At 41.9% G+C, this 72,089-nt stretch overlaps 1 protein-coding gene across 1 annotated transcript; it reads right to left on the bottom strand.

Annotated features, from left to right (window-relative positions):
• Positions 1–29,262: 29,262 nt before the first annotated feature.
• MALL (mal, T cell differentiation protein like) lies at positions 29,263–70,186 on the bottom strand. Its single transcript, XM_077486092.1, has 4 exons — positions 70,008–70,186; positions 39,043–39,213; positions 34,467–34,631; positions 29,263–31,330 (listed from the first exon to the last, which is right to left on the bottom strand). The coding sequence occupies exons 1-4, from the start codon at positions 70,113–70,115 to the stop codon at positions 31,268–31,270; spliced, it is 507 nt and encodes a 168-aa protein (XP_077342218.1). The 5' UTR covers positions 70,116–70,186; the 3' UTR covers positions 29,263–31,267.
• Positions 70,187–72,089: the final 1,903 nt, after the last annotated feature.

Below are 72,089 nucleotides of genomic sequence, written 5' to 3'. Positions count from 1 at the left end.
CCACTGTTGGTGACTGTCAGAATATCTGATTGGATGTAGCTGCGGTTTGGCCACAAATTTTCTATCTGGTTTCTTTACTTTTCAATCAAAAGATGTTGGGTGGGAAGGTGCTGACAGGGACACCCACAGAACAAATTTTGTCCTATTCATCAAGAACCAGCCAAAGTTCACAGAGAGTAGCCTTTCGCAACCTTTTCAACAACGAGAAACCCTTAGAAAAAAATTCTATCTCAGGGAACCCCTGCTAAAAATGACTATATCTACAAACCATCATACACTAGTGTGATGGTTAGTGGGAAGAATGCTCCTTACACTTGTAGTCATTGGGAAGACCCTTCCCCTTACAAGTAGCTAAAAGGATCAATGGTGTCAGTGGGAGAGGCAGAAATTGCTCACTGGCAGAAATTGCTCACTGTTCAAGGAACCCCTAGCAACCTCTGGAGGAAGCCCAGGGTTCAATGGAACCCTGGTTGAGAAACCCATGGCATATTGTATGGCCAGGTTAAGAGAGGCTGTATCTTACTTTGAAGAGATCTTCCCTTGCTTCTTGTTGGTCTAGAAAAAAATCTCCAAAGGGACACAGATAGCAAAAATATATTTCAGAGTGTTTTTAACCATTCTCCCCAGAAATTAAAGGATCACTAGAGGCAAAAAAAAAATAACAAACATGTTATACTTACCTCCACTGTGCAGCTCGTTTTGCACAGAGTGGCCCTGAACCTGCTCTTCTGGGGTCCCTCAGCGGCTGTCTCGGCTCCCTCCCGCAAGGACTCTACAACTTTATGCGAGCTCCCTCTCATAGTGTGGAATGCTTGCGGGCCTGCTCCCGTAATGCAGCTAGCAGCTGTAGCTGCTCACTGTATCACTCAGCCCTGCCCCCCTGCGCCCCGTCATTGGATGTGATTGACAGCAGCGCGAGCGAATGGCTGCTCTGCTTTCAATTCATCCACTCTAGCCAATCAACGGCCAGGGTGAGCGGCGAAGAGGATGTCGGGGGCGAGCACAGGACTTTCGAGGGGTCGGGTAAGTAAAACGGGGGGGGGCTGGGGGCGCCGGAATTGTCAGATGTTTTTTCACCTTAATGCATAGAATGCATTAAGGTGAAAAAACGTTTACCTTTACAATCCATTTAATAAAAGTATTGTCTTTAGATATACTTTAAAGCTGAACTTCAGATATGATCTTAATTGCATACTTATGTTGGTCAAGCTTGGCACAATGTAAGTATGGATATCTCATATCTAAATGACCGCAGTGAAAGCTGACAGTCACTGTAGTAGTCGGCGCTACTACAGTGGTCACCTTGATCTTCCAGGTCCTGTGCTGAGAAGCTGCCCTACTGCACACTGACCACTCACTCTGCAAAGCCGCCATTCATAGAATGCTTTTTTTTTTTCAAAGAATACAAGCATTCTCTATTGCTAAGTTCAGATCATTGCATGTCAGGAATGCATGCAAAATCACATGCTTTCCACGCAGAAAAATGCACTGCCGTTTAGGAGATGCACGGTGGTGCCATTAGTGTGCCACACTAAATCACATGCAGATGCCTGGGAGCGCCATTAAAAAAAACAGGGACTTCTTTTCCGTACTATGAACTACACATGGGAACTCGAAAATACAAAAAAAGCGAAAATGTGCAGAAATGCACGCGCGTTTGGTCATCCCTGTGGGCGTGAACCAAGCGTAATTGGCCAAGGTGGAGAAAATGGATAGTGATGAAGTCTCCATCTCATCCAATCAGAAAACAAACACCCTGTATTTATCGACAGGCGTGCCCAGCAGGTAAGTACTAAAGGATGTAACTGGGTTGTCCCTTAACTAATTAAAAGAAAACCTGAACCTGTTCTGTACTGTACTGGTTGCTATAATATTATGCGTATTGAAAGCATGCTATGTTCCTTTCACTGGGTGTGTGAAATATACAGCACGTCAAACCGATTCCCTGACAACAACAGCAGAAGGGAGTGAACGCTCTCAGTATATCAGATAAGCAGCCTCACCCACCATTTAAGGAACAATACAAAAATCTGAAGTACATTTGAGGCAAGCCTTCAGCCTATGGATTTGGATATTTACTTATTTTATAATAAACTAATACATTAGTTTGTAAGCATTATTTTGATAGTTTTGTATTTGCGTTAGTGATTTCATGACATATTTACACAGATCAGTAGTTATCAGTGCCGCCAGCTTGGCGACAGCGTCCTTTGGCACACAGCTCTGAGGATTTGGCATGGCTGCTCCCAGCAAAAGGATGAAGTGTTTATACAGAACAAGAACCTAGCTTAGTGATGGACCAGCACTTCCCCCTGAATGATGTAAAAATGGATTTTGACAAAATGGTAATTAATTATTTTTAATTACTCTGATTCTCTTTGTCAGTGCCAGGCACTGCGATAGTATGAACCAGCAGCTTTGTTTTTAAACAAACCTAATGTGACCACTGTATAGCTGTCACATTGTCAGGTACTATGCTGACTTGACACAATTTCTGTGTAATCTTGAGGTCTATGGACCTCAAGTCGCATTAAAGTCGGACCAAAGTAGTGCAGGGACTACTTTGAAGTCGCTACGACTTGAAGTCGCACAAATATGAACGGTACTCATTGGAGATCACGGGGTATGACTTTTTCATGAGACTTTGCAGTCCCAAGTCGCAGGATAAGTCACACAAGTGTGAAACGGGCCTAATGCCACGTACACACGATCGGAATTCCGGCCATAAAAAGACCGATGAGAGCTTTTCATCGGAAAATGCGACCGTGTGTATGCTCCATCGTAATTTAGCTGTCCGAATTTCCGCCAGCCAAAAATTGATAGCATGTTCTCAATTTTCCCGACGGAAAAACTTTCTATTGGTAATTCTGATCGTGTGTATGCAATTCTGACACGCCAAAAATCACGCATGCTCAGATTCAACTACAAGACAGAAGCTATTGGCTACTGGCTATTGAACTTCCTTTTTCTAGTCACGTCATACGTGTTGTACGTCACCGCATTATAAACAATCGGAATTTGATGTGACCGTGTGTAGGCAAGACAGATTGAGCCGAATTCCATCGGAATTCCGTCAGGAAAACCATCAGAGCTTTTTCCGACGAGAATTCCGATCGTGTGTACCCCGAATTTGACTGTACATATCATCACAACTACTTTGTGCATCTAGGTGGATTATACCTTGTTTTTTTCAGGACTAATTGGGCTTGATTTTTTATTTTTTTTGTTATTATCAAAGGAAAGCTGGCCCAAACTAGTAAAAAAAAAACAGTGTTTTAAATGTAGCTGTATGTTTCCTGTTAGTACCAAAACCTACCACCAAAGAACAACCCACAATAAATTCTCCTGCTCTATTGTAGGGATACCACATAACTGACACTGAAGTTAAGTTAAAAAAAAATTCTGCCCAAAATATACTGACCCTGACCCTTGACCCTTACTTGACTCAAACACTAACCCTGGCACTGACCTAGATCAAACCTTGACCTTCTTTATTTTTTATTAGGCCCCTTTCACACTGGGACACTTTGCAGGCACTACAGCGCTAAAAATAGCACCTGCAAAGTGCCCTGAAACAGCTCTTGCAGGGTATTAAAAAAAACTCCTGCAAGCAGCATCTTTGGAGCGGTGAATGAACGCTAAAGGAGCGGTGTATACAGTGCTTCTAAACCGCTCCTGCCCATTGAAATCAATGGGGCAGCGCAGCTACCGCAGCTAGAGCGCTGGCAAAGCACTGCTGCAGAGGTGCTTTGCAGGCAGTTTTAACCCTTATTTCTAGTGGGGGTTAAAACCGCCCCGCTAGTGGCCAAATAGCGGCGGTAAAGTGACGCTAAAAATAGTGCCATTTTACCACCAATGCCGCTCCCGCCCCAGTGTGAAAGGGGCCTTAATTTTTTTTATATATGTGTACTTTCTTTTTTCTTTCTGCAAGGAAAGAGAAAGATATTGTATCTTTCCTCTCCATTCACAGAGAGAGAAATACACAGAGGCTACCACAGCGATCAGGTGACCCAGAATCAGGAGATCCGGGTCCTGATAGTTAGAACAGGGGCCTGGGAGTTTTGGTGAGACCTCTGTCTCTGTACTGGGAACATGCTGTGCAGCACGCTCCCAGCACAAAGGGAGATACCCATGTATGTGGCCCCACGGAAAAAAGCTCAGTGCAGCGGGGCCGTATATATGTATTACGTATGCGGGAAGGGGTTAATCTTGTGTTCACACTGCTGCAATCCGATTATGATCCAATTTTCAGTACAATTATTCAGTGTAATTTGGATGCAACTTGGTTTGCATACTCTATGGAGCTAAAATCGAGCTAGATTCGCACCAAAGTAATACAGGAAATCTTCCCAAAATCGCTCCATGCTGAGTTTCATCGATGCAGAAGGGCACCATTGAAAACAATGTGAATTCTATTGTGACGCATTTTGTATGACTCAAGTCATGTGATATAATTTTAATTGGAAGACTTTGTTGATCATATCTTGGGATGTTCAAATTATATAAATGTATTTTTTTTGATTTTTTTTCTTGCTATTTATTCCCAATGAAAAAAAAAAAAAAACAAGAAACGGAACTCATACAGTATCTCACAAAAGTGAGTACACCCCTCACATTTTTGTAAATATTTTATTATATCTTATCATGTGACAACACTGAAGAAATTAAACTTTGCTACAACGCAAAGTAGTGAGTGTACAGCTTGTATAACAGTGTAAATTTGCTGTTACCTCAAAATAACTCAACACACAGCCATTATCTAAACTGCTGGCAACAAAAGTGAGTGCATCCCTAAGTGAAAATGTCCAACTTGGGCCCAAAGTGTCAATATTTTGTGGGGCCACCATTATTTTCCAGCACTGCCTTAACCCTCTTGGGCATGGCGTTCACCAGAGCTTCACAGGTTTCCACTGGAGTCCTCTTCCACTCCTCCATGACGACATCACTGAGCTGGTGGATGTTAGAGACCTTGCACTCTTCCACCTTCCGTTTAAGGATTCCCCACAGATGCTCAATAGGGTTTAGGTCTGGAGACATGCTTGGACAGTACATCACCTTTACCCTCAGCATCTTAACAAGGCAATGGTCATCTTGGAGGTATGTTTGGGGTCGTAGGAATACTACCCTGCGGCCCAGTCTCTGTAAGGAGGTGATCATGCTCTGCTTCAGTATGTCCCTCAATGAACTGTAGCTCCCCAGTGCCGGCAGCACACATGCAGCCCCAGACCATGACACTCCCACCACCATGCTTGACTATAGGCAAGACACACTTGTCTTTGTACTCCTCACCTGGTTGCCGCCACACATGCTTGACACCATCTGAATCATATAAGTTTATCTTGGTCTCATCAGACCACAGAACATGGTTCCAGTAGTCCATATCCTTAGTCTGTCTTCAGCAAACAGTTTGTGTTCTTTCTTGTGCATCATCTTTAGAAGAGGCTTCCTTCTAGGATGAATGCCATGCAGACAAATTTGATACAGTTTGCGGCGTATGGTCTGAGCACTGACAGGCTCCACCCCTTCAACCTCTGCAGCAATGCTGGCAGCACTCATATGTCTACTATTTCCCAAAGACAACCTCTGGATATTATCTGAGCACGTACACTCAACTTCTTTGGTGGACCATGGTGAGGTTTGTTCTGGGTGGAACCTGCTCTGTTAAATAGCTGTATGGTCTTAGCCACCATGCTGCAGCTCAGCTTCAGGATCTTGGCAATCATTTTATAGCCTAGACCATCTTTATGTAGAGCAGCTGTCAGGGAAGTGCTCAGAGCGGACATGGTACTGGGCATTCTGGGGTGCGCCGGTGTGCCCCAGTGGCTGTTGGCGCCCGTGGGCGCGCTTGTGCGCGCTAGTGTGCGGGTGCGCATGTGCTCGGTGCTGTCCAATCTGCAGCTCCCTGTGTCCTAGTACTTGTTACCTCGCTTGAAGCACCTGATCCCTGACTACCCGGCTTGACCTTTGGATTATCCCGTCTTCTGCCTGCCTTCGATCCCAGCTTGTCTTTGACTTTGAACCTGCCTGCTCCTCTGTACCGTGCTGCCCGCCTGTTGCCAACCCTGCCTGTGACCCGGACTTTGAACTTACCTGACCCCTTGTACTGCACTGCCTGTCTGTAGCCGACTGTGCCTGTGACTGGACTTGCCTATTCAGCTCCTGCTCTGCATCCGCTGCCAGAGTCCAGCTACCTGGAGATCACCAACCCATCTGCATCAAGACCTTTGGGCCTCTACTCCTGCAGTAACCCACCAGGCTCTTATACCACTCTGCGCTCCCATGCCTCCTGTCCATACTACCAGGGGCCGCAAACTAGACACGTAAGGGAGGCCTGCCCCTGCTATCTCGGGCTCATAAGTCAGGTACGCTAAGGCTGACAGCAGCAATTTGTGTTTTTTTGGATCCTCAGAGAGTTCTTTGCCATGAGGTGCCATATTGAACTTCCAGGGACCAGTATGAGAGAGTGAGAGCGATAACACCACATTTAACACACCTGCTCCCCATTCACATTTGAGACCTTGTAACACTAACAAGTCACATGACACTAGGGAGGGAAAATGGCTAATTGGGCCCACTTTGGGGTGTACTCACTTTTGTTGCCAGCGGTTTAGACATTAATGGCTGTGTGTTGAGTTATTTTGAGGGGACAGCAAATTTACACTACTATACAAGCTGTACACTCACTACTTGACATTGTAGTAAAGTGGCATTCCTGCAGTGTTGTCACATGAAAAGATATAATAAAATATTTACAAAGATGTGAGGGGTGTACTCCCTTTTCTGAGATACTGTATGTACACAAACTTTCTACCAAAATAAAACCTTATCTATACAAAACCTAAAATGTATAATGCACAGAACCAAAGCATCGCTGAAATGAAAATGAACGACCTAGGGCTTGAGGGGATTTAGGGAGAACTTTTTTTCAATAGTTGTTGTTTGGGGTGTACTTATTAAACATTAACTAGGATAAACAGTGAATGTGTAAATTGAATCTTAGGTGAAATGGGATGAAATGTGGTCAACAGGTATGAGAATACTGGGTGAAAATATTAATAAAGATACCCCTTAATATAAATACACAACTAATCACTAATACACACACCTGTCCCTTTACCATAAAACTTCCAGGTTTACAGCTTAAATTTGGTAAATATTTTTTTTTTATTTAAAGTGTTTGTAACCCTAAAAAAAAAAAAAAAAAAAAAAAAAGAAGTGATCTCATGATGACTTATAGAAGATTAATCAGAACAGTGCTTATGCTGTGTAACTTGCCCTTCTCTAAGCTGTAAAAAAAACAGGTGGATCCTGCCAGTTCCTGTGTCCCCCTCCATGATAATCATGGCTGCTGAGCCCTGACTGTCATGATCAGTTTGCATGCCTCCATCATCCGCAGCTGTCCTCTGTCTCCCTCATCCCTCCCTCTCTGCCTGTCAGCTCCATGTCCTGCCACTATCAGTAGTTAAAAAAAGTCTAATAATTGTCCCTGGCAGTCCCTCTCTTTTATCCAGGAATAATGAACTGTATAAGTGTTTTTCTATAAACGAAGCCTCTAAATACCTTTTATGCAGCCTGTGAGGGCTGGCTTAGCCCTTCCTCCTCTGGGCTGGCTGCTAAGCTGTAGGCTAATTGTCATCTCTCTTCTCTTTCCCCATTTACCAGTTGTTCCCGATGATGCTCGTCTGACCTGCCTATTTAAAGCCTTCCAGCTCACCCTTTCCTTTGCCTTCACGTTGGTCACATCACAAGGAACCATCTCCTGCTGTTTGTTTCAAGACGGGCTTGCTGACATCCCTCCTGGCTTCTTATTCTGCTTGCAGTTGCTCTCCTTGGATCCCTGATTTCTGGACTGGCTGTTTACCCGAACTGGTTTATGAACTTTGGATTGGCTGACTACCCAATCTGGCTACTGGACTCTGGCTATGCTTGACTACGTTTTTTTCTATTTACCTTTTTATTTTTATTAATAAACAAGTGTGATTTGATTGTACTTCTGTCTCAGTCTGTTTCATGATTTCTGACACAGCCACATCCAGGCCAATCACATGACTCCCAGAAGTTCTGCTACTCCGATTCAGGGCTGCAGTGGGGGGCAGCCACATGACCTCCCTCACTGATGTCAGAGGGAGATCTCGGCCCCTCCGGCTGTAGCCCTGGATCGGAGTAGCAGAGCGGCCGGGAGTCCTGTGACCGGCCTGAATGTGGCTGCAAAAAAGGTATTTATACTCCTGATGATGCGCGTGTATGCAAAATAGCTGTAGAGGTTTATTACTGTTCAACGCATGAGGTCCTAACCGCCACTCTAGTTCATGTAACTGCAAGCTTGCTATTTCACCCATGATGTTTTGCATTCGAGGTCCTGCTGCCATTATCCCTGGCTGGATTGGTGTTTTGTTTTGTTTTTTTAAGTGCTATAGGCACAATTGTTTTATATGTTTGTTTTTATGCTAGTTCACCAATAAATACTGCACCATGAGATTTTTTCTTCTATGTCAATGGTGACTTATTACTAGGGATGGGATATGCTGAGCTGTTTTTACCATGAAAAATAAAACTTCTCGGTCATGATCCATGCACTTGGATACATTCTGAAGAGGGTTCTGTGATTTGGATAGAGGGGATAAATGCAAGCTAATGATGACTACATACCTCTGATGACCTGGATCTTATCATGTGCAATTTTTTTCTGTTCTATTCATTAGGCAGCAACTGTATCTGGTGAGTGCGTTTTTCCGACAATGGTGGAGGTCGCACTGGGTGATTGAAGCACTAGATCCTCCTTCATAAGAACTATTCTATGTTTCTGTTCTATGTTTGTTTCTTTTGAATAGCTTAAATGTTGGACTCACTATCATAAAACTTCAGGTGTTTTGTGTTTATTGATATTGTGCTAAGCGCTGCAATTTTCTTGGTAATATTTAGAGGCTTAGTTTATATAAAAAATCACTTATACAGTGCATTATCCCTGGATAAAACAGAGGGGCTGCCAGTAAAAAGGGTTTGAATGGTAACAACCATGTTACAGTAATTAGCACAGGGGACTGTGCTTACAATGAATTAGAAGTGTCCCTTGTGCTGGCAGCTGCTCTGTTCATTCATCTGCCCCCCAATACCCCTGATCTTCCATTGCTACAGGGGTTAATACAAACCACTGGATTTGTCAAAAGTGGCAACTATGCTCACCCTTCTTGCCCCGTGCTCCTTTCATAAAAATTGTACTATGCAAAGAAAAGTGCTCTATGAATGGAGGAGGCAGACTGCGCTGCCTCTGGCAGTTATATGGACAATTGATTAATTGTGGTTATTCACCTTGTGGCCATTGTTCTTATTACATGTAATTTCCTTTATTTTTTTTATGCTCTCCTGTATTCTTTCTACAAGGCTCACATTGAGGTTGAGGAAAGCTAATATTCATTCTGACCCCCCTAAGCACTTCAGTATCACTTCTAATGCATTGTCTGCTTGCTTCAACCTTCTGCATGCGTGGATGCCAAGTGTAGCAAGTGTCTCATTTCTCCCACCACCCCGCCAAGCTGGCCACCACAATGTACACAGGCTTTCCAGCCTAAAAAAGGGAGGAAGCTGCCTGTCAGTGTCTGCATGGGTTTTATCATCCCCTTCTTTCTCTCTGTCTCACTGACTGAATCTAATGTAATATGAGCTGACTCACATAGAGCTGCTGTTCACTTTACAGCCTCCCCTGTGTCATTATTAGCAGGAGAAAAAAAGACAATTAAAGGAGCAGTTACAGGAGCCAATGAGAGGAACTTTACTGAACTTTACTAACCTGCAGGAAGAAGCTCCAAATGCCTCTGGAATATGAAGTCTCAGCACAGAATGGTCTTACTGACTTTTACAGAGGCAGGACTGCAAATCCCAGCATTCTCTTTGGGAAGGAAATTTTTAATTCCTGAAGAGGTAGTGAGTCACCATGAGGCATTGAAAGAGACCAGACCTAAAGGGGAGTTGCTGTCTCTCAGATAATCTTCCTGCGTGATTCAGGCCTCCACTGCCAGTCGGGACATCCAGCCTGAGAGAGGAGGATTCCAGGTGCATATCAAGGCACACCTGCACCGATGGTGAAGTGTTCCAGTGTGAGATGACTAGTCGGGTCACCAGGAAAGCCTGCTGTTCCAGGATGCTCATTTGGGCCTTGACCACAGGATTTGGTGAGAGGGCATTTTGCCCATCTGCAGGGAACAGAGACACTGCACCATAGAAGGTGTATGAACACTGTATACAGACATTATTGTTGGTAGTCATCTTGCTGACACTTGTAGTGCCATAGGGATAAGGCTAGGCATGTCGGAGACACTGTATACAGACATCATTGTCCTCCCGCCTTGCTGAGGAAGATCCTGCCTGTTTAACTTGATAAGCTGAGCCAGTTGTGGTGTTTGGGTCTGCTATCCAGGAGTGAACTAACGAAAGTGGCTAGGTGAAGACACAAAGTTTTAACTTTTCTTCAAAATGACTGAAGCTACTAGTGCCATACAGACTTGCACACACATATTCAGGGCTCTGTATATGCATTGGGTGTGTGGGACAATTTATCTAGGAAGTTAAGCCATTGCATGTTAACTTGAATAAAGTGTTTAAAGTTGGGCCTTTGGTGTCAGGGGACAGAAGAGAGAGGCCTGACACAAAGAGAGTCATTCCTCTGATCTCCTCCTGCCTGGACTCATAGAGCAAACCTGAGTAGAGGTATTCAATCTGATCTAAAGTGTCATATTGTACTTTATTTGCCATTTAAGCATGCCTCTGCTCTTCTCAGTTATTGCTCTCTAGTTGAATACCTGAATATATACTGTTACTGTCTGTTATTCTTCCACAGAAATATTGCAGTAAGAACAATTTCTGTGTTTTATCATAACGTGTGGATATAAACAAAAGAACATCCAACCATACCACTTGGGGTTGCCAACATCCCTTATATAGTCAATTCAAAAAGGAGATACCCCCCAAGAAGCTGCGACTTTAATAGCAACAGAGTACAAAAATTACAAAAAAAACAATATATTTTATTGAACAAATTTACATATATACAAATATAGAAGTATCAAACCAGATAAAAATTGGATGAAAATTGAAGATGGGTTCCCATAGAGTTCAGACAGCCCGACATGTTTCAGGACACAAACGTCCCTTCGTCAGGGGAAATAGTCAGAAAGGGATCACACTGTATAAAAATCAAATACATAAAAAAGTAACAATAACTATCTCAAAAGGGTGCTTGTATTCTAGGACATACATAATGAAAATTACATAGGGACGTACCATCAAAGGTAATCATGTGGTAGCGCTTCTGAACTGAGGGCATATATGACACTGCAGACATACTCCAAAGATGTCACAAGGACAAAGAAGTACTGAATGGGCCACCAATCATTCACACAAGTTCTGCATAGATGTAGCGAAGAGTGGCACACAAATGAGTGTAAACATCTGCTTTTATAAGAAAAAAGCTCCAAATTATACGATCTAACAAAAAGAAAAAGAAAAAAAGAATAATATATAAGGTATTTATCAAGCTAAAATAAACCAAGTCCAGGGAGAATCCCTTGTATGGACGTGGGTAGTTAAGAACCTAAATTGCATCAAACACATCATACCTTAATATAATCCACAGTAAGCCGCAAGGAGCCGCAATGTTCAAGGGTATGGAGTCAAATAGAAATAAATCTTTAAATAAATAGAACATAGGATAAAACTCCCTTGCGGATCCTATAGCGTCATAGGCATGCACCTGTCAACATAAACAGTGACCGTTGCTATTTGACTCCATACCCTTGAACATTGTGGTTCCTTGGCCATATACTTACTGTGGATTATATTATGGTATGATGTGTTTGATGCAGTTTAGGTTCTTAACTACTCACGTCCATACAAGGGATTCTCCCTGGACTTGGTTTAGTTTAGCTTGATAAATATCTTATATATTATTATTTTATTCTTTTTTCTTTTTCTTTTTGTTAGATTATATAATTTGTAGATTTTTTCTTATAAAAGCAGGTGTTTACATTCATTTGTGTGCCACTCTTCGCTACCTCTATGTGGGACTTGTGTGAATGATTGGTGGTCCACTCTGTACTTCTTTGTCCTTGTGACATCTTTGGTGTATGTCTGCAGTGTCATATATGCCCTCAGTTCAGCAGCACTACCACATGATGACCTTTGATGGTATGTCCCTATTTAATTTTCATGATGTATGTCCTAGAATACAAGCACCCTTTTGAGAAAGTTATTGTTACTTATTTATGTATTTGATATTTTTACAGTGTGATCCCTTCCTGACTATTGCCCCTGACAAAGGGACGTTTGTGTCCTGAAACGCGTTGGGCTGTCTGGACTCTATGGGAACTCATCTTCAAGTTTCATCCAATTTTTATCTGGTTTGATAATTCTATATTTGTATATATGCACATTTGTTCAATAAAATATATTGTATTTTTTGTAATTGTTGTACACTGTTGCTATTAAAGTCCCAGCTTCTTGGGGGGTATCCCCTTTTTGAAATATCATAACGTGTGTGCTTCTCATTGGTCATTGCACTTACACTATTGAAAGGTGTGCCAGAGGGAGCTGAGGCTGTTATTAGGGTTGAGAGGCAAAGTAAAGCACTGAACAAACAAAAAAAGCTCCATCAGGGGGTATCATTACACGTAGGTGCTTGTCCGGGATCTTCCACCATCTTGCAATCATCTCCACAAGACAGCACCCCTACCAGTGCCAAGATGGACCCTGCTGCTGCAACACAGTGGTGTTGTGAAGAAGGCGCTGACCCGGAGTCAAGCATAATGATTGAACTCCCAGGGGAGGTCTGAACTGAAGAACAGATCAGCCAAGAGGTGAAGACATTGATTCCAGACCAGAAGACATAGTTTATTGATGTCAGACCAGACCAAGAGACCTCTCACACCTATGCACTACTAGAGTGGAAGCCAGGGATCCCTGACTGTTTCCAAGGAACCAGTGTGCAGTTGGCTGACAAGACTGAGTCTCGTCTAATGCAGCTAAGCACATCAGACATGTCTCCAGTAAGTTCTAGCAAAGCTTAGGCCATGAAGGAAGAAGTCCCATCCATGACACCCTTTGGCCATGATTTGGCCGAAGTTCTTGACTGCTATGGAAGATTTTGTGTCAAAGTGCCAGAGGAATATTCCACCATGCTCTGGAAGTGGGTACCAGAAACTGGCTTTTTCAGCAGACTTAGCTTACTGATTTGAGCATTCTCTCCAACGCCAAGGATGTTGCATTAGATCATATTAAAGAAGGGGATGCTACCTTCTGCCGTAGATCAAGCTAGAATGCATCAGATCCTGAAAGGTGCTTCATGCTCTGATCCAGTTTGGATTAGACTGCAGACTTCAGTGAGTGCCATGTTCATGAAATATCCTGAGCTCATTAAATTAGTGAGAGAGGAGGAAGCTATGCTGGAGAATAAAGCAAAGAACCAGGGGTCGGAATCTGCTGTTGGAGTCAGAGAAGCGAGCACGTGATTCAGGCCTCCACCGCCAGTCTGGACTTCCAGCCAGAGAGAGGGGGACTGCAGGTGTATATCCAAGAAACAGGGGGGGGGGGCTCTCTAAGCGTAGTATTAAAACAGTATAATTTATTGCACAAGATTAAAAACACTTACAAGATATAACTGGGAGTCATGCTCATCATAAGTATGTAGTCCTGGCAGTTCTACTGCTTCCCACAGGCTCCTCGCATGATACGGGTAGGTGGGAAAGATTCTGATGTGATGTTGTACTGGTACAGCTATTCAGCACAACATCACACTAGAACCTTTCCCTGCTACCCGGATCATGCGAGGAGCCTGTAGGACGCAGTAGAACTGCCAGGACTACATACATATGATGAGCATGACTCACACTTATATCTTGTAAGTGTTTTTAATTTTATCCATTATGTGTAGGGATGAGCCGAACACCCCCCTGTTCGGTTCGCACCAGAACCTGCGAACAGACCTAAACTTCGTGTGAACTTTAGAACCCTATTAAAGTCTATGGGACTCGAACGTTCACAATCTAAAGTGCTCATTTTAATTGAATTTAGGGGAATCTAAAGTGCTCATTTTAATTGAATTTAGGGGAACCCCCACGCTTTTTTTTTTTTATCAATGAATGAATGAATTGTCGGCTAATACAGAGAATACTCATTGAATGTTCTCTGTATTACGGGGAGCCGACAATTTAGCCGCAAGTGATTTTAAAAGACTTTTTTTCCTGCACAAATGACACTTTGTGCAGGGACAGTTCTAAGCAGCAGAAACATGCGCCCCTTCACAGGCATACTATAGATACCCCCCAGCTACGAAATTTAAAGGAATATTACACTTTTATTGTTTCACTTTAATCATTATTAAAATCACTGCTCCTGAAAAAACTGCCGTTTTTAAAACTTTTTTTTGCATTGATCCATGTCCCCTGGGGCAGGACCCGGGTCCCCAAACATTTTTTAGGACAGTAACCTGCATATTACCCTTTAAAATGAGCACTTTAGATTTCTCCCATAAAATCTAAGGCTGGTTTTACACGGACTGTCCAATCGGGTCCGCCTGTCAGTTTTTCAGGCAGACCTGATCAGACCATCCATTGCTCTCTATGGAGAGATTTCAGCAGACATGTGTTCGCTGACACCCGCCAGCATCTGGCCCGATCAGATGGATCAGAATGGATGACAGTCAAATGGAAATGAATGGGGATGCTTTTCCATCTGACAGCCCCATAAAGAACAGCAGGGCTGTGTCCACATCCGTGACATGGACCTATCATCCGTGAGCTCAGCGGGGAGATCCCCTCCTGAGCAGGAGGATGCAGACTACGGAGAACGCCCGTGTGAAACCAGCCTAATGTGTTTTAGCTATGCTCTTTGTGTTGGATGCTGATGTCATCTCCACTAACAGAGGTTTTGGCCTGATACTCCAGGTCTAGCAAGGCATGAGTTTGTTTAATAACCGCTCACAAAAATGACAGGTAGTTGATTCATTTAGCTGTATAAAGGCTTATGGCAACAAGCTTTTGTTTGCTTCAAACAGGTTTTGAATTCCCAAATCTATGCTGTCTCTGTTGTCTCTTATGGCAACAATCTTGTAGCAGTCACTAATGGTAAAGGTATTCAACTATCTGCAACACAGAACAGCGCTCTTTACCCCACTGACTTAATGTGGGTCTTCACTGTACAAGCTCCCAGTCTCTCTCACTAGCTACTGGATCCCCTGAGCTCTTTCACTGTAGCACCCAGTAACTTCCTCAAGCATCACCCCCACTTCACTGCTGGGTCCCTGGCTTGGCACTCACAGATACTCTTTAAACTTCACCCCTGCTGACATGTTACGTCCCTGGCTGGGCACTCCACAAGCATCACATTTGCTGTCCTGCTGGGTCCCTGACTTGGCACTTGCTGAAGTTTTCCCACTTCTTCACCATCCCCGGCTGGCGAGAAGTCTGTTCTGGTACTGTCCTCAGCTTACAGTGCTCTTCGGTAGCAAGGTGGATGGGCCCTTAGTGGCGACAGCTTCCCCTCTACCTCTGACCACAACTGGTTCCCTGGCCGGGGGAACCGTTACTTCTGGTTTGACTACAAGCCCGCAGTCCCAACTCTACATCTTGTTGGTTTGATATCCTTACATGCATATGCACTGGCACTTGGATCTGAGTGCGGCTTAATGTAAGTGCATTTCTTCACTTTTTTGTAATAAATATTTAAACAGAGAGCATTAGATCGTTTTTTCTCTGTTTTTTTTATGCAGTGGGTTATTAATCATCATTGGAAGTGGATCCAAGGACGGTACTCAGAGTGGGTGTTTATTACTTGGTGATCTGCTTACTGCTGTCTGACCTGTTTCAGGTCAGGTATATGAGGTGAGAGGCCATTTTTATTTATGGTGGAGGGATTATCATCGCTGGATTTTCCGCTTGATTTTTCACCTCACCTTTTAGGATTTATGCTGTCTCTTAATGCACATAATGGGACATTCTTTTATATTTTATATTTAAACCTCGCTATATATTTAATATGGATGTTTTATGAATTGCACTGCATTATTGTATTTTATTATAACAATGGAAACATCTCCCACTGGATGCAGACTCTTCTATAACAAATTTAGCCTGTAACTGAGCCACAATTTAGAGGATAGGAAACGGTGAGAACTAGGCAATATTTTTACCAACACATACCACTAACATAATGCCCATCCTCATCTATATACACCAGCAATTTAATCTTATGAAACAATCTGCATAATACAGAGTACACTGGTTTTACAGGTCAGAGTTGGGAGATATCAAAAGAGGTTCCTGTTTAGTATCTACACCTAATATGGAAAGAAGCCAGATCTTGATATACAGTAAACAGCAAACAAGCCAACCAGTTGTCAGATTTCTGGCTCCTAATAGATACTTATTGTGGTAATGTGGCCAGGACTGCATAGCAGGATTTAACAAAATATCTGTGTAATATTAAAATATAAAGAGTCTTGTTATACCACATTATGGAGCAAAGAGTCACCTAAGAATCATTTGTCAGGTATGATGTACGTTTACAATTGTCAATGAGTTTATTCTTTAATCTCCTGACATAATTACTGATAGGCGTATTACAATTATTATACAAGAGGCCTATTTTCATGGCTGCAGTATAAATTAGAAAACATACAGTGAATATCTATACAATTAGAGCTATTGTTAAAGCTATGTATGCTCGGCCCACCTATAAAACCATTCATCACCGTCCACTGCAAAACTAAAAAACTATAGACTGATTATGTACATTTTGTACATAAAACTATTAGCAAAGCCTTGTCAGATGGGCTGCTACAAAATCTAGTGTGAAAATCTAGTGTGTAGCACAGACCCCGAAGGAGCTGCTGGTTTTATTGGGCTTACCTTTACCTCCTTGTTTGTTTCTCCGTCTAGGGATTCCCGTGGTAGATGGCCCAAAGAATGTGGAAACTGACACTGAATCTTCTTTTAGGTTATTTATTTGTAACAGAAACAGAGTCTCTCAATAAAGGGTAGAGGGTTAGGAGTAAGTTCAGGTTAACTTAGGTTGCAAAATTTAAAGGAAGTCCTTATAGCAAATCCAAAGAATAAAGACCGTTTCACAGCTGGATTTTACAACCCCCGGATAGACCTCTCTCACTAGGCCTAGCAGCCGGTAGGGTGCTTGACAAAGTCTCTGGCACAGACTTGTGATGTACACTTGAGAGTTACTGAGGGACATAGATAAATTTAACCACTTGCCGACCGCCTAACGCCGATCTACGTCATCAGAATGGCACGGGCAGGCATAAGCACGTAGATGTACGTGTTTTGCCTCCCGCGGGTCGGGGGCCCGATCGGGCCCCCGCCCGGTGCCTGCGGCGGTCGGTTTTCGTTCGGGAGCGATCCCGGACGAGGGGACGGCCATTCATTCATGGCCACCCCCTCGCGATCGCTCCCGACGAATGGAAATCCCCGGTGACATCACTTCCTCTCCTGTAATGTAAACACAGGAGAGGAAGTGATGTATTCTCTCCTCCGTGTCGGTATTTTTCGTTCCGACACGGAGGAGAGCGGATCAGTGAGTTGCACCAACACATCCCACACACAGTAGAACATGCCAGGCACACTCACACCCCCCCTTTACCCCCCGATCACCCCTGCCCCCCAGTCACAGTGACACCAATGTCATTTTTTTTTTTTTTTTTTTTTTTTGCATTGGTGTCATTTGTGACTGTAATAACTGTTAGGGCAGTTAGGGTTAGCCCCCTTTAGTTCTAATGTACCCCCCTAACCCCCCCAATAAAGGTTTAACCCCATGATCACCCCCCGTCGCCAGTGTCACTAAGGCTGGGTTCACATTGCAGCGGTTTATGAGAACGAATGTGATTCGCACCGCACTGCAGTGCAAATCACATCCGATCTCTGTGCGATTCGAGTTCAGCCATTCGCCGCACCCGCCGCACCCGCCACACCCGCCGCACCCGCCGCAAATTCGCACGGGACCCTTTTTTTGGCCCGCAGCAGAATCGGATCGCATGGGTGTTCACACCATGCGATCCGAGTTTGCAGATCGCACTGCGATATGCGAACTGATCTGGGGGTGTCAGTAACATTTCACTGACACTCCCAGCAGTTCGCATAGGGCAGTGTGAACTGCCGCCGGGAGGCATGCGATGCGGGAACCCGCCGCGGATTCGCGGCGTTTCCGCATCGCTCCAGTGTGAACCCAGCCTAATAAGCGATCATTTTTCTGATCGCCGTATTAGTGTCACAGGTGACGCTAGTTAGGCAGGTAGGTATTTAGGTTCGCCGCAGCTTTTTATAGCGCTAGGGACCCCCATATACTACCGCATAAAGCCCCCTGATTGCCCCCTAGTTAACCCTTTCACCAGTGATCACCATATAACTGTTACAGGTGACGCTGGTTGGTTAGTTATTTTTTTATAGTTTCAGGGCACCCGCCATTTATTACCTAATAAAGGTTTAACCCCCTGATCACCCGGCAGGTGTCATTTGTGACTAATAACTGTTAGGGCAGTTAGGGTTAGCCCCCTTTAGTTCTAAGGTACCCCCCTAACCCCCCCAATAAAGGTTTAACCCCGTGATCACCCCCCGTCGCCAGTGTCACTAAGGCTGGGTTCACATTGCAGCGGTTTATGAGAACGGATGTGATTCGCACCGCACTGCAGTGCAAATCACATCCGATCTCTGTGCGATTCGAGTTCAGCTATACAGATAGTATGGCTGAATTCGTGTCGCACCCGCCGCACCCGCCGCAAACTCGCACGGGACCCTTTTTTTGGTCCGCAGCAGAATCGGATCGCATGGGTGTTCACACCATGCGATCCAAGTTTGCAGATCGCACTGCGATATGCGAACTGATCTGGGGGTGTCATTAACATTTCACTGACACTCCCAGCAGTTCGCATAGGGCAGTGTGAACTGCCGCCGGGAGGCATGCGATGCGGGAACCCGCCGCGCATTCGTGGCGTTCCCGCATCGCTCCAGTGTGAACCCAGCCTAATAAGCGATCGTTTTTCTGATCGCTGTATTAGTGTCACAGGTGACGCTAGTTAGGCAGGTAGGTATTTAGGTTCGCCGCAGCTTTTTATAGCGCCAGGGACCCCCATATACTACCGCATAAAGCCCCCTGATTGCCCCCTAGTTAACCCTTTCACCAGTGATCACCATATAACTGTTACAGGTGACGCTGGTTGGTTAGTTATTTTTTTATAGTTTCAGGGCACCCGCCATTTATTACCTAGTCTCACTAGTGTACCCCTAAATTTAGGGGTGTCTACTTTCTAAAATGGGGTCATTTGGGGGGGGGGGTTTGTGCCATCTTGGCATTTTATGGCCTTCAAAACTGTAACGCCCTTAGAAAGCCTGAAGGCGGTGCTTGGTTTTTGGGGCCCCGTACGCGGCTAGGCTCCCAAAAAGTCCCACATATGTGGTATCCCCGTACTCAGGAGAAGCAGCAGAATTTATTTTGGGGTGTCATTTCACATATGCCCATGGCATGCGTGAGCAATATATCATTTAGTGACAACTTTGTGAAAAAAAAAAAAAGTTTGTAATTTTCCCGCAACTTGTGGCAAAATATAAAATATTCCATGGACTCAACATGCCTCTCAGCAAATAGCTTGGGGTGTCTACTTTCTAAAATGGGGTCATTTGTGGGGGTTTTGTGCCATCTTGGCATTTTATGGCCTTCAAAACTGTAATAGGTAGTGAGAAGTGAACTCAAAAAATTACGCCCTTAGAAAGCCTGAAGGCGGTGCTTGGTTTTCGGGGCCCCGTACGCGGCTAGGCTCCCAAAAAGTCCCACATATGTGGTATCCCCGTACTCAGGAGAAGCAGCAGAATTTATTTTGGGGTGTCATTTCACATATGCCCATGGCATGCATGAGCAATATATCATTTAGTGACAACTTTGTGAAAAAAAAAAAAAAAAAAAAAAGTTTGTAATTTTCCCGCAACTTGTGGCAAAATATAAAATATTCCATGGACTCAACATGCCTCTCAGCAAATAGCTTGGGGTGTCTACTTTCTAAAATGGGGTCATTTGTGGGGGTTTTGTGCCATCTTGGCATTTTATGGCCTTCAAAACTGTAATAGGTAGTGAGGCGTGAAATCAAAAATTTACGCCCTTAGAAAGCCTGAAGGCGGTGCTTGGTTTTCGGGGCCCTGTACGCGGCTAGGCTCCCAAAAAGTCCCACATATGTGGTATCCCCGTACTCAGGAGAAGCAGCAGAATTTATTTTGGGGTGTCATTTCACATACGCCCATAGCATGTGTGAGCAATATATCATTTAGTGACAACTTTGTGTAAAAAAAAAAAAAAAATTTTTTTTTTGTCATTATTCAATCGCTTGAGGCAAAAAAATAAAATATTCAATGGGCTCAACATGCCTCTTATCAATTTCCTTAGGGGGTCTACTTTCCAAAATGGGGTCATTTGGGGGGGTTTTGTACTGCCCTGTCATTTTAGCACCTCAAGAAATGAGATAGGCAGTCGTAAACTAAAAGCTGCGTAAATTCCAGAAAACGTACCTTAGTTTGTAGATGTGACAACTTTTGCGCAAACCAATAAATATACAATTATTGACTTTTTTTTTACCAAAGACATGTGGCTGAATACATTTTGTCCTAAATGTATGACTAAAATTGAGTTTATTGGATTTTTCTAATAACAAAAAGTAGAAAATATCATTTTTTTTCAAAATTTGCGGTCTTTTTACGTTTATATCGCAAAAAATAAAAATCGCAGAGGCAATCAAATACCATCAAAAGAAAGCTCTATTTGTGGGAAGAAAAGGACGCAAATTTTGTTTGGGTACAACATTGCATGACCGCGCAATTACCAGTTAAAGCAGCGCAGTGCCAAAGTGTAAAAAGACCTCTGGTCATTTACCAGCAAAATGGTCCGGTCTGAAAGTGGTTAAAGAGCTATCATATGGTAGCAGGTTCTCTCAGCCGATCTGGCGATACCGTTTGAGTGTGGATCCAGGTTGTGTCCTTCAACTAAGCCTCCAGGCTCCTTCATAAAAGCCAGCCTTGCGCACGGCCTTCTCCTGAAGAGTCCTCCCCTGGGGTTCTTCAGTTGCTGCGCCTTTCCCTTCAGATGAGACGGCACCAGACTACTCCTGGATCAATAGGCCCCGAAATCCACTCGGGGCCTGAGACTCGGAATGCACGGTTCCGCACCCCAGGCCAGGAGGGCCATGGGGCTGGGTAAGGAGGACCACCAGAAACGAACAGACAGAAAATCAAAGATGGAACCCTGAACCACGTGGCATCGGTACCTTAAATACCACCCCCCAGAATGCACAGCAGGAGAACACTCCCACTGTGCTGGTTCCGAGAGAACAGTGGCATTCAATACACCCAGCTAAACTGCGTTTCTACTCTTGCCAGGGGTGACAGCGACACCTGCGGTCAAGTAGAACCCAGTGCAACCCAGCTGGACTGGTGCTGAAACCAGAAATTTAGTGAATAGTCCTGAAACCCAACTGTGTTTTCAGGCAAATTAACTTTAGAAAAAAAACATAGCACCTGCTCGTCAGGAGCCAGCGCTACATATCTATATATATCTATATATATATATTTATATATATATATATATATATATATATATATATATATATATATATATATATAAATAGATATATAGATATGAATATGAAGTATCATTTTTTTTATCCTATTTTCTATCAAGTTTATTGAACCACAATAAAGATTATAACAGTGGTGTGTAGATTTACAAATCAAAAAATGGAAAGGAATTCTGTAAATATAAAAAAAGGACCAAGAATTGTATATTTGGAAAATAGAGACTTATCTGCCTAACATCAATAGAACATAAACTATTTTAACCACTTCCGCCCCAGAAAATGTTACCCCCTTCCTGACCAGAGCACTTTTTGCGATTCGGCACTGCATCGCTTTAACTGACAATTGCGCGGTCGTGCAACGTGGCTTCCAAACAAAATCGACGTCCTTTTTTTCCCACAAATAGAGCTTTCTTCTGGTGGTATTTGATCATCCCTGCGGTTTTTATTCTTTGTGCTATAAACAAAAAAAGAGCAACAATTTTGAAAAAAAACGCATCATTTTTTACATTTTGCTACAATAAATATCCCCCAAAAATATATAAAAAACATATTTTTTTCCTTAGTTTAGGCCGATACGTATTCTTCTACATATTTTTGGTAAAAATAAAAAAAAATTGCAATAACCGTTTATTGACTGGTTTGCACAAAAGTTATAGCGTTTACAAAATAGGGGATAGTTTTATGGCATTTTTATTAATATTTTATTTTTTACTACTAATGGCAGCAATCTGTGATTTTTATCGTGACTGCGACTTTATGGCCGCTCAGCTGTCGCCTAATTGCCAACTCCCATCTCTCTCCACAGTTACCCAGCTGTTGTTGATTCTGCTTGTCAGTCCTGCTTACTTAAAGCCGTCCAGCTCATTTGATCTCTGCCTTCGCCTTGGTCACATCACAAGAAACCATCTCCTGTGGTCCTGTTTAAAGACTGGCTTTGCTGACATCCCTTCTGGCTCCTTATCCTGCTTGCTGTTCATCTACTTGGATCCCTGACTTCTGGCCTGGCTGATTACCCGATCTGGTTACTGAACTCTGGCTTGGCTGATTGCCCGATCCGGTTACTGGACTCTGGCTATGCTTTGACTACTTACTCTATTTACCTTTTTATTTTTATTAATAAACAAGTGTGATTTTACTGTACTTCTGTCTTGGTCTGGTTTACTATGCTTTAGTTATGAATGAACACAGTGAGTGATCTGTACCAATCATTCACTGTGTTTGTTCCAGAAAGGAAGGGGCTGGTAAATTACATATTTACCGACCCCTTCTTTTCTTTCCATCCTGAATCATCCCTGCAGCAGCCAGCGGAAGATAAGAAAGTGGGGAAGTCAGTAGCCCTGTGGGGGGAGGGAAGCATGCAGGAGGCTCAGGTAGGAGGAGAGGAGGAGGAGCAGGTTTTCAACAGCTGCAGGAGGGAAATGGTGAGAATCTTTTCCTGAATATGCCACCCTCACTGCTTCCCCTGTCCAGGTATAAAACCAAATGTGACAGGGAGGCCACACAGGCCCCCTGGAGCTTGGGTGGGGTCGTCATTATGACCTCTGTGACCCCTGATGCTACGCCAGTGGGGTTCACATTCAATGTTTTGTATCCAGAGTAGTTTTTTGCACACAGGTAAGCTCGATTTCTGCAAATGTATTCATCTGGTGCAGGCTGTATAGTACCAATAATAATTGTATATCCAATGTATATCAGTAAGCAATAATAATTTCACTTATTCGATCTGTGATCTCCCATACGGCAGCACTTTTGCCTGGAACGGAGTCTGGCAGTAATATGTTTTTTTAGGGATCTGTATCTTTATACATTGTACATTGTCTTTATACATTGTAATTTAATTACTTAGATGAAATTCATTGTCATCATTATTCAATTGGTCAATTTTGATCAGACAAATATGTATTTCCCAAATGTGCATCATCTGCAACATCAGATGTATTGCTCTATTTAAAGAGAAAAAGTTATTCACTATTTTCAATTGAATCCTTGGATGAAAGTCTCAATATAAACAGCGCCTTACTTGCAAGCAACAATCATTTGGATCAGCTTCAAAGAAACAGCAGAGCCTGTGGAGTGAATGTAGTTTTCATGTTTAAACTCAGAAATCTCATACAAATAAGCATTTAACACAGGATGCACATACAGTATGACACAGGATTCACAGCGCATTACAAGTATGTTTTAAAGAGAGAACACAACAGAAGCCGTTCCATTTTAAACCTTTTTCTGTATAATTGGAAATACACACAAATCCAGAAGGGAATCGCATCACTGCTCTAATTTACTTGTGTGTGTTAATTTCTGGCTTTTTTCAGCAAAGCAGACAGGATAGATAGGTAATAAAGTAGGCCTATGCATCCACCTGTTGGCTGAAAATGAGACTACAAGGTTACATTGGACTGATACTTGGATCACCTGTAGGTAATATTTGGTATGTTATCGTCTATGACAGGGATATGCAATTAGTGGACCTCCCGCTGTTGCAAAACTACAAATCCCATCATGCCTCTGCATTTGGTGTCATGCTTGTGGCTGTCAGAGACTTGCTATGCATCATGGGAATTGTAGTTCTGCAACAGCTGGAGGTCTGCTAATTGCATATCCCTGGTCTATGAAGTTTAACTGGAATAAGTCGGTGGGCATATACAATTAGCTTCTCCCATCAATTCAGTTAAAAATTGTCATCGATTAGTTAACAATATATGTGTAGATCCGATCTTCTGGAGAAGTTTCGAAATCTCATCAGAATACTTGATGTGCAGCAGATTTTGCCATCCATGGTAATATTAATGAAATATGACTAATGGGAATGCTGTGCATCTGTGCAATGTGGACTTAAAGTATATGTGAATCCCTACCCTGTAAAACAATCCATTAAGTTTAACATAGAGATGAAGGGCGAAATTTTTATTTATATATATATATATATATATATATATATATATCATTATAAACACCTTTTTTTTTTAGAAGTGATCACATATTCTCTGTTCTCAGCTGAATATGGGGCTTGATGAGATGGGGGTGGAGGAAAAGAAGTACACTGATCCTCCCAGGAAATGGCTGTGCAGGGGGGGTCAGCAGGACTCTGATCATTTAGTGTGCTCCCTGCACAGCCAGACAACTGACCACGCTGGGATGGATGTACTCCCATGCCTAGCATGGGCAGTTTGAAATAGGAAAGCAGGGGGACTGGCAGGATCAAAAGAAGAAATGCAAAGAGAACAGGATCCCTTTTTAAGAGAAGTACTTGGTACACAGAAAAATATCAGGAACATGAAATGCTGGGGTAACATATTCTTTAATGCAACTGTGCTCGTCATCACAGCTATTTTATATTCAGTTATCTTTCTATAACAAATGTCATGAGTGAACCATACTAAGCTAATTATCAACAGAGAAGGCGTGAAAACAACCTTCTCTACTCTTTAAAATTCATATGTCTAAAGTTTTTCTAAATTCTTTTTTTCTTTGTTTAAGTTTTTCTAAATACTTAAAACTGGACTGGTATAGTTAATCTCAATCCTTGGGGGAGAGTTCTCTTAACTTCCTGTCCTGAAGACACATTAGAGGGAAAGTCCCATTTTAGACAAGTCACTGGAACAGGTATCTCCACTGGAAATTTTCCCTCACCTCCAAATTTATTACCAGCTTGCTACCCAGTGTTAAAGGGGTTGTAAAGAAAAAATTTTTAGTTTTTTAAAATAACAAACATGTCATACTTACCTCCACTGTGCAGCTCGTTTTGCACAGAGTGGCCCCGAACCTGCTCTTCTGGGGTCCCTCGGCGGCTGTCTCTGCTTCCTCCCGCAGGTGCTTCTCACGTTAATGCGAGCTCCCTCGCATTGGTGAGAAGCACTGCGGGCGCGCTCCCGTGATACAGCTGGTGGCTATAGCCGCTCGCTGTATCACAAGGCCCCGCCCCCCGGCGCGCTGCGTCATTGGATGTGATTGACAGCAGCGCGAGCCAATGGCTGCGCTGCTTTCAATCCATCCACTCCAGCCAATCAGCGGCCAGGCTGAGCGGCGAAGAGGACGGCGGGGGCGAGCGCGGGATTTTCGAGGGGTCAGGTAAGTAAAACGGGGGGACTGGGGGCGCCGGCAGTGTGAGATGTTTTTTCACCTTAATGCATAGAATGCATTAAGGTGAAAAAACATTTACCTTTACAACCCCTTTAATTTCATAGATGAAAATATTTTCATCATAGTTTTCCTCAGCTCAACTAAACAAAAATAAAATTAGAATGAAGTCAATTGACGAAAAACAATTTCAATTTTCATTTAGTTGACTAAAATCTCCAGTACATTTTAGTCGGCTAAAATCTGATGGGATTAATTAAGTTGTAATGCATTATAATGAATGCTGCAGCAAGACTCATCCACCTTACTAACCATTCAGTGTCCTCCACCCCTCTCTGCCAATCCCTCCACTGGCCTCCACTCACCCATTGAATACAATTGAAAGTACTAACAATAATTTACAAAGGCGTCTACAACCCTGCCCCCAGCTACATCACTAGCCTAGTCTTAAAATACCAACCAAGCTGCTCTTCTCGGTCCTCCCAAGACCTCCTGCTCTCTAGCTCCCTTGTCACCTCCTCCCATGCTCGCCTACAGGATTTCTCCAGAGCTTCTCCCATCCTTTGAAACTCCCTACCCCAATCTGTCCGACTGTCCCCTAATCTATCCATCTTTAGACAATCCCTGAAAACTCTTCTCTTTAACCGGTTCCCGACCAGCGCACGACGACGGCGGCGGCGCGCTCCCACGCTGGTTGGGACCCCGGTGAGTCCGGTCGCGGGACCCGCGTACTCGATCGCCGCAGGCATACCCGCGATCGTCTCACAGGACGGCTGAATGGAGGAAATGCCGCGTAAACAGCATTTCTCCATTCTGCCTAGCAACTAGTGACGCTGATCTCTGCTCCATGTGATTGGAGCAGAGATCAGTGTTCACTAAATAAAAGCCCAACCCCCCCACAGTTAGTAACACACCCCTAGGAACACTTAACCCCTACACTGCCACCCACTGGTTAACCCCTTCACTGCCAGTGTCATTTACACAGGAATCACTGCATTTATATAGCAGTGATTACTGTATAAATGACAATGGTCCCAAAAATGTGTCAAAAATGTCCGATGGGTCCCCCACAATGTCGCAGTCACAATAAAAATCGCTGATCGCCGCCATTACTAGTAAAAAAAAAAATAATAAAAAATTATTAATAAAAATGCTATAAAACTATCCCTATTTTGTAAACGCTATAACTTTTGCGCAAACCAATCAATAATCGCTTATTGCGGATTTTTTTACCAAAAATATGTAGAAGAATACGTATCGGCCTAAACTGAGGGAAAAAAATTTTTTTTATATATTTTTGGGGGATATTTATTATAACAAAAAGTAAAAAATAATGCGTTTTTTTCAAAATTGTCGCTCTATTTTTGTTTATAGCGCAAAAAAAAACGCAGGGGTGATCAAATACCACCAAAAGAAAGCTCTATTTGTGGGGAAAAAAGGACGTCAATTTTGTTTGGGAGCCACGTTGCACGACCGCGCAATTGTCAGTTAAAATGACGCAGTGCCGAATCGCAAAAAGTGGTCTGGTCTTTGACCAGCAAAATGGTCTGGTCTGTAAGTGGTTAAAGAAACCTATCCTGCTTCTAACTAATACACTGTTTTACTTTCTCCATCAGCTCACCCCCCACAGCTATTACCTTTTGTATCAATTGACCCTCCCTCCTAGATTGTAAGCTCTAGCGAGCAGGGCCCTCTGATTCCTCTTGTACCAAATTGTAATGTAACTGTAAGCTCTGCCCTCATTTTGTTAAGCACTGCGCAAACTGTTGGCGCTATATAAATCCTGTATAATAATACTTTAATTATTATTATTATTATTTAAGCATTTCTTTAGAATTTACAAACTCATTATATACTCCTGGAGTAAAAATCTAATAACATGTTATTATTTATGATATTATATTGGTTTTAACATGCACTACAGACACAGGTTTAGCCATTGTGATATATAATGTCTTTATAAATAAAACCAAGTTTAATAAACAAACAAAAAATAGCTTTTGACAAACAGAAGTGTAACTTTAAAATATATAATAAAAAAGAATTGTAGACTCTATTGGCTGTAATGCCAGGCTGCAAGTGAGGATAGGGAAGTAAATGGGAGTGATGGAGTGCACAGTGCAGGATGTATTATACTTTGGGGAAGGGGAGATGACCTGCAAGTAGGGATGGGGAAGTAAATGGGGTGAGTGAGTGCACAAGGCAGTGTGCATTATACTTTGAGGATGGGGAGATGACCTGCAAGTGGGAATGGGGAAGTAAATGGGAATGAGGGAGTCCACAGGGCAGTGTGCATTATACATTGGGGATGGGGTGGTGACCTGCAAGTGTGGATGGGGAAGTAAATGGGAATGAGGGAGTGCACAGGGCATTGTGCATTATATTTTGGGGATGGGGTGGTGACCTGCAAGTGTGGATGGGGATGTAAATGGGAGTGAGGGAGTGCACGAGGCAGTGTGCATTATACTTTGGGGATGGGGAGATGACCTGCAAGTGGGTATGGGGAAGTAAATGGGAGTGAGGGAGTGCACAGGACAGTGTGTATTATACTTTGGGGATGGGGTGGTGACCTGCAAGTGTGGATGGGGAAGTAAATGGGAATGAGGGAGTGCACAGGGCAGTGTGCATTATATTTCGGGGATGGGGTGGTGACCTGCAAGTGTGGATGGGGATGTAAATGGGAGTGAGGGAGTGCACAGGACAGTGTGCATTATACTTTGAGGATGGGGTGGTGACCTGCAAGTGGGGATGGGGAAGTAAATGGGAATGAAGGAGTGCACAGGGCAGTGTACATTATATTTCAGGGATGGAGTGGTGACATGCAAGTGTGGATGGGGAAGTAAATGGGAGAGAGGGAGTGCACAGGGCAGTGTGCATTATATTTCGGGGATGGGGTGGTGACCTGTAAGTGTGGATGGGGAAGTAAATGGGAGTGAGGGAGTGCACAGGGCAGTGTGCATTATATTTCGGGGATGGGGTGGTGACCTGTAAGTGTAGATGGGGAAGTAAATGGGAGTGAGGGAGTGCACAGGACAGAGCGCATTATACATTGGGGATGGAAAGGTGACCTGCAAGTGGGAATGGGGAAGTAAATGGGAGTGAGGGAGTTCTCAGGGCAGAGAACTGGATGGTCTTTGGAGGCTGTTTTTTTTCACAGTGCTACCTTGCTGGTAGGGGAAACAATCACCACGTCACAACCAGGCAGACACAAATTTGATGAAGGAGTTCCTCTTCTGGGGTTTGCAGGGTATTGTTCCAGAACTCCCAGGCAGCAGGTAGATAGCCCAGGCAGCAGGTAGATAGAGGGAGCCTGTGTCTCTACTGGAGATTTTTGTCAACTAAAATACGACTAAAGCTAAAACAATTCAGGTGACTAAATTATGAATAAAACTAAAATCCCATTTTTATGAATAAAATGAAATTGAAATTTAATGTCAAAATTAACAAGGCTGTCACCAAAATGTAGAGAAGGTGAATCACATCAAACGGACAAGGAAAGCGTAATAAACTGAAGTCTTTCAATACACTTCAAGCCTGAATCTTTTTGTGACATGTTTGATAAAGGGACTCCAATGTCAGCTTTCGGTGTTCTTTTTATTGTAAACAGCCAATCAAAACATAGCATTTCTGTGTCATACAAACAGTTTTGCTCACAGTGTACAGGTACAGTTTTCAGAATTTTTATGTACATCAGTAAAAATAACTGACTAGTTTGAAAGGTGTCATGGCAGAATTCATTAATCACTGGATATATTTCATTTTCAGGCATGAGCACAGAACAATACAAGAGCTGCTTGTGACCTTTCTGAGCTGCTTTCAGCTGTTTCTGCATTCCTATTGACTTGTATTGGGGAAAAAAAAGCAAACTCAAGCAATGCTGGTGAATGGCCTTCTTGGATGGGTCTTGCCACTGAAGTCAAGCATAACGTTTCACTGCGGCCTTATTATAATTTTTTTTTTACCTTATTAAAACAGGGTTGGCTGTTTATTATTATTATGCCAAAGCTGCTTTTTCTTTCCCAATCTGTCATTGAGATGCAAAAACTGTGTAAAACAATCACTTGACACAAAAACCCAGTTATGAAATATACTGTTGACCAGGTCATTGGAGCTTTGGCATTCCTGTCCAACAAATCCTGAGATCACCCAACAAATTAATATTACATTTAAATAATATTAAAATGTATATATTTTTTAAAATGTAAAACATGTCTTCAGTTTTAAAATGGTAATAACCTCCATGTCTTCAGTGGTTTCAGCAGGACCTGAAAACTATGACCTCTCAGAGTTCAGAACTTTTTGGAATATACTATACCTCCACTGCACTATATATTGTTATACATAAATGGGCTTATGCATTAAAAATTAAGTGATGAGAACATGTTGCTTAAAGCAATCACAAGATAATTCTACAGTCTTGGCCATGTTTATCATTAGGCACAGTAGGCCTTTAGGCAACAAAGGAAAAGAGGCAGTGTTTTTCCTATGCAGTCAGCTAATATAAATAATGTATACACAGTAACAATATTCTATGCCGGGCTAGGACCAGTAAATCAAGATATTGTTTTGTGTAAAAGATGTGATGCTAGTAGAGGAGTATTACTTTGGGCACTAAAGGTTGATTTCCTACAGGCTATAATGAAAGAATATCCAGCCCTGGGTGCAATGAAATTGCATTCTACTAAAAAAAAAAAAAAAAATCCCCTTTGACAAGAAAAATAACAGATTTTTTTTTCATTACTTATTTACAATTATTACATCAACAAGTCAAATTTCCAACTATAAAAATCAAAGTAATTTAAAATAACACTTAATATTTTAAAGTACTTTTTTGGAATTATTTCAACAAAACAGTTCTGGCAGCTTTGATGTTAAGCAAAAGAGGAACTCCAGCAAAGAGGTATAAACGTTTAAAAAAAATAGAAATAAAAATAATAATAAAAGATAAACAATTGCAAATAGTTTTGTTGGTAGGGTGGTCTTTTTCTGATTTTTAATTGTCTCTAAAAATCTGAATTCTTTAAGGCAACGCTTTCCAGCTAATTGACTAAAAGGAATGTAGGAATGGTTCGCAAACTCTGGGCATAGTTTTACTCAATAAGCGAAAGAAATAGAAAGAGTATTTAAGTATGTAAAAATAAATATATTTAAATGAAAGCATAATACAGTGAAACGTGCGCATAGTAAAGAGGCATGATTTATATTAATACTATTTGTGTATCCTTACTGCTATAAATGTGTAGTATCATTGTAATGGATCTGTCATAGTACGGTTTGAAACATGTATTATCCAAGCTCATGGATTGGGAGGTATTTGCTTTGGTTGGCTTGCCTTACCAAACAAATCTCCCCATTCATTGCTAATAATATTAAAAATAATTTTCAAATGTACTAAGAATATGAACAGATCTCATTTATAATAAACAATAGAAAAATGTACAAAAAAATGTCCAGAATGTTGGGAATATTGTTATAGTTGTTATGACCGATATTGAAGTTTTGTCACATTTGCAGAACTGGTTGTCATCCCATATGATCTTTATATTCACAGACTGATCTGCTTCACTTTTACGAGGACTTTCAGCGGACGTAGGACTGGAAGCTGTGCAGCATATAAATTAGTGATGCCAAGAAAGCAAAGAACTAGAATAAAGAAGAAAACATGGGAATAAACCATCAAATGTATAACCAACAATTATAATAAATTTGTCTATCCAGCTACGTTTTCTCTAAAAGTCCTACCACTGGCTTCTGGTACTCATGCAGTATAGTGTCCCCCAATAGAATGACCCCCCAGCATGTGTTAAATGCTTTCTTGGCTAAAAGGGATAGATATAAGGTGAAATATTTATCATATTCTTCAAGCTTCCTCATCTCCTGAAGATAATTGCTGGTCCTGCATTGCACAGGAGGAAGGCGAGGGCCCTCACCACATTTTGGAGCAGAGGACAGTGGAGAAAAGAGACAGCTGCCAGGGAATGAAGAATAAGGTATTGTTTCTCTCCCCAGCCAAACAAGGATTTAACCCATAACATTCATAACTCAGAACAATTGACATTTTGCAGATATTGAAGACTTACTTTACCTCTCTTTCCCTAAAGGACTGGATTTCTCCATGGCCAAAATAGGTCATGGCCTAGACTGGCAAGATTTTAGTGGAACAAAGCCACCCACACATCATCTTGCCATCAGTAATACATAATTGTAAAAGGCTCCAAACTGCAGCAACACCAGTCACTGTGTCCTCATTCAAGAAAGTTTGTGTGTTTTTGTTGATAGAAAAGCGTTGTAATGCCACGTACACACGGTCAGACTTTCCAACGGGAAATGTTGGATGTGAGCTTGTTGTTGGAAAGTCTGTGTGTATGCTCCATCAAACATTTGCTGTCTGACTTTTCCCCAACAAATGTTTGAGAATAGGTTCTCAAATTTTCAGCCAATAAAGTTTTGTTGTCGGAAAGTCTGATCGTGTGTACACAAGTCCGTCGCACAAAAGTTCACGCATGCTCGCAATCTAGCAGAAGGTGTCGCACTGGCTAATGAACTTCCTTTTTCTCGGCTCATCGTACGTGTTGTACGTCACCGCGTTCCCATGTTCGTAATTGTTGGCCAATATTTGTGTGACCGTGTGTATGCAAGACAAGTTTGAGCCAACATCCACAAAAATCCATGGTTTTGTTGGTGGAAAGTCTGATCGTGTATACGCGGCATTACAGTTCACTCACTTTGGGCTAATACACCTAGAACCAAATTGCTAGCGGAAAAGGGTGACAGTTTGCTCTTTCGGTTTTTCAGTTCTTGGTGTACTGATATGAAGTGGGCATACTTTGTCACTTTGGCATGCCTTGTGAGACTGCAACATCCAGTCTTGTTAGTGTGACCCAAGGCCAGCTAGATGAGTGAAGTAGAAAAAGGGATGGCAGAAGACAGTTGGTCTAGGGGGTAGACAGTGTAAATGTGGTCCAGTTCCCATTGTTTCCTTTTCAATCTACACCTCACTATTGGAAAGCACCCCCACCTTCTATCCTAGAAATCAGATACCCAGTTGCTCACCTTCCAGCCTGTAATCTTAAAAGTAACTGTGGGCAACTAAGAATATTGTACTGTATACAATATACATACTGGTCAAACCCTTACAATATAAGCATTTTGTCTGGCAAGGGGAGACCACTGCATTACACTCAACCTGGCAGCTGTATGACTGTAATGGATATTATAACCCAGACTTGAAGGCACACTGTGAAACAGAGATAGATCGAATATATGGTATGAAATATATGGTATGAAACTTCACATACTGTATGCCTCCATAAAGTGTTTTCTCAATGGCCTCCATAGCAGAGCTATCCATCATATTATGCTGGGATGTTACAATTGTTAACTGTGTCTGGTTGAATTTTCCCATGCAATGATGCAGCCCCCAAAGATCCTAGGTAAGCTAACAATCTGATATTTTCATAGACATGCCCCCCCAAGTGGCAGTGATCACATCATAGGTCTCAGGCACCAAGAACTGCATTTAGCAGAGCGGTACCTACAGTATTCTTCCACTTCCTGGAAAAAGGGGCAATTTTCAAAGAATATAAGACTGTTATGGATGAAGTGGGCCAGCAGCCTTGATCTAGTCCAGCAACCATAGATTAAATACAATTTTAAATACAGATTTATTCTAAGTATGCATATAATTTCCACAAGGTCTAGGGTAAATTATTCATAAGAAGTACACAGAACTATTGATTATCTCACCACATCCCAGTGTCTTTCCAACATTTCCACTCCTATCATTACCTTAGTCAGACTTAGCTATAAAAGTATCATGGGCAAATGTCTCTCATGTCATGTCTCTCATGTTTCATATGCTAACAGTACTTTTTTTCATTTAAAATTCTGTTGGCACAAGCCACCTACATTCTCAATTGGGCAAGTTAATATTTTTCCTATAACATCTCTGGTGAATGGGCAGATTGTCTTCACTGTTATAGTCAGGGCCGTCTTTAAGGCAGGGCAAAAGGGGCAGCTGCCCTGGGCCCTGTCATTGTTGTGGGGCCCAAAACAGCTGCCTCATACTTGCCAACTATCCAGGTTTAAATAACCTTGTCCCTTAAAGTTTTATTCATGTGCTGTGTCCCAATATCTCAGTGTGAAGTGCTGGTACTAATGCTGCCCAGCTCTGCCCTATTGTTGTGTACAGATGACTCACCTGCAGACCCCGTGTTTACATGTAAATAACTGGCATTCGTATGTAAATAGCGTTGACAATACTGAGTAAATAGCTGCGGCAGGTGGCATTGATCTGTAAATAAAGGCAGCATTCCTATGTATATCATGCTCCCCTGCTGTGAGGAGGTGATGTAATGTAACCTCTAGCAACGAATTCGTGAGCAGTAATGATATGCTGTAACTGCTGGTAACCAATCGCAATTGCTGCCTGATCTGATACTGAAAACTGCTGCTATTTATTGTATGTCTCAGAGTAGGCGGAGAGGGAAATTGCTTGGGGGGGGGGGGGGGGGGGGCAAGAAAAATTTTGCCCAGAGTCCAATCTATATTAAAGACGGGCCTGGTAATAGTGGTTCATCTGTGTGACTACAGATGTAGCCAAGCTGACCAGTATACTATAGACCAGTTCTGACCTTGCTATTTGTCTTTTAGGGCTATACATCCTGGAATAGAAGGCACACTCCCTAATGTCCCACAATTACTTCAGTAGTGTTTTTGGTAACAGCACCAATAAAAAAAATAGACAAAACTAAAATAGAAGCACATCAGTGTTACTTACTGAGGCTGCCGCATCCAAGTGGTATAATACAGGAAAGCACTGATTAATTCCAAAGACATTAGGAAGAGCTACAGATATAGTGTAATCACACAATATTGTGGCATATGCTTGCAGCACAGCAGCACTCAAGAAAAATATTGCTGTAATTCCAGTGTAGATAACATCCTAATGAGAAAAACATACATATTAGGGTTAACAGCAGTTAGATCAACACAATTAAAACAAGGGTGCATATGCATGATTTCAGAAATTGATAATTTGTCACACATTAACAGGATATAAACAGAGACTTATAGTATACGTGTAATGTGACAGAATAGTACCAACCACCATCTGGACATGTGGTACCTACCTACACCAGCCAGCATGCATTTGTTTCATGTCCCAGAGTGGCCAAAACTCAGAATGATCAGTTATGCTAGTTGGCATCAGTATGCCAATTAGACCACCCACCATAATCTGCAGCTAGTAGTGAGGGATAGGAGGTAAAGGGAGTGAGTCAAAGTGCCAAAAAGTTGACCGCTGTTTACCACTCAGCTGGGCAGATGAGACACTTTCCGGTCTTTCAGCTTATGAAGTGCACTTCACACATTAGTGTGGATATCTTTCTCATACATTTCAAAAATGGGTTAAGTGGTAGACATGTTAAAGCGGGGTTCCACCCTAAAGTGGAACTTCCGCTCATTGGAACCCACCCCCCCTCCCGTGTCACATTTGGCATCTTTCAGGGGGGTGCAGATACCTGTCTAAGACAGGTATTTGCACCCACGGGAGTCTACACCTCTTTCTGTCCCACCACGCTGTCAGCGCGGACCATTCCTAGTGCGCTGCGTGACCCACGCATGAACAGTAGGGACTTCACTTCCTGATTTCCTCACCGAGAATGGCGGCGGCAGCAGCCGAGACCCGAGCGATCGATCGGTCTCGGCTGCTGACATCGCTGGACCCTGGGACAGGTGAGTGTCTATTTAATAAAAGTCAGCAGCTGTAGTATTTATAGCTGCTGGCTTTTAATATTTTTTTGTAGGTGGAATCCCTCTTTAAGCTCCTAAATATGAATCCTTGCAGAGTGTTTAGTTGAAACTGTTGGTGTGACAATTGGGTTGACTTACAAAAGGCTTTTCACTTTGCAAGGGAAGTTGCCATTTGCAAGGGAATTTTCCCCAAACCTTAGTGAATGAGCTGAAGTTCTGCTATCTTCCACCATCTAATCATGTGCAAACAAAAATGCTTTTTATTTTCATTGTGATTGGGTATTTTTTGCAAAGTGAAACTTCACCACATTCATTAACCACTTGCTTACTGGGCATTTAAACCCACTTCCTGCCCAGACCAATTTTCAGCTTTGAGTGCTCTTAAACTTTGAATGGCAATTGTGTGGTCATGCAACACTGTACCCAAATTGCATTTTTATAAAAAAAAAAATTCACATAAATAGAGCTTTCTTTTGGTGGTATTTAATCACTGTTAGGTTTTTTTATTTTTTGCAAAAAAAATGAAAAAACAGAAAATGGCACTGATAGGTGGCACTGAAAGGTAGCACTGATGATTGTCACTAATGGGCGCACTGAAGGGAACTGATGGGTGGCACTGGTGATGATGAGGCACTAATTGGCATTGATAGGTGGCACTGTTGGGCAAAGGTAGGTGGCACTGTGGGCACTGGTAGATGGCACTGGTGGGTACTGGTAAGTGGCACTGGTGGGCACAGATGAGGCAGCCGTGGCTCTCTGTGTGAGGGACGGATGTCATATGATGGCCTCCTGGCAATTAAGGCCCGCGCTGTAGCTGTCATTCAGCTATAGCGTGGGTGGGAGGGGGTTAAGCTCTGGGAAAATTCACTTGCAAAATGCAAATTACCTTGCAAAATGAACAGCTAGTTTGCCTTTAGTAAAAGTATTATTAGATTTAAAGGTTTACATGTGTAGCACCCTCCTAGGTAGGTGCTAGAAGAGAGTATAGTTCTTGGTCTTTCTGCTTACCAGGAAGATGGTCAGGTAAAACAGAGTGCTCTCTGCCTACCAGGGAGCAGGATCTATTGGCTAGGTCTGCTCATTGTGCTCAGGTGCAGCTCAGCTTGTTTGACTGTCCCTCACTGGTCCAAGGGGGGCAGCATATTGGACAGTGGGAGGGGAACTGACAAGTGAATGCACAAGCTTTGTTACCGTCCTGGCATTGCATGCTGGGATACGTATGTAAAGCACGGGCACCAGGGGCGGCCCGTCTATAGGGGGCGCCTGGGTGCCCCCCCCCCCCTCCAGGCAGTAAATAAAATGTCCAAAAAAATTTTTTTTTTATTTTTTAAAGCTGGACGCCGGACTCATTGCACCTATAGGAAGTGCCACGTCTATGCAATCACGAGATTGCAGACGTGGCGCTTCATTTGCAGGCGTTTAGTAGCTTCCGCCCGTTCGTAGTATATATTACTACGGCCGGGTGGTTTGATTGACATCTGAGATGATGTCACTTCCTGTTTTCTCTCTCCAATTGCGCCCAGGAGAGAGGAACCAGGAAGTATGAGGAAACATCGCTGTAGAGGACAACACACTGCAAGGTAAGTAAGGGGGGGTTTGATGTGAGGCTGCTGCAACTTTGTGACACATGCTGCTGCAACTTGGTGACACATTCCACTGCAACTTGGTAACACATTCCACTGCAACTTGGTGACACATTCTGCTGCAACTTGGTGACACATGCTGCTGCAATTTGAAGGTGAGACATGCTGCTGCAATTTGGTGGGACACATGCTGCTGCAATTTGGTGGGACACATGCTGCTGCAATTTGGTGATGACACATGCTGCTGCAATTGATGGTGACACATACTGCTGCAATTTGGTGATGACACATACTGCTGCAATTGATGGTGACACAGGCTGCATTTGGTGGGACATAGGCTGCATGTAAGGATGGACTCCCCTGGGGACACCTGATGGCATCTGGTGGCAGGCGACGTGGCTAGTGACACGCTCAGGGCTCCCATTGATTCTGCATTATGGTGAGTTGAATGATTTCATTTTATATTACAATGTTATAATAGAAATAATGCGCTTCAATCATTCTGACACCATAACAACCATGGTTCCAGGATGATTGAAGTGCTAACACCAGGTGTTTGAAATATCTTAACAATCTGCTGATTGTTAAACTTTCTAAAATACACATATTTATATTGTTGTGTAGGATCTGTACCTGCTGTCCCTCCATCCCTCTCTCCCTCTCTCTCCATCACTCGTTCATCTCAGACACTAACCACACCACCATAGAGCCATGCCCACTATTTCACTGAAACCACGCCCATTTCCACCAAGTGGCAAGGGTCAAAAGGAAGGGCGGGGTCTGGCGCCCCCCATCCTAAAACTTCACCAGCCGACACTAACGGGCACATGTGCTGAGAGTTAGTTGAGCGGGAGAACAGAGTACAGGAGGGAGGGGGATGGCTGCCCTCTCCTCCATGGAGGAGGCCGTGCAGCTCTGGGTGTTCAACCCAGAGGCCTAGAGAGAGAGAAAGAAGGTGAACCCAAAGGTCCTGCAGAGCTGACTGGAAGGGAGACACCAGGAAGGATCTGATTCTGCCTACTGTGAAAACAGATTGGTGTCTTTGGGCCCTGTCATGTGAGGACTGCCCCCTTCAGCTAGAAGAGTCAGTGCATGGGTGTCAGTAAAGGGGATGCCAGAGAGTGTCCTGAAGATAACGTAGTGCATCAAGTCTGCTGCTAGTGCGAGCAAGAAGACTTAAAGCGGAGTTACGCCAATTTTTTTTTTTTTTTTTAAGACAGCAGCTACAAATACTACAGCTGTTGACTTTTAAAATATGGACACTTACCTGTCCAGGGCGCCTGCGATGTTGGCACCCAAAGCCAATTTGTCCCTCAGCTCTCGGGTGAAGGTGCCGCCATCTTCGGTAAGGGAATCAGGAAGTGAAGCTTCACAGCCTGGTTCCCTACTGCGCATGCGACAGTCACACTGCATGATCCCACTGGTCCCTGCTGTCTTCTGGGACCTGTGGGTCTCCCAGAAGACAGCTGAGGGGACAGAGGAGACGCCAGATATGGTATAGATATCCGCGGATACTGCGGCTATATATGCCCAGATGTGGGAGCAAATACCTGGATTATACAGGTATCTGCTCTCCCCACCCCCTTGAAAGGGGCCAAATGTGACACGGGGGGGGGTTCTGAAAAGCAGAAGTTCAATTTTTGGGTGGAACTCCACTTTAACCCTTACATACATGTGGCTGCATGGTTAAAGCAGTGTGACTGCTTCTACTACCAATCCGGTGAGGCCAAGTGAGAGTGGTCCTCATCTATTGTGAATAGTTCCAGTTGGAGTATCCCACTAATCCCTTCTCCTATCCAAGTTCCAAAATAAAATACAAAAACACAAACATGAGCAAGCGCGAGTAAGTGTGGGACAAGTGGTAACCCCCAGCAACCAAGTGGAAGCTATTCTACAGCTGCAGGTAGGGAGAGGCCTAAAAAGTCAACACTCAGCAAGCCCTATGGGGACAGTGCTACACATGAATACTTCAGAAAGTCATAGTAAATGAAATGACACAAAATAACAGAAATCTCTTACAATTATTCTCCAGGTGTTGCAATGGTTTCTGTGGAATCCAAATAGGTAGACCATCAGGAGTAGCAATGAGAAGAAAAATGAGGACACTGCAACATACATGACCCATCCTTGCACAATTGGATAAAATACTCTTGTAGCAGCAACCAAGATCCAAACCCATGCTCCAAATAACTGCAAAAGAAGGAAAGAGATAATTATGATAAAAATAAATAAATAAATAAATAAATAAAAGCACAATTAAAAAAAATGCACCAGATTAATTTGAAAACAGCCCATTTATGTATTATATACATTGCAATCATGTATTTATTTACTGATTACAAAATTAGTAAATGATCAGTGAACCATTAGGTCAGAAGGCAAGTGCTAAACTATTATTGAGGTTTTGTATGTGGCATTCCTAGCAAAACATTTGAGCAGATAAGCTCAATTTATCTGAAAAGTTGTACAGTATTTGTTCCACCCATTCAATGGCCAATGCTGACCTGACTTGTCACCTCTAGAGCAAGGGACACTGTGCCACAATCAGGGCCATCTTTAATATTGATTGGACCCTGGGAAAAAAACGTTTCTTGGGCGCCCCCCCCATGCTGTTTTGCTCTCCACCTACTTTGAGACATAGAATAACCAGCTAGACTCAAAATCAGTTTACTGAGTCAGATCAGGCAGCTATTGCGATTGGTTGCCAGAGGTTACAGTGTATCATTACTCTTCCCAACTCTAATGCCTTGTACACACGGTCGGAAATTCAGACGGGAAAAGTCCGATCGGATTATGTTGTCGGAAAATCTGATCGTGTGTGGGCTCTAGCGGGCTTTTTCCATCAAAAATTTGAGAGCAGGACCTAAAATTTTCCAACATCAAAATCCGATCTTTTTCCGATCGTGTGTATAGAATTCCAACGCACAAAGTGCCACGCATGCTCAGAATAAATTTGGGGACGAAAGCTATTGGCCTCTACATAGTCCCACCATACATTTTGTACGTCACCTCGTTCGGAGCGATCGGATTTTCCGACAACTTTGTGCAACCGTGTGTATGCAACACAAGTTTTGCCCAAAATCCGTCAAAAAAAATCTGACGGATTTTATGGTCGGATTGTCCGGCTGTGTGTACAAGGCAGGGGCGGACTGACAACTCATGGGGCCCCCGGGCAATAGGAGATTATGGGGCCCCCACGCAATAGGAGATTATGGGGCCCCCAGGCAATCAGAGATTATGGGGCCACACAGTATACACAAACAAACATACACAGTATACAATCACAGTATACACAGACATGTTTCTATTGGCTGAGAAGGTACTGGAGAGGTGGGGCAGCTATAATCTCTGGATTTTTTAGACCAAAAGGATGTTGGTAAGGGACATTTCAGAGACAGATGTAAAAAAAAAACACAAATTTTTACATACTGTCCCAGATTTTACTGAGTCAGGCAACCCTGATGGGGCCCCCTAGTGGCATGGGGCCCTCGGGCAGTGCCCGAGTGGCCCAATGGTCAGTCCGCCTCTGGTACAAGGCATAATATAGAGGTGCTTTTGTTGCCTTCTGTATCCCTGTTGGAACAATCTGCTTCTTTGCTTTCCAGATGACCACACAGAAAGTTTGAGGAAAATTTAATGTTGACAGAAACAGGAATGAAACCTAACAGCGGCAGAAACACGTTTTTAAAACTGGCTTTTTTACCTAATATATATATAATGTATCTTCCTCCAAAATTGAGAAAGCAAAGCGTCAACAGGTTTCGTGTAGCTCAACCTTAGAACCACACACCCAGAACCGCACACCCTCTGCAGCTTTCTCCTTCTCTTCCCTGGTATTGTACTAGAAAGTATTGCTGCCTATAGCATGTCTGTTAGGTAAGTGGACTGTCAAAATAGGAACCTATTAAGTCAAATGCACATGTTTGGCCATTTGCCCCTTAAATTACCCAAAATATAATAATTTTTTTCTTGATTTTGAGGCTGATGCTCTTGTACCAGAGATATAAGGAATCTTCCACTAACCAACAAATGGTATTATTTTAGTATCATGTTCTGTTTCTATAAATTACTGTTACAATGCAATATTCTAGTATTTATATAATCCTCCATTGACGATCAACTAAAAGAAAAAAAAAATCATGACGTGCTGAGATTTTATCACTTTGTTATAACAATTTCTGATTTCATGTGTGTCTTCGGGTGTGAGAAGGTGTGCCTGTAATTGCTCAGTTTAGGGTGTGAACTTACTGAAATATTTATCAAGGAGCAAAAGACAAAGACAGAGCTGAAAAGGTGAACATTGCAGTGTGACAGATGTGGTCATAGTGTATTTTAGATGACCCCCAAGCCAAGACAAAGCATTTCCACCATCGTTCCTAGATATGATATGATGTCAGTTGGGATCTACATCCAAGATGTCAGAAAAACATGCTATCCAGCTTTCTTGGGGATAAAAGAAGAAAACTTGTAGGACCAAAGTATGTAAGCAAGGGACAAACTCTTGCCACCTCCAGAGAATTTCCTCCATATGAGGAATATTCGGGAGCCATGCACAACTGTATCAACAACACAAATTACTGTATATTTTGAAGCTTCTTGTACCTTCTGCCTACAGGGAGGAGGTCTCCCATCCTCTGGAACTCCCTTCCCCATCTGTCCGATCAGCCCCTACCCTGTCCACCTTTAGGAGTTCCCAGAAAACTCATTTATTTAGGGAAGCCTATCCCACACCCACCTCACTGTCCCCAAACCACCCCCATCAAATCATTCTCTGCAGCTATTACCTTTTGTACCACCACCCCCTCCCTTTAGAATGTAAGCTCTACGAGCAGGGCCCTCCTGTACCTTTTGTATTGTACTGTAATTGTGTTGCCCCCCCTATGCATTGTAAAGCGCTGCATAAACTGTTGGCGCTATATAAATCATGAATAATAATAATTAGAAACAAGGCTGTCTTAATGCATGGGCACCGCTTGGCACTGCCCAGGGGCCCCATGATCTTACCTGCGAACTGTCCCGGATTTGCCGGGACAGTCATGCTTTCTACTAAGCTGTCCCGGGATGACCATGTCCTGGCCAGCGTCCCATAAACTGTACTGTGCCCTCCTGATTCCAGTATTCTGCCCCCCTGACTCCCCCTGTACTGTGCCCTTTGTGTTGATTGGTCTTTGATTTATGGCATGCTTTCTTATTGTTTAAAATCAATGTTATTATGTTTAATTCTATCAACTACTTATACTTAAATTCTTGAGAGTAAGTGCATAAATTGGGACAGGCTGGTAGGGTCCCCAGTGCATTACTTTGCCCAGGTTGCTATTAAGATGGCCCTGATTAGAAGCCCATACTACATAAGAAATGAGGTCCATGGGTTCTTGATTCCCCACCAGGGATTAAGGGCCCATAACCTCAACGTGACTCCTAAGTGCAGGAAAACAGCATTCCCTGCAACAGTTACCCCTACTATCCATGTTACATCAGAAACCTAAACAAGGTACCCTAAAATAAATATAGACATTCTAAAAAAAAAAAAAAATGTCAATCAGAAATGATAATTTTAGCTGTTTTATTACAGCTTCATTCAGAATGTGTTTATAAAAAACTTGCAGAGCTATTGATCCTGCAAAACGACATCCATTCTGTGTGGATGCCAGCAAAATCAAATGTTACTAGGCTATTTTGTATTCAAGTCAGCAAATTTTCTTTACTCATAAGCATAGCATGAATCGGGTAAGTATCCCATTATGGCCACTAGAAGGAGCTGTTTACCATTGGAAATAAATGCTTATTTACTATGATCGAAAGCTCCATGTAGTGGCCATAATGTGATATTTTCCAGATTCACACTTTTCTTAGAAATTAAGAACATCTGACTGGAAAAGAAAATAGTATAGTAACAATACATTTTGTCAGCATTCACACAGAACAAATGAACTTGCAGACTGGCAGAACAAAAATATCCCTGCAAGTTTTTTTTTTATAATACCACAGTAATATGTTAAACATGAACAAATTAAAGCCTAAAGAGTAACTCAACAATTAGATAAAAATACTTCTGTAATAATAATACTAATATATCTGTATGCTGTATATTTAATATATGAAACAATATTGGCTACTTTGTGGTCCTCCTAGTCTATCCTCAGAAAATTCGCTTTTATTCATGAATATGCTCATTTATAATGCATTTTTTTAGGTCTCTGGGTGATTCAAGCATCCTTGTAATCAACCATTTGTGGTGAAACGTGTTGTGGTGGAAGTGGTGGTTTTTGGGGGGAGATGTCATGGTTGCGGTGGATGTTTGAAAAAAATTAATGCCGTGTACACACTGTCGGACTTTCCGTCAGAAAAGGTCAGACGGAATGATTCCATCGGATAATCCGATCGTGTGTGGTCTTCATCTGACTTTTTCTTTCTAAAATTCTGATGGACCTAGAAATAGAACATGTTTTAAATCTTTCAGACGGAATTAATTCCTATCGGGAAAATCATTCGTCTTTATGCTATTCCAACGGACCAAAAACAACGTAAGGGCAGCTATTGGCTACTGGCTTTTGAACTTCCTTTTTCTAGTCCCATCATACGTGTTGTATGTCACCGGGTTCTAAACGATCAGACTTTGGTGTGATCATATGTAGGCAAGTCTGTTTCAGTGGAACTCCGTCGGAAAGACCGTCAGAGTTTATTCTGATGGAAAAAATGGTCGTGTGTACAAGGCATTAGAAGAGCGGAGATTTGAGCATGTCTTTTATTCATTTACACTTTTCTTTTTATCTTACAATAATGTCTAAAGGAATATCTTACTGTAATGTTAAAGACATGCATGCTAACCATAAAACTATGTATGGTGCACAGCTTAACAAGCTTATCTTTTTTGTTTATTTTGTTATTTCTATTTTTGTGAATATATTTTCAATCATTTATGATGCACCTTAAAGCGCCAGATTGCCTTCCATTGAGCTGTAATATTTCAATCTCCTTTATGTTCAAGTAATAGGTTCATTGTAATTCTCATCCCAAGAGAAAACCTTTAGCCACAGTTTCAGGAGTTGTTTTCCATTATCTTCTGGTATGTACATAGCTTTTATATTTTTAAATAGTTTCGGTGGTGCACAGGTGTGTCTGGTATTCCTAAGTTAATAGCTCATCTATACAGATGAACAAAATGAAAATGCAATACACTAGCCTTGCTTCATGTACACATTTACCTGTTGTTTTCATCTTATCTTTGTGTGTGACCCTGCCATATTGACACAGACGTACACCATATTATCAAAAGTATTGGGACTCCTGCCTACATGCACATGAACTTTAATGGCTCAAAGTCTTAGTCCTTTGGGTTCAATATTGAGTTGGCCCACCCTGCATTACTGAACAGCTATAACAGCTTCAACTCTTCTGGGATAGCTGTCTGCAAGGTTTAGGAGTGTGTCTATGGGAATATTTGACCATTCTTTTAGAAGCGCATTTGTGAGGTCAGGCACTGATGTTCCTGAGAAGGCCTGGCTCCCAGTCTCTAATTCATCCCAAAGGTGTTCTATTGAGTTGAGGTCAGGACCTTGCTTTGTGCACTGGTATGCAGCCATGTTGGAACAGGAAGGACCAACCCCAGACTGTTCCCACAAAGTTGGGAACATGAAATTGTCCAAAATGTGTTGGTATGCTGTAGGAATTACCTTCACTGGAACTAAGGGGCCGAGCCCAACCCTTGAAAAACAACCCCACACCATAATCCCTTGCCTGCACAAAGTCCTGACCTTAACCTGATAGAACACCTTTGGGATGAATTATAGCGGAGACTGCAAGCCAGGTCTTCTTGTCCACATCCGCGCCTGACTTCCCGAATCTGCTTCTGAAAGAATGGTCAAACATTCCCATAGACACACTCCTAAACCTTGTGGACAGCTTTCCCAGAAGAGTTGAAGCTGTTATAGCTGCAAAGGGTGGGCCAACTCTATATTGAACCCTACGGACTAAGACTGGGATCCCATTAAAGTTCATGTGCGTATAAAGGCAGGCGTCGCAATACTTTTGGTAATATAGTGTATCATTCCTGTGTAAATGTCATAGAATGAAGTAGCAAATGTTTACTTTTCCAGAATTGTTTAAACATGAAGAGATTTCTCTCAATGTCTTTCTGAAGACAACTAAGATAGCAAACATGCCTGAGGATTGTATTCTTGGCTTCTTGCCCTTACACTTCTATCCAGCTGCTGTAATGAGCAAAGTAACAGATACACGTAGCAATATAAAGTATTATGATAGCTTGTCGCATGCCTGACATATCTTGCAGAATATAATTTAACAACCACCCCCCAAAGAATTGAAGCAAGAATTGTGAGAGTGGCTAAATTGCACTAACAGTGGGAGGAATACAAGAAGCGTGGTTAAAAAAACAGCCTACTCACTGTATGCACAGCACATAGAAGTTACAGTCCTTGTACCCACACAAAATACTTTATTGCTGTAAAACAAGCAAGAGTCTAAAAAGGTACCTACAAAACAATTTTCTTTTAAATTAAACCCTTTCATTTCATATGCTTTTCTACACACGTCCCTAACTTAAAGCGGAATTCCACCCTAAAGTGGAACCTCCGCTGATCGGAACCCCCCCCCCCCTCCGGTGTCACAATTGACACCTTTCAGGGGGGAGGGGGGTGGAGATACCTGTCAAAGACAGGTATTTTCACCCACTTCCGGGCATAGACTCCCACGGGAGTCTACGCCATTTCCTGCCCTGCCGCGCTGTCTGCTGGGACACACACGGGTCCCAGTGACAGCGCGGAGATTTCCTATTGCGCGGCGCGGCTCGCGCATGCGCAGTAGGGAACCGGGAAGTGAAGCCGATTCGCTTCACTTCCTGATTTCCTCACCTAGAATGGCGGCGGCAGCAGCCGAGGCACGAGCGGTCGATCGGCCTCGGCTGCCGGCATCGCTGGAACCCGGGACAGGTGAGTGTCCATTTATTAAAAGTCAGCAGCTGTAGTATTTATAGCTGCTGGCTTTTAATATTTTTTTTTTTGGGCGGAATCCCTCTTTAATGAAGAACTTCAATACTTCATATATAATGTACTAAGACTGAGTTGTTCATGAATATGTCATATAAAGCCCAACATACAGAGTCCAGTAGTCAGGAGTATGAAATGTACAAGAGGGTGCATAATGCAGAGAGTGTAGGGTTCAGAAGTGCATAACACTGAGTGTACAGGGGTCAGGAGTGTGTAACACTGCGAGTGCAGGGGTCAGCAGTGGGTAACGAAGAGATTGCAGGGGTCATAAAGAGTAAATGGGCAGATGTCAGAATTGTATACCACACAGAATACAGGGGTAAGGGGTATGTATGACCAAGAATGCAGGGGCCAGGAGTGGGTAACAGAGACATTTCAGGGGTTAGAAAGAGTTAATGCACAAAGGGCAGAGGTCAGAAGTGTATACTACACAGAATACAAGGGTCAGGAGTATGTATAACCATGAATGTAAGGGCCAGGAGTGGATAACACAGATTGTGCAGGGGTCAAGAGTGGCTAATGCACAGGCTACTGTACAGAATACTAGCAAAATGGAACTCCTCCTGCCAGTACAAATCTCCCACAGTACAGATAACCTCCCACAGCCCTATATTCCTCTGCCAACCTAACCCCTCAGTACAGCCCCCATCTTCAGTACAGAGTGAAGAAATGTCATCTGCACACCAAGGATTCCTCGAAAGGGTCCAAATCTTCATTCACATGGTCCACATATGGCAACGTTATGGAGCCACGCAGTGCCCCATTATCAGGCAAGTGACGACGTGGCATCACTGCCTGATGAAGGTGTCCTGCATTGCTCAGAAACATTGCCGTATGTGGACCATGTGAATGAAGCTTTGGACCCTTTTGAGGAATCCCTGGTGTGCTGATGGCATTTCTTCACTCTGTCTATAGTTTCCAGCCTGTGATCATTACAGCACCTAGCATTACTGAACAGCCATTTTCAGGAACCTGTGCTTGGGGAATATTGCACTTGTCCTCTTCAGTACAGATCTCCACCACCAACATTCCAAAAACACTGGCATTTCAGCATGAGGGAAAGTCTTCATCTTTGCTGTGTCATATGACTGGAGCCGAGGAGGAGCCCCCCCCCCCCCCACCCCTTGGCTAGAAACTGCCACTGTTAAGCATAGTAGCATACACACTGCAACGCCATTCAGCAGAAAAAGTTTAGCAGCTGACACCTGGCAACCCTTGAGTGTCAGCACCTGGTGTAGACTACACCCCTCTAAGTACGTCACTGATAGGCCCCCTACAAATGGCCATCACAGATTTTGATGGTTATAGCCACCGATACGTTTTTACAGACTTTTATTCATATATTATGAAGTCGTACGTGTTAAGTTGACTACAGGCATGCCCCACTTTTAAGTACACAATGGGGTTTATTTACTAAAGCTAGAAAGGGCAAAATCAGGCTCACTTCTGCATAGAAACCAATGGATTGAATATGAAAGCATGCAACAAAGCCAACACTGCAAAACAAACAGCTTTATTCAGTGCCGCCATAAAGATTACACTTTAAAAATATGGAATTAATAACTTTTCCCTTGTGTTAGCTGTAAGAACATACTACATGAGCTATGATACATACTTCATTTTAACTATAAACCTGGTTGACTATCTAAAATTAAATTAATCATTGGCTGCTTTGTGGCAATCACAACTGGCAAATCGACGCAAGAGCTGTGCGTCAACCACTCTGTACACAGAACCCACTAAACTCTAAAACGTAACTTTTATTCATACACAGCTAAAAATAATGTATGCTGGCAACAATATAAAAATCATGAACCTGCAGGTGGCGTTTTGGGGTTGGGGTGCTCACTTTCTGATGTGCTTTATATTATCAGAGAATGCAGTTTAAAACTGAAAAATGGTCTGGTATGGGAGGGAGGCACTTATTAGTATAACCAGTTTTTGGAGATAAGTAAGGCAATGTTTCTATTTATAGAAAATGCATTTTGAATACACCTATCAAATTTTTTAACCCCTACATGCTGGTTCATGTTTTTTTTCTGCCAAGATTAGATTTTTAGCATAGATTTATCACGTTTAAATTTTAATGAGCACAGAAAGCTTTGAACATCTGAATGTGTATAAAAAATGTGCAGAGCTATTCATCTTGTAAAGCTACATGTACATTCACTCCATGAAAATGGGAGCAAAACCAAATGTTATTAGGCTACGTTGTCTCTCTTCAGTGACATCGGGAAAATACTGTATGATGGCCACTAGATGGAGCTGGCAGTCATATGAAATAAATACTTTTTTCCTGATTGTCAGCTTCAACAACTGGTCATAATAAGGTACTTTCCTCATTCACATTGTGAAGAACATTGCGGTATGACAAACTGCAAAAGTAAATCTGGCGCTTATAGCAGCCAATCATATTCAGGTTCTGCCGTAATAAAGGTAATTAAAACCAATTAAAATCTGCTATTACCTCTGATTATTATTATACAGGATTTATATGGTGCCGACAGTTTATGCAGCGCTTTACAATGTAGAAGCGGGGGGGGGGGGGAGTCAGTCAGTACGATTACCATGCAGTTCAATACAGAAGGAATAGATGGTTTAGAATTTAGTTTTTCATTCGCCAATTTTCTTCTATACTTGTTTCCCTATTTTTTAACCAATTGACATTTTCTTCTATATATAAATAATATTGTTATCCCGGGTACAGGGAAGTTTAATATCTAATATTCAATACAGTCACATACACTCCAACAATACCCAACATGTAAGTGACCAGCAGCTTTTGAGCTGTGCATCCAGGCAGTTGAAATCAATAATCATACCATAGAACAGCCTTTCTCAACATTTTCAACACACAAGAACCCTGGAAATAATTATCCGGTCTTGGGGAACCCCTGCTAAAAATGAAAAATCTACAACTCATCATACTTTAGTGTAATGGTCAATGAGAAGAATGCTTCTTACACTTGTGGTTATTGTGAAGAATTACCCCCTTACAGATAACTAAAAAGATCAATGGCGTCCTTGAGAACTTACCTGAGAGGCAGAAATTGACCATTGCTCTGGGAACCCCTAGCAACCTCTAGAGGAACCCAAGGATTCCACGGAACCCTGGCTGAGAAACCCTGCCATAGAACATACAAATCAGGACCCCTGGCTTGCAGGGCATACCTCTGAGCCAACTCATGTACCCTTGTGCCTACTACTTACAGTATGTTATTACCAGTTGACTTGCATTAAATCAAGAGACAACATATTCAACAGGGTGGAGAAAATCTTCGAGGTGCAACCAACATGAAGCAAGGGCTGTACAACCAGTTTTGTGTGAATAGACGTGACAATGTTCTTGATAATTACCTTGTGATTAATCAATTACGGTAGTACAGTACATAAGTAACTTCCATTTAATTAAGGATATTTGTCATGTTGCACTGCCCTAAATTACCTGTACACCTAAACACCATTTTAACCCTTATCAAATTATTATGAAATAAAACATTGACATTATTGATTGGTTGGTAGGGAGCTATATTCTGAAGCCAAATTGCTATTTGAAGTTCAACTGACATAAAATAAGCAGCATGCTGACAAAAAGATGATTGACCTCCAATTGGTCAAATTTCTATAAATGATCAGTCCAATCAGAACTAATATTTCAGCTTTAGTTCGTTTCTTGTCATGGGGTATTTTTTAGTACTAGTTTAGTTAAAGGTCGGTGTCCCAGGCGCCATCGCATCACTGAGCTCAAATATGACCTGTTTGACTCATTTCACACAGACATTGCTAAAAAGTGCCAAAACTAAATTGGAGCTAAAATGTGGAAACTAAAATATATGTATATCTATAACTTTTTTAGTAAGTTTTAGATATAGTGTAAAGTATGTGTAGTTATCTGTGTTCTTGCTGGGTAGATTCATCCTCTCTGTCTCGGTGACCATTGTCACTGATACAAAAAGTGATGAGCAATCCAAAATTCAAGAGAAGCTACCAGGATGGGTGCAGTTGAGACTGAAATGGAGTGGTGGTGGCACTCCACGTGTTGGGGGCAGGGAATATTGATAAGTGCAGGGAAAATGGTAAGGACAAGGAAGGGGAGTCAAGAGTAGTGAAGGCAAGAGGACAGTGGTAAGGGCAGGAAAAATTGGTAAGGGCAGGGCAGAGAAGTATAGTAAGGGCAGATAAGGGTGGGGAGGCTGAGGTAAGTGTTAAGGGTGAGTGGAGCATGGCTCATAGCAGAGTGGTGAAGAACTGGGGGGAAATTTTGTAGAGAAGGGGTTGTGTGGCAAAGTGGTGAGAGAGAGGAGCAAGGTAGAGTGGTAAGAGCAAGGGTGAGCATATGGCAGGGTTGCATGGGGGGGGGGGGGGGCCTGAGTGTGTGGAGGAGGCAGAGTGTTGAGAGCAGAAGAGGTGGCATAGTATTAAGAGTGTGGATGGCTGCAGAGTGGTAATGGAGACAGGCAAGAATAATGAGAGCAGGGGTAGGTGGATGGGCATGTGGCAGAGTAGTGGTAGGGGGCAGAGTTTGAAAAGCAAGAGGGCTTCTGCATAGTGGTGAAGAAAGCTGCATAATGGTATGAGCAGATGGTGGAGTGGGGACACACACTTCCTAAACCCATAAAGATGTCTTTGCATGCACATGAAAAATATAAAATGTCCAAATCATGTGTGTCCCTCAACTAATTAAATACCACTAATCCGCAGGTGTGTGTTGTTATGTTGTATGGTGTTCACACACATGTGCAGTGTATTGTGGCTCCCATTCTCTGGATGCTTCTGCCCTCTGATTATCAGTTCTATATGGTGGCTAAACCTTGTAGGCGGGCCTGCACAAAATAACACATATATATATATATATATATATATATATATATATATACACAGTATATATGCTAACCAATAATGAACATGGGGGGAAAACACAAACTTCATCTTACTTCCAGTTTACTTCTTTAATAACAATTTTAGATAATGCACAGCACTGTGAGAACCAGACAGATAACTTGTTTTTCATGAGCTCATGTGCAAAGTTGTCATAAAGTGACTGTAAACCCTAGCATATACCTACTGAAGTGACTAACCTCAGGTGATACACAACGATAAATCCTCCCACACAAGTTGTACCTGTTTATCTGCAGGATCTCTTCTCCACAGCCCTTCAAAATACTTAGATCAAAGGCTTTTTCTCAGCAAGCAAGGGGCTGGGATCTGATGTCACACACAGCACAACATCAACGGGGCACTAAAGGTTTATTTTTTTAATAACAAACAGGTCATACTTACCTCCTCTGTGCAAGGGTTTTGCACAGAGTGCCCCGATCCTCCTCTTCTGGGGTCCCTTAGTGGCACTCCTGGCTCCTCCCCGCATCGAGTGCCTCCCGGGGAAGTCATGCTGCTGCATCCATTGACACAGACAGCAGGACTCAGCCTCGCCCCCCCCCCCGACTCCCGCATCATTTGATTGACAGCAGAGGGAGCCAATGGCTGTGCTGCTATCAATTTATCTAATCAGGACGTGAGACACTGGCGAGAGCGGGTGTGCTCGTTCCCAGCGTTGGAAAGACAGGGTTCAGGTAAGTAAAAACGGGGGCACTGGGAGGTTGCTACACTAAAGGGGTTTTTTTTTGCTACACTAAAGGAGGATTTTCACCTTACTTCATAGAATACAGTAAGGTGAAAAAATGCTGAGGATTTACAACCCCTTTAAGCACAGAGCCAAGTGTAATCTGAGACATGAATGGAGGGAAAGGACACACCCTCTCCACACAGTCTCATGGGGAACCATGAACAGCTGGGGCTGTCAATCACCTTCTCTGTGCTCGGGGAGGAGGCGGGGCCATCTCCTGGGATTCTCTATAGTGTTGGCATAACCTGTCAGAAGTGACTCAGGAAAATAGCGAAGAGAAGAGAGCACAGACAAAAAACAAACTAGGTGCTTTGGATTGAGGCTAGTACACACCATATTGGCATATTGGCATATGCTTTGCTCATGTTTTCATTTCAGAGCCCAATTGAACCCTCTTTATTTGTTACAATAATGGGTTCATTATGCAGCTGTATATACAGTAATAAATACGCTTTGAACTGCTAAATGCTGCACCAAAGTTTAAAGCTGTCCCTGGTTATACGGACCACTATCTAATATGCAGAAAATGATTGGCTAATCAACACATTATTTTTTTTGTTTTTTTTGTTCTTTGTTCTTTGTTTTTACCTCTTTTTTTTATATACCGTATATTGGCTTTTTCAAATAGCAAATGCCTCAATTTAGAGGTTGGATAAATAGTCTAGTACAGCATAACATTTTAGTAGTAAAATAGTACATTGTACACATCAGACCAAAAAATAGGGACAACTGAGCGTGTATAAGGGATGGAAAGATTTTGTCTCAAGAGAGGGACTATCCCTCAAAATAAAGAATAGTTGATAGCTATGGTAAACCTGTTTGTGTGCATCAAATGCCTTTTCAAACCCAATTATTACACTGTATAATTATTATCAATCACATCATCACTGTGCTTTGCATAACCTGTACAGAGAGCAGAGCTGTGGGAGGAGCTCAGCAGGCCCCATCTAAAAAAAAAAGCTACAGGAAGGGGCGGATACAAGACCAGTCAACCTGCACAACTAGAGAACAGTATTGGCTGGTCTTTATTATATACACCAATATCCAAGTAAGAATATTGCTTAGCCTGGACTTCAGTACTATTCTGTAATCCAACAATGGAGCATACCATTTTATGTGTGCATGTTTTGACTTTCAGGCAGAAGAGGAACAGTTCAGTGACAACTTTCAGGTCAAAACTCTCCAATATAATATCCAGATTAAAAAAGAGAAGTGATGGGTGGGGGGGGGGAGCAAAACACACTTTGGGGGTGATTTTCTAAAATTGATGCACACACAATCTAGTGCAGCTGTGCCTAGTAACCAATCAGCTTCTAACTTCTGTTCAATTAAGCGTTGACAATAAAACCTAGAAGCTGATTGGTTCTATGCACAGCTGCACCAGATTCTGTGTGTACCAATTTTAATAAATCCCCCCCTTTGACTGCATTGCACAGCCCCCATCGATTTTAATGAATTCGGTATACAGATGTAAAGGCTTCCCATTGAAGTGATTAGATCATCGCAAGGGTACAGCTTGGAATGCAGAAGGAACTGAAAGGTAACCCTTGGGTGATAGCAATTATGAGCAATCTGCTCCCTGTTTTGTGCTGTGTGTTTTACAGACCCAGCACAGAGATACTGTTAATGACAGACAGAGTGCATTGTTTTGTATTATCAGCCACTCTGGAGAAATCCAGGTAATTCCAAAGGGTTCATTAAAATCATTAAACAAATTAATATATGTGGATTATATTTTTTAAGGTGTTTAAGGACGGGTTTGCCTAAAGGATAACGAAAGATTTGTGCCTGATGAGGCACAAATTCCAGGATTTGTTATAATGCATATATGAGGCTTTTTAAAGCATTATGGGGTGTTTTGTTTAGCTTAAATGTAACTGCTATTTTATCCCAGGGTTTAAGATGTATTTAAAATTAAGATTTTTTACAACTCCACATTAGCATGTCAGGAGCTCTCAACATGCATCATCCACTGTTTGCCTTGGTCTCCAAGGTTATAACTAAGCTCATAGACAAAACAGGAGGATTATGGAACACTGTGGTACTTACCTGTCAGCCAGTTGTTCTGTCAAGACAGCATTACAAGCAACAATTATAATTGCTCTGCTCTAGGTAGACACTGTGATTGTTAACGATTACATTTTATTTTTTTAAATATATAAAAAAAATTATACTTTCCTGTTCTGTGCAATGGTTTTGCACAGAGCAGCCCAGATCATATTCTTCCAGATTATATTCTTCTGGAGTCCCCTCGCCAGTGCTGCTGGTTCCTCCCCCCCCCCCGTCTAGTGCCCCCACAGCAGGCTGCCTGTTATGGGGTCACTGGTATGTGCTTGCTCCTGAGCTGGCCCTGTGTGTCCGTTGACACACAGAGCACAGCTTGTCCCTGTCCCCCACTCCCTTTTCACTGGCTGTATTTATGCATTAACCGGTTCCCGACCGACTCCTGTATAAATACGTCGGTGGAACCACGTGGCTGGGCAAAGTAACGTACCTATACATTACTTTTAATTTCCCCCCGTGCCCACGTGCACCTGCCGCGAGCTCCGTGACCGTGCCCGCAGGTCCTGCAGACTCAATTGCCGCGGGGATACCTGTGATCGTGCCACGGAGCTCAAGAACGAGGAGATGCCGATGTAAACAGCATCTCCCCATTCTGACTAGTGACAGCACACTGATCGTCTGCTCCCTGTCATCGGGAGCAGCGATCAGTGTGATGTCACACACAGCCCACCCCCCAGACAGTTAGAAACACGCCCCTAGGAACACTTAACACCTCCCCACCCCCTAGTAGTTAACTCCTTCACTGCCAGTGACATTTCTACAGTAATCAATGCAATTTTATAGCATTGATCGCTGTATTAATGCCAATGGTTCCAAAAATGTGTAAAAATTGTGTCCGCCATAATGTCACAGTCACGATAAAATTCGCTGATCGCCGCCATTACTAGTAGAAAAAAAAAATATTAATAAAAATGCCATAAAACTATCCCCTATTTTGTAAACGCTATAACTTTTGTTCAAACCAATCAATAATCGCTTATTGCGATTTTTTTTTACCACAAATATGTAGACGAATACATATCGGCCTATACTGAGGGAAAAAAATGTATTTTTATACATTTTTGGGGGATATTTATTATAGCAAAAAGTCAAAAATAATGTGTTTTTTTCAAAATTGTCGCTCTTTTTTTGTTTATAGCACAAAAAATAAAAACCGCAGGGGGGATCAGATACCACCAAAAGAAAGCTCTATTTGTGGGAAAAAAAGGACGTCAATTTTGTTTGGGAGTCACGTCGCACGACCGTTTCAGTTAAAGCAACGCAGTGCAGAATCACAAAAAAACGCTCTGGTCAGGAAGGGGGTAAATCCTTCCGGGGCTGAAGTGGTTAAGGTAAAAAAAAAAACTTTTGCCTTTAGAGCCACTTTCATCAAATCTCATGATAAAAGGAAAAACAAGCCACACCTACCCAATGGACTGAGCAGCATTCTTAAAGTGGTGTTGCCACCAAAAAATGAAAAGCTGCTTAAAATTCATAAAAAAATAAAAATAAAAAAATAATTGGCAAAAAAAAAAATTTTTACTCACCTCTAAATACCGGTTGCTAGGGAGTCCCTCGTAGTCTGCCTTCTTCATTGCCCGGGCTGGTGACATCACTTCCCCTTGCACCGCACATTCACCTGGGACCTGTCATGTGTCCCAGGTGACTGTACGGCGTATCACGGCGCCCTGCGCGGCTCGCGCATGTGCAGTGGGTGCCCGGCTGTGAATCCACAGCCGGGTGCCCACAGTATGCATGACGGCGCCGCGAGCGGAGCGGAGAACGAGGGGGGGGGCTTCGTTCCCCCGCATCGCTGGACCCTGGGGCAGGTAAGTGTCCGATTATTAAAAGCCAGTAGCTGCAGTATTTGTAGCTGCTGACTTTTAATTTTTTTTTTTTTAAGGGGTACCCCACTTTAAATTAATCAGTCAACTTTCATTCAGTATAATCAATCAAATCAATACTCATTCTTCCTCACTGCTAAAGAGAGCCTGTCAGGATAAGGATAAATCAGATAAGAATTATGTAAAAAAAAAAATTTGTTCTTTGGGAAATTTCACAAAAATGCATGCTCTTAATTTCGTTTAATGCTTCGTCAAACTTTTCTTGGAAAATAATATTCTGTATTTTCTTTCATATAGTGTTTTTTTGGGTGCATGTAGGGTGGTTTAGATTGCTAGTGTCCTGGTATTATTTTTCTACTTTTTTATTGTTCTCTGGCTACTGTTGCTGGAAAGGTTTTATTTTTCCTTTTCTTTTTTTCTTTATTTGAACACAATTAGGTCGCTGCTCTGATTTGTCTTTGGGGTTGAACACTGTCATAAAATAAAAAAATACTGTTTGCATGGCTATGATTCATTATTTCAGCATTTATCTGTTTCATATGAGTGGTATACAGTATATGTATGTTTAGTGAATCCATAATAGATCTATTCTCCTGAGGAAGCAAAGCTATGAATCGCAATGAGATTTTGTTCCCCTTTAACCACAAAGGTAAAGATGACACAAGAAAGGACACAAACAGTTTGCTGAAGACAAGCAGACTAAGGACATGAATTACTGGAACCATGTCCTGTGGTCTGATAAGACCAAGGTACTCACTTTTGTTGTCAGTGGTTTAGACATGGCTGTGAGTTGAGTTATTTTGAGGGGACAGAAAATGCACACTGTTATACAAGCTGTACACTGTACACAATGTGAGGGGTGTACTTAATTTTGTGAGATACTGTAAAAAAAGTCATTCTTCTGGGTCTTTAGAGAAGAACTTTGAATTATTCTCTTGTGCTGGCTACACAAACAGCTGGGCTGTTTAACTACTGTATTTATTGACTTTTTCACCCTGAAAATCAGGTGCAAATAGCGCATGCCTGTTATACACCAATACTTCATTTTTAGCTGCCTTGGAGGGGACAGGGAGGGGGGCAGGACAAGGGTCATCAGTTTACATACAGTGAGAATCTCCTGTTGACTTGGTGGCCTCTGTAATAGGAAGTCACATCTCCTGGGCCACCATTGGACCACTGTTCTGTCTATTATAGCAGTTTCTCACTGTATGTAATCTGTTGGCGCTCATCCCGCCCCCTCCCTGTCCCCTCTAGGATGCAGATGGGCATCGATCAGGCTGCACTGATGGTAATGGTGAGGGTGCTGCATTGATGGCACCTGTGAGGCTGCATTGATGGCAATGGTGAGGCTGCATTGATGTGGACTGATGAGGCTGCATTGATGTGGACTGATGAGGCTGCATTGATGGCACTTGTGAGGCTGCAGGTGGGCATTGATCAGGCTACATTGATGGCAATGGGGAGGCTGCAGATGGGCACTGACCCTTATTTTGCTTCAAAATTCCTTATTTAAAATGTAAGTTTTTTTTCCTGAAACTTCCCTCTTAAAATGAATGTGTGTGTTATGTGCCAATAAATACGGTATTTAACACATTTTGAGAAATAATGTAAATTTTCTATACACAAAATCTCTCACACAGTAAGACATATGTTGGCTAGTTTATTAGAGAAATACAAAGTTCACTAACTGATAGGAACCAATCAGAATGAATATTTTCATTATTGTGGCTGCCAAAAAATTAGATCATAATGATTGCTATGGGTTAATGCCATTTATACCATATCATTGCACTTTGCATTCTCCAAGTTAATAAAATGTCTAAATGATAATGGAAAAGCCTCCAAATAGCTTACTAGAGAGGAAAATATGGGGGTACCATCATGGGAAAGACAATAGTAGATAAGTGCAAGGAGACTATTCCCCTCAAAGGTCTCCAAAGCAAAAAAAGCAAACGGAAGATGGACTATCCCTGGATAGATTACACATCAAGTTAAAAGATGTGCATTTTATACATATGACATGACAATACACATTACACTGATGCTGAATATACTCCACGGTGGAACATAGGAGATAGTAGTCATTGCACAAACATCCTCATCCTGTTTCGCAGAGTTTTACAGCTTCGCCAGGAGGAACAGTACTAAATAAAATCTAGAGGCAAAGTAATAGAATATGAATAATAACAAGCAAAAATATAATACAGAATACAAACATAGGAAGGGCGGGTGGGGAAATAAAGAGCTATATCCTATAAAGAATAATATCCTATTACTTTACTTCTAGATTTTTTTTGCAAAGAAAATATAGAAGTAAAGCAAAAGGATATTACTCCACCGTGGAAGATATTCAGCATTAGTGTCACGTGTATTGCCATATCATATGGCTTTATCTATAATTTTGTAAACCCTTGTTGTAATCTATAGCTGGATACTTTGTTTTTAAGTAAATTTTTGTATCAAAAAAATTAATACTTTTTACTTGAAGTGTAATCTGTCCAGGGTACCGAGATGGAGACCATTGAGGGGAAAAGTCTCCTTTCACTTATCTACAAAATATCTAAATGAATGATCTTTAAATAAAAAATAATAATTACACTTTTAATGAGTGTTCAATCATTTGAATTAATTAGGATCTCTCTTTCTCTTCTTTTCTGTCTGTCTGCTTTTTTTAATTATTTTCTTTGGACCAAATGAAACTGGCAGTCCTTCTTTCAGCATTCATTATATTAATATTATTTGTTTGAAATAAAGATGTGTTCCTTAGCAGCATTTCATAAACCTACAAAAGGCTATTTTTGAATAAGTAAGCACAGCCTAGGGTGTGAGATACAAGGTGTGTCACAAAACATCCCAGGTAAGGTGTGCTTGTACAGAAAAAAAGCACAACCTGTGTGAATACATTTATAAATATATGTGCAATAAATAGATATTATATCCCATGAACCTTAAAAAAAAATACAAATATCTAATCTAAGTTGGGCTGGTCACATTTGGGCTGGTCTTGGAGATTTCAGTTGCACTTTCTTTTTAATATGCAGTATAAATTGTGTTTATACAATAAATGTGGTAACTATTAAAGTGTACAGCAGTATTTATCTATTTTTTCACCGTGAAAAGCCAAAGCTTTTGCATATAAGTTTCAAGCACAAGACCTCAACATCATTTATTTCCTCTTGTATTATGGAGAACTAAGCAAGTTGCATGAGCTCACAATGGATTCTCCCCATCCGTTCAGATCTAGTTGTAGAAATCCAGCGGAAATAGTCATAAAACAATTAAGAAAAATAAAGACTTTTCTGATGTCAATCGTTTTTTTTAATATAGTGAACCTTATAAAACAAAAGAGATCTGTGTCATCGTTCAAACTGACGTCATTGCTCTTTTTTTTTTTAATTGTTTTTACAAAGGATCAAAACGAGTCCAAAACATGCCACACATACTAAGAACTTACATTTAAATGGCCATGATATGATACCTCCAATCTTTTAAAAGTATAGTGAGTAAAACTCATTATACAAAGTGTAATATGTCTATTATTAGCAATGGCAGTAATACAATTAATTAGGGCTGTGGAAATTAAAGATTAATTCCTCGAATAATCGATGAATTTTTTTGCTCAATTAAAATTCTTAGGTTCGGTACTCACCTCTCCGCTGGCTTCCGGGTCTTCTGGGAGTTCCGTCAGAGATTCCGTGACGTCATGGACATCGACATCACTGGACTCCTCCCCCCTTCCCCAAGTGCCTCCGTTTGCTAACAAACGGAAGGGGGGAGGAGTCCGGTGACACTGAAGTTCTGATTGAACGTAGCGCATACAGGGGAGGAGCTACGCATGACATCACCCGCTGCTGCCGTATTGAACTAACATGATTGTCGGCTTTACATGCAGTGTTTTTATCATCTTTATGTGAATAGTTTGTGTTTGAACACAAAAATGTAATCTTATAGCTAAGCGGTGAGCACTTAGATCTTTTCTTTCTACCCATAACCTGACATCCTTGCTGAGATCTAAGGAGACGTGAGAGAAGTTTATGGTCCGTGTTAACCCTTTTGATACCCACTAGCATTACCACCTGTTTGCACAGGGGTCCATCCCATAAGGTGAGAGTGATTAGTTAGACCAGAGGTGGAGGGAAAAAAATTACTTATGTCAGTGCTACAGATAGAATTTATAACGTATTTGTGTGAACTGTGAAGTTAAGTCATGGATTGTGGAAACTAACTAGTGTCGGGTGATTGTATATAGTGTATACCACATTCACCACTGACTAATGCAGAGTTGCAATGCAAGGAGATCAGCTAAAAGTAGCTGGATCTGTACGTGCGTTATAATTAATCAAAATTAGTAGATTAATCAATTAAAAAAACAAAATGATTAATCGAACACAAACATTTTAATCAGTAACAGCCCTATAATTAATAATGGTAGTGGTGACACCTAACATAATTAAAATAGTAAAACAACTATATTCCCACATTTCACATTTTGGACAGAAGCCAATTAACCTACCTGCATGTCTTTGGAGTGTGAGAGGAAACCGGAGTAACCGGAGGAAACCCACACAGGCACAGGGAGAACATGCAAACTCCAGGCAGGTAGTGTCGTGGTAGAGATTTGAACCAGCGACTCTTTTTCCTGCTAGGTTAGAGTGCTGCCCACTACACCACTGTGCCGCAATCTTGTAGAGCTTTATCCAGGAACACGCGCGATGGCAATATGGAGTATTAGCAATACACACACATACACACAAAGGTGTCTATTTATGAACATTGTTTAGGTATTTGTCCAATGTAAATAAATTTTGTGAAATAACCAGCAATCTCTCATTTGTTAGGGATTTTTTGTTTTTAACACAATGGGGGCGATTTACTTAAACTGTTAGCCCTTGTACACACGGTCAGACATTCCGACAACAAAATCCGTCGGATTTTGTCTGACGGATTTTGTCCGAAACTTGTGTTGCATACACACGGTCGGACAAAGTTGTCGGAAAATCCGATCATTCAGAACATGATGACGTTATTTTGTTACGATGGGACTGCGTTCAGGCTATACAAGCAGAAACACAAACAGCGCCAACGTACGTGCAGTATTAAAGTCTACAATTATTTATTTGGAATGTAGTACACTCACTCTGTATAGGAGAAAATCAGGCACATCATGTATGTACAGGAATGTTCCAAAGTTCATCACAGGACTCCCAGGGGAAGGTGATCCTCTTGCGCTGGAGCGTCTCGTCCGGTGGCGCCGGTGGTTTCCAGCGTCTCTGGCTCGGTTTCGCACAGCGTCACGGAGGTCACCGGGCATGATGCTGTGCGAAACCGAGCCAGAGACGCTGGAAACTACCGGCGCCACCGGACGAGACGCTCCAGCGCAAAAGGATCACCTTCCCCTGGGAGTCCTGTGATGAACTTTGGAACATTCCTTTACATACATGCTGTGCCTGATTTTCTCCTATACAGAGTGAGTGTACTACATTCCAAATAAATAATTGTGGACTTTAATACTGCACTTAGGTTGGCGCTGTTTGTGTTTCTGCTTGTATATTTTCTAAAGGTGTCTTCTACCCTTCAACATGCTGCCTCCGTGCTTGTGCAACAACACTTCCTTTCTCAAGTGACTACAGACCTATTGTCCTATAACAGCTTCTGAATTTTTGGATCTCCCCAAAAAACAGTATTTGAAGTCTAAACATTGTCCTGTACTTCAGCTATATCTCACCATCTCCCTCCCTATCCCATTCCCCCGCCCCTCCCCCCTGTTATATGTGACACATTAGCGCAACAAAAATTTTTTACTGCGTTCAGGCTAGTAGCCAATAGCTTTGGTCTAGGAATTTGATCTGAGCATGCGTGGCACTTTGTGCGATCGGAATTCTCTACACACAATCAGACAAAGTTCGATCGGATCATGTTGTCGGAAAGTTTTACAGCCCAGCTCTAAAACTTTGTCCGATGGAGCCCACACACAGTCGGATTATCCGACAACACGGTCCGATCGGACATTTTCCATCGGAACGTCCGACCGTGTGTACAAGGGCTTACACACAGAACCCAGTGAAGCTCTACATAGTAATCAATCAGCTTCCAGGTTTTATTGTCAAAGCTTAATTGAACAAGCTGAAGTTAGAAGCTGATTTACTATGCACAGTGGTACCAGATTCTGTGTACACCAGTTTTATTAAATCTCCCTCTATATATAAAGTTGTGTGAATGGGGCAAAGTCAATTGTTCTTAAGGTGTCTTTTTTTTATAAATGAATGCTACATCTAGTTCTGCTTATATTTAACAGAGAAATCTAAACAACAACATGTATAATAGGTAATGCATTCTGATAACATTCCATTTGACAACAATGGAACAAATAGGATTTGCCAAATGAATGTTACATTCCTTCTGCAAAAGTGAAGCCCAACTCAAGGAGAATTGTGCTTATACTGAAAGGGTTAATTGGTTATTTTGTCTAGGGAAGAATGGGTTTTGCCTAGGGGAGAAGAGAAAACCCTGGTAGATGGAGCTCTCCCACACCCCAGCTGTAGACTGTCCCTTGGCACCAACAGGTCCAATGCAGGGCTATGGACACTGCCTTGGTCTTGGTGACATCAGTATCCTAGACTTGCAGAGTATGAGGGAGAGAAGGCTGTGGAGACCAGTCTAACATTGGGGAGGACCAGATAAGTAAATCTTTTTTTTTTGTTTTCCTAGACCAGGGGTCTCCAAACCTTCTAAACAAAGGGCCAGTTTGCCGTCCTTCAGATTTTAGGAGGGCCGGACTGTGGCCATTGAAAGTAGAAAAGGTCCTGGTGTCTGTGGGAAAAATCAATGCCCCTTATTTGGTTTCAGTGGAGGAGTTATGCCCCATCATTGGTGTTAGTGGGAGTAATTGCACTTCTTCTTAAATGGCATTGGAAAAAAATGTGTCCATCACTGGTGTCATTGGGCCCCATTGTTGGTGTCATTGGTAGAAATTGCATAAAGATGGTGTTGCCATAAGACCATACAACAGAGAAAAAATATTACAGCGCACACATGCAAAACTAACATTTACCTCCAGCAAGGCTTTTTAAAAACACCTAGCAGGATCTATCTATGGATAGTGTAGGACCCACTAATCATGGGGTACTTTGTCGCAGTAAGTGGGCTTAAGCACCATATAGCAATATGGTGTGACCAAATCCCCATATTTTTTGATAATGTTTTTTGAAAATGTCTAGGTGTCAAAGATCAGAAAATAAAATTCACACATAATGGAAAATATTGACAAGGGTATTATTCATGACTATTGTGTGCATGTTGATATAGAAACCCTAGAGTGTACGTGTGGATAGTGTGAATATGCAAAGTTATATAGTAATACAATCAAAGAATAAAAATAAGAAATGTTAATCACCTATCAGTTTCTGTCCACAATTATGTATAATTAACTGTTACATCTAATTTACTATTATTAACTCTTCTAACTCATTAGTTACTCCTAAATGTAATAATGTTAAATATTTTAGTTAAACAGTATAATTTAAGCAGGCCCTTGCCTCATACTTATGAAGACCGTATCACACAGCAGATATTTAGGTAGGTACATAATACCTGATTGAATACTTCTCTGAGCTACACCACTGCTAAACTTATCATGAATCACTGCTTGGCCACAAATATATTGCCACAACTGCAGAAGACATATGTCAATTCTGTTCAATCACTAACACAATACAGAAGTACATCCAAAGTATTGTCTTAAAAGAGACATTGCGCTTCAGCATTTTTATTTTATAATGTATCTACCTAATTAAATCTATCCTACAGTTGTGCTCGTAAGTTCATGTACCCATGGTAGAATTTGTAGAATGTGGACCTTTTTTTAAGAAAACATAGCTGATCAAATCAAACACAATAATTTAAACCATTAGGTATCACAGCATAATACAGCCATTAAACAAGCCATATCAATACAGGAAAAAAATAAATAGTCCTGTTGAAAAGTTTGCATACCCTTAGTTGTTAATATTATTGTATTGGTCCCTTAAGCATCAACGATGGCTTGTAGTGTTTTGTAATTGTTGTGAATTAAGCTATTTATTTTCTCTCGTTATAAAGCTGCCCAAACTTTGTGGTAAAAAAACAAAACAAAAAAAATCATCCACGTCTTGTAAATTCTTTGGTAGCCAGCATGAGCTGTCTGTTTGAGATCCCCTGGAAGTAAATCAGTGATATCGAGGTCCAGAGATTTTGATGGCCCCTTTGGAACCTAAACAGTGTTCTGCTGCAGCCACTAAAAGTCCACTTGGAGCTATGTTTTTGATCATGCTGCAAATTCCAAATGTGCCCCATGTGCAGCTCTTGAACTGATAAGTACAATTTTTTCTTCCAATATCTTCTGATAATATGGTGTATTCATCTTGCCATCTATTTTTACTTACAAAATGTTTATTGGTTTTATGCACACACAACTTTTCATAAATTTTTTGTATATTTTTTGTTTTGCTGAGATCCACCTCCATGCTTCACAGTAGAGATAACGTTCTGTTCTTCATAGGTCTTGTTGACTCCTCTGCAAACATAGCATTTATGGTTGTGACCATAAAAATCAGTTTTGGTCTCATCAGTCCAAATTAGTATATTCCAGAAGTTTTAAGTATTCTCATTGAGCTGTTTAGTGCATTGTAAAAGGGCTGTTTTATGCTGGGTTCATCAAAAATGTATAACATTTTACAAATTCATGTAAAGTCATAAGCAAAACTGTAATAGTTCAAGATTTCCTATTGAGAAGACCATTCCTATCCCAATCAATTTGCTTAGTAAAACTTGCCAAAGAAGAGACAATAATATTAATGAAACAGAAGAACATTTTTGTCCATTACGAATATGTTCTGTCAACCTCAGCTTTACATGCACAGTAAGGCCGCGTACACACGGGCGGACTGTCCGTCCAACTAAGTCCGTCAGACAGTCCATCCTACTTTTGAATGAACGGACTTGACCACACACGACGAACAGACAGTCCGCTGAAAGCTTGCGCGATGACGTGTACAGCACGTACGACGGGACTAGAAATACGACGTCCAATACACTGCAATGCAACCTTCGGCCGTGTAAATCCTTTCTGAGCATGCGCCATACTTAGTCCGTCCAACTTGCCTACTCACGAGCGGACTGTCCGCTGAAACCAAAGTTGGACGGACAATATTCCGGAAATTCCGAAAGACTTAGTCCGCCAGACTGTCCGCTGAAAAAGTCCGCTGAAGCCCACACACGAGCGGATTGTCCGCTGAAACACGTTTCAGCGGACCAAGTCTGTCAGACAGTCCGCCCGTGTGTACGCGGCCTTAGGCTTCATGTTCACTACAGCTTCTAAACTTGAGTTTAAGAGCTTTTGCCATTTTTTGGCCAAAGCTCCTAAACTCAACACCATAAAAGCCATGTGGCCATGTACACATAGGCTTTTACAAGAGTTTAGATGCTGCTGCAGTTAGAGGAGGTTCAACTTCCCTCTCCTGAATGCGGAAGAAACCTAGTCTGTATACACGAACCCTTACTATACAGGAGAAATATGAACTTTGAAGAAACTTTATGCATAACAACGCACAAAACAAATTACACATTTCAACACAAGCATTAGATAATAATCCATGATTAATGGAGTATAAATACCTATGCTGCGGAAAAAAAGACGTCTCTGGGTCAGTTATACGTATAAGTTGTACATTGCATGTATGATGCAAATTTAATTGTAACATTTTACTACACTTGTTGTTCTATAGAAACTGACACAGGGACCCCAATCAGTTTCTGCTTCCTGATTGCTAAGTGTGAGGGTCTTCCTCCTCTAATGACTCGTTTCAGTATTTAAAAACAGCTGGGAAATGCAGTGACCCAATCATATTGCAGGTAATGGAGCATTCTGGAGTGTATGTTATAAATTGTAACTACCTATTGTTTTCTATTGGTTCTCAGCATTACACTGCAGTGGATGTATTCACCCACACCAAGATCACATATAAATTACTATAGGCTACAACACCAAGCTTCTACAACATGATCCAAATTATAGACATAACATTAAATTAAAGTTACTTTTCTGTAACTGCCTAAAAGGGTGAGTTGGAGTTCAGTTTCAATTTGTTTGTCAAGTCCATCTAAGCCTGCTAATCTAACACTACCCTCTCCCCAGACTGATAATGCTGTTGTCCAAATATGTCTCTATTGCAGCTACGATGGAGTGGAGACACATAGATGGAAATTTGGCTGGTTCAGCAGGGACCGGACAAATTTTGATCCATGTGCAGGATGGTTGTACAGAAGTCGATCTGCTGACTTCTGTACAACCAGCCTGTTGTTTTTTTTTCCCCAAAGATCAGTGCCACCAGCTATAGTTGGCCAGCTTAAGACGGGAAGTGTGTTACTGCAATACTCCACCCAAGCTGGAGCTCTGATGTCACAACGCTGTAACCTGCTGAACGTGCTGAACATCTTTGTGGTTGAAACAAGTGCTATCCATGACAGACTGCTGCCTCTGGCATGTCTGTTTTTATTTAACAAAATGTGAGTACCCCGGTTGTTTTTTTGAGAAATAAATCTAACCTGGTTTTAAATACTACACCATGAGGAGTACACTAATTTTTCATGCCTTTATTGTCACAATACAATTTATGCCAGCTGTTTTACTAGTGTTAGCACAGTAATTAATCTTGAATTTATTATAAATACACAATATGAACATTACAAACTGTGGTATTGCTGCCTGACTTAACATGTAAGTGAGCCTTGTCTATTTATCTAGTGAGATACTTAAGATAGAATGATAAAAGCCACATACGCTATACACGCCCAATGCCAAAACACAATAAAAGGCTTACATAAGTAAATGCCCAAACTGACAACACATAACAATTGTGAATGAGTTTTTTACCGATTGAACCTACTCTGGGTAAGGTCACAGAGGAATTTACAAGCTAAAGATTTTTTTCTATAAACCAAAATTCACGATTGCCTTCGGTTGTCCTGTCTCTTATATTAGCCATGCCATATGAAATTAAAGCTTGTTTAATATTCCAGTGTCCAAGAACTCTTTATACAGACAGCCACTAGATGCAGGGCTTCCAACAGTAAGCATAGAAAAGACTTCAGCTATTTGGAAATGCAACCACGGGACGTTTTCTCATTCAAAATCCCTATACAAATGCATGTCGTTATTATGCATGTATGATTACTACTTATTATGATTATTACTTTTACTGCACTGATGGTGAAGAGCAATACAGTCAATATAGTTTTGCTGTTCAGAAAATACTGTCAAGTTGTTCCTTGATGTGGAGAGTTCAATATTGGTTCTAATATAGATCTGTGAAGTCAAGTTTTATCTTGTTTTGAGCCCAGATGAAGGATAAATCTTGTTGCCTCCAAAACATGCTGGCTGTTTTTAAATGACTTATTTAACAACAATTAATATTATGTAGGACACTTTCACCCAGTTTTGGTGTGTCACTCTTTCTGTATTTCTATGGTTTGAAGTACTGACGGGTGCCAACTCATGGAAGCCTTGCTGTGTGTATGTTGCCTCACTGAACCTATTGAGCTTGTTTGAAATTGAATTAACGTGCACATTTGAAAGTCCTCAATACCCCTTTGAGTATGTTGTTGTGGAACAATATAGTCTGTCCATGACAGATATCCAGTACCTCGATTGTCATATTAACCAGAAATATTTCTATGTATCTAAGTTGTGTAGGTCATATAGTATCCACTGTCTCGTTGCAAATTTTATGGGGTTAATTTACTAAAGGCAACTCACTTTGTAAGCAAAATGTCCCTTAATAAATGAGAAGCTCTGCTGGCTTCCATCATCCAATCATGTACATGGATGGATATTCTTTGCAAACTGAATTTTCACCACTCGCACTAAGCTAAGTAAAAGTTCTCTTGCACAGTGAACAGCCTATCTGCCTTTAGTAATTCAGCCCCAATTTCTCAGATACAGTGGCAAAAAAAATGTATGTGAACCCCGTGGCATTAACTGTTTTTCCGCATCAATTTTCCATAATATGTGATCTAATTCTCATCGAAGTCACAATAGTAAGCACAATGTGCTTAAGCTGATAGCAAGCAAACATCTCAAATTTGTTGTGTCTTTATTGAATACAACCATTAAACATGGTCCAGAGAAGGGCAACAAAACTAATAAAGGGACTGGAGGACATTAGCTATGAGGAAATGTTATGAAGACTGAACTTATTCTCTCTGAAGAGGAGACGCTTGAGAGGGGATATAATTTCAATGTACAAATATCGCACTGGTGATCCCACAATAGGGATAAAACTTTTCCGCGAAAGGGAATTTAATAAGACATGTGACACGTCACTAAAATTGGAAGAAAAGAGGTTTAACCTTAAACTGTGTAGAGGGTTCTTTACTGTGGGAGCAGTTAGGATGTGGAATTCTCTTCCACAGCAGTAGTTTCTACAGGGAGCATCGATAATTTCAAAAAACTGAACGACCACAACATACAGGGATATAAACTGTAAATAACTGCCATAAAATCACACACACATAGGTTGGACTTGATGGACTTATGTAACTATGCAACTTTCATAGTGCTGGCGTTATTAGTTGGTCGAACTTTCTTTGGCAGCAATGACTTCAAGCAAGTGCATTTGGTGTCTCTGGATCAGACCTGCTAGTACGTTTGGTGTCTTTGGATTAGACCTGTGTTCCTTTTTCACAAAACTGCTTCAGCTCACACATTTATAGGATGTCTGGTGTGAACGGCTCTCTTGAGGTCATTCCACGGCATCACTATATCACTCCAAAAGGTGAATTTTCTTTTCCTGAAGCCAGTCTGTGGTGGATTTACTTCGATGCTTAGGGTCAGTGTCCTGCTGCATCACCCAATGTCTACTAATGCTAGCAGACAGCCACCCTGAAAATATCTTGTAGGATATATTGGTTAACTTGGGAATTAATTTTCCCCTTGATGTTGGCAAACGGTCCAGTCCCCAAGGCAATGAAGCAAGCCAAAATCATGATGTTCCCTCCACCATAGTTCAAGGTTGGGATGATGGTTTAATGTTGGTAAATGCTGCAATTTTTGTGCCATACATAGTGCTGAGTATTCTTCCTGAACAATTTAACCTTTGCTTCGTCGGTCAACAAAACATTTTCCCAGTAGCGTTGCGGTTTGCCAAGGTGTTCTTCGGCAAGCCATAGGTGCTTAACAATGGGGTTTTTGGAGAGCAGGATGGTGTTCTGCCATGGACACCCTGCCTGTTGTTAATGTCATGGGGTGCACATACTTATTCTTGCCACTATATAGAGAAAATCACCCTAGACCTATATACAAAAAGATTTTACTAAAGGAATTAAGGCTGTTCGCTCTGGAAAGTGAAAACAATGAGATGTGTTCACTTCAATCACTCAATAATGTTCAACCTTCTAATCTTAGTAAAGAGCATTTGCTCCTTGAAATTTTAGAATAATTCCTAAGACTATTAAGTATGGCCTGTAGTCATAAGGAGAACTGTTTAGAAGAAAATGGACATGGGCTCCGACATCTAATGGCTATGATCCTGCAGCCTTCATTCTCTATTCTATTCCCTACAGCAGTCCCTCCTAATCAGGACAGCATTACAATTGTAAAATACAAAAGCTGGTTAAATATTGAGTTGTCTATATCACGCCTTAATCTTCCCCCAAAGAAATTAAATTTTATAATGCATGAATGTGCATGTATGTGCTCAGACCAACTATCATTTACAATGAAAACTTTCCCAAAAATTAAGCATCAAACAGAATTATCCAAAATAATGCGCAAAGGGATGACTCTTTGCCCATATGTACGCATAGGTACGCCTGTGGGAATACATTTAGTTTTATTTTATTCATTGCTATAATTATTTTACAAATATGGGAATTCTGTTGAGAAATAGTGGTACTTATTTTCTACGTCTTAAGTTGCACTGTAATAGCATTCAAAGAAAACTATTTTTAAAAGGTTCCTAATAAAAGAAAGAAATGATCTAAAGTGAGAGGATATAAAAGTATGAATATTCTCCTCTTCCCAGCTTAGTCCCCCTTCTCTGTTTTCAACTCACTTTTTCTTATCATGCAAAAAATAGTAATGCTCCTCTGAACAGCAAACATGTTAATTATTCCTATATTAAAATCTTACAAACTATTGAAGCATAAATGTGCAATCATCACATAGCTTTTTGTTATGTAAAATGAAGCATAATGAATGAAAGTTTGTACCAAATTTCCTTTTTTTGAAACCAATAGAAATCTACTGATTTTCAAAAGTATGAATATTCTCTGGGCACAGTATACGTACATTCTATACAAGCTGCACACTTAGAGCAATTCCATTTGACATCTGCAGTCTGCTAATCTGTTAGGACACGTATGGGATTCCTTAGTCCACAATGTATGTGCTAACAATCAATCACACATAGCCCCTTTAAAAAGTGATTAACTTACCAGTTCTAAGGGAATGAATGCGTATGGAAATGTTCTAAAAACTCCACATCCATAGGGAATGTCCGGAACATCATAGTTGCCTTGCACCTGTATTCCTGTGGTTGCCATTTTTCCCTCTGACAGCTATGTGCTCTGTACAGCTGCTTCTTCACACCTGGCTATGTGAACACCAAGCATAGCAAGATGTAAGTTTAAAATATGATTGTGCAAAGAGACACACCCACATTAACGTAGTAGTCTGCAAAACATGTTTCATTCCTAGCAGGCCCAGCGTGATAAAAAGGGCAAGGTGATCTGTTGTTAATTTGGCAGATTAATGATTGTGAAACACTTTATGGAATGATACATTCCCCATCAGCACATGTAGTGAGTCTCCAATGTGCCAAAATTTAGAGCTGAACCCTGGCCAAAAGCAATTTTTGGCCATTTGCACTGTAAAAATAAATGAACACTAATTAGTTGTGTGCAACATGCATACGTTGCTGTGTAAGTATTACTCTTACTTTCCTACTATTCCCCCTGTTTAATACAGTCAGGGCTGAAGCTTACAGCTCTGGCTGGAGTACGCAGATCACAACAGGTTGCTTGCATTGCAGCTCATCCATTCCAAGAAAATGTCTTGCATTCCCTTTGCACTCCCCATTCGCCTTGCTCTGTAGTGAGCACTAAGCATTCTCTGTTTGGAAAAGGGTAGCTCATGATGTTCATCCGCACCTCTTCTGATCATAGAAGACTTGCATTCTTTGAAAAGAATGCAAGTCGTTTTCAGAATGGACAAGCTGCAGAGCGAGCAGCCAGCTGTGATCTGTAAATTTCAGCATCAGACATTTGGTGCTGACTGTAGTATATATGGGGGATGAAAGTAAAGTATTCCATAACATAGCAGTGACCACACATCTGTTTTTTTGGCCAGAGTTCAGCCTTAAAGTATAACTAAAGGCAAACCATTATTTTAAGTTTTGTATAGAGTGCAGTGGGATTAGAACACCTGTAAGATTTTATTGCTGTCTATGTCCCCATTAGGAAGATTCACCCTCTCCATTTCTCCTGTTTACCATTATCATTGAAAGTAAAAGAAAATCCCAAGTTTTGGGTTGTCCCCAGAAAAGTAATAGAAGGGAAATCTTCCAATGGGGTCATTAGTTCTGATGGCCTGGGGGTCCCAAGGAATTCCCTCAAAGTGGATGTAAACCCTCTCCTACACCCAGTGAAGTGAACAGCCTCAGATGATACACAGGGATGAAACAAATCCCCCTGTGTAAGTGTTAACTGCTTGCCGCCCGCCCACATTATATGACGGTGTCCCAGAACAGACGCGCCTGCGGGGGCGTGCAGCATGGCGATCGCAGCCAAGCCGTGTTGCCAGGACACAGTGCAACCCGATCTCTTTAAAGAGCAGCGTCCATCTTTATCCATGTGATCAGCTGTGTCCAATCACAGCCGGTCACATGTAAACACGGAGATGCCGGTAATCGGCTCTCCTCGCCCCACACTGACAGAGTGTGGGGCGAGGAGAGCCGATCAGCGGCATCTCCACGCAGGGGGACATATAGGATTGTAATCAGGGCAGTGATCATCAGTGCCCTGATCACAATATGGAAATACAGTGTCTCCAATCAGTGCCCACCATTGTCCACCAATGCCAGCAATCAGTGCCCACCAGTGGCAGCAATCAGTGCCCTCAAGTGCCACCAATCAGTGCCCATTAGCGATGCCAGTCAGTGCTGTCAATCAGTTCCGCCTATCAGTGCTGCATATCAATGCCCATCACTGTTGTTGATCAATGCCCATCAGTAATGCCCATCAGTGCCACCCATCAGTGCCACCTATCAATGCCCATCAGTGCCCATCAATACCACCTATCTGTGCCGCCTATCAGTGCCCACCAGTGCCACCTAACAGTGCTCATCAATGCTGCCTGTCAGTGCTCATTAGTGTCACATATAAGTGCCACCCATTAGTGCCCATAAGTGCGGCATATTAGTGCCTCCTCATCAGTGCCACTAAATTAGTGCCCATAAGTGCCACCTCATCAATGTCCACCAGTTCAGCCTATCGGTGCCCATTAGTGCCGCCTCATCA

Source organism: Lithobates pipiens, unplaced genomic scaffold (assembly GCF_037356315.1).
Source record: "Lithobates pipiens isolate NorthernLeopardFrog02 unplaced genomic scaffold, aLitPip1_a1.2 Scaffold_18, whole genome shotgun sequence".
In the NCBI taxonomy this organism is placed as follows: Eukaryota; Metazoa; Chordata; class Amphibia; order Anura; family Ranidae; genus Lithobates; species Lithobates pipiens.
This window is presented reverse-complemented; position numbering and strand designations above follow the sequence as displayed.

Bases quoted from the DNA above. Each gene is read 5' to 3' on its own strand.
- MALL (XM_077486092.1), bottom strand. From the start codon at position 70,115: ATGGCAACCACAGGAATACAGGTGCAAGGCAACTATGATGTTCCGGAC. The intron at 39,214-70,007 runs GTAAGTTAATCA...CTTCTTTTGCAG, and splicing joins CATTCATTCCCTTAGAACTG to TTATTTGGAGCATGGGTTTG. The intron at 34,632-39,042 runs GTAAGAGATTTC...TTTTCTCATTAG, and splicing joins GCAACACCTGGAGAATAATT to GATGTTATCTACACTGGAAT.